Source organism: Vulpes lagopus, chromosome 6 (assembly GCF_018345385.1).
Source record: "Vulpes lagopus strain Blue_001 chromosome 6, ASM1834538v1, whole genome shotgun sequence".
Lineage (NCBI taxonomy): Eukaryota > Metazoa > Chordata > Mammalia > Carnivora > Canidae > Vulpes > Vulpes lagopus.
In genome coordinates, this window is record NC_054829.1 from 115,485,189 (window position 1) to 115,535,713 (window position 50,525).

The 50,525-nt window shown below is 37.0% G+C and overlaps 1 long non-coding RNA gene across 2 annotated transcripts; it reads left to right on the forward strand.

Annotated features, from left to right (window-relative positions):
* Nucleotides 1–12,430: 12,430 nt before the first annotated feature.
* On the forward strand, nucleotides 12,431–49,840 carry LOC121493500. Of its 2 annotated transcripts, XR_005988496.1 has the most exons (5): nucleotides 12,454–12,485; nucleotides 27,224–27,319; nucleotides 39,264–39,390; nucleotides 44,324–44,475; nucleotides 49,764–49,840. It is a non-coding gene; the product is annotated as an uncharacterized LOC121493500 (long non-coding RNA). The 2 variants fall into 2 exon arrangements; XR_005988495.1 differs by lacking the exon at nucleotides 27,224–27,319 and having other exon boundaries at nucleotides 12,431–12,485.
* The last annotated feature ends 685 nt before the right edge of the window (nucleotides 49,841–50,525 follow it).

The following is a 50,525-nucleotide window of genomic DNA, read 5'->3' on the forward strand; positions in this document are numbered from 1 at the left end:
CCCCCCAAAGCATGATTGCCTAGCCTGGCCAGTTACTGATGACAAATATATATGTGAGTCCCACTGAGACCAAAACTGCCTCTGTGAGTGCAGCCCCAACTGACAATCCATGGAATTGCAAGGTAAATAATTGCTTGTTTTATAACATCACTAAGTTTTAGAGTGATTTGCTACATAGCAGAAACTGATAGACTGCCCTATCAGATACTTAAAAATGTACAATAACTATTAAACATTACATTATAATTCTGATTTTATTTTTGTCTTCAAAAAAAAAAAAAACATTAGAGGGTATCTAATGCATAGCCCAGAGCCTCACTTCTGAGAAAAATAAACAAAGCAACACCATCAATCCCCTATCATCTGCTCTGTAATCCCTCAAGCCAGTCTAGAGCACTTCTTGCCTCATTCTGAAATCATTCCTTTAAATTCTGACAAACACCCTGCCCACTCAGGCTCCTCACTTCTGTTCTCTCAGAAAGCCATGTTGCACTGCCCCCCTGAGAGAATGGTTCCAGCGGTCTGTCCCTAGCCCCTCAGGGAGCCAGAGCATCCAGCAGCTCCCTGTTCCCTTGTGCTTACTCACTGGATACCTGTGGCCTGTGCTCTTCAGAAATCTGGGCTCTTTCCTCACTCACGTTGCTTTTCTTACAAGGAAACCTCTGAAAAAGTCTTCCAAAGAAAAGCACCTCTACCTTGTTACCTAAGCAAATCCTTCTGGGGGATGATATGTGGAAATAAAAGAGCTTCAGAGTGTGAAACTCATTCATATTTTCATATGGGGTGCTGTCTACACTCTCTTCTGGACATATTGCCAATGTCATCCCTGAGGAATGAATCCAGACTAAAAGTTTAAATGGAGAAAAACAGAGTGAGGTGAAGCTTTCTGCAAACAAAGTTTAGAATTAGAAGATAACTTTTTAAAAAATATGGTAATTTCCTCAAGGTGGCAAGCTGTCCCCAAACAAGTGGAAATCAGAAAGCAAGTGTTCCTGTAGTTGTTGGAAACTTAATAAGAAATGTCTCAGCATAGGTTCAGCTTCGGCTACTTCTCAAGAGCTACGTGGGTAAACTGTGGGTATCAGGATGTTTTCTGTGGGATAACAGATAGTCTGACTTGCCAACTGGTATGGAAAACTCAGCCAAAACAGTGAATCAGGAGATTAGGTTACTGGAGAAATTCAGGAATGAGAACCAAGGAGAAACAGGCCAACGTATTCACACAGTTTGTTGGATCAGAGTCAGTTATCACATCTTAGAATCAGCCATGAGGGCCAGGAGTAAGTAAAACTACTGCATCCAGAACCCTTTGGGAGGAGAAACTAAAGTGCTTTTACTTAATTCTTTCCTTCCTAAAAGTGATCTGTGTCTATATGAGTGGAAAGTTGTACAAATCCGCACAGTATGTACCAACTAACTGTTAGGAGAACCCCAGGAGGGGAGTAGGGTGAGGCTTAGGCATGTTGGCTGTGAGCAACAGAAGGTGGAAAAGGTCAAAGACTCTGTATTATTATCTAATTTCCAGGACCTTTCTTTGGCCTTGGAATAGACATGTTGGAGATCAAAGGTCTCGTCTCAGACTAAAAATTCTCTCTGACTCCTTGCTGTGATGGTTATAAGTAGACAACAAGACCAAACTGGCCAAAAAGAAGATGAGTTAAGGTAAACATGACTGTGGTAGTTACAGTAGACTTGAAAATACTTAGAAGGGATTGACGAAATAATTGTGTTCTTATTGGAGATTATTGTTTTTTTAAAGAATGGTATACAGAATGGATTAAGAATCACAATCTCTGACCTGAGAAAATTCCCTCAGTGAATATGATTTTTCAGTTTGCCATTTGTTAATAAGCTTGATCAATGAAAGGATGACTCAAGATCATGTATGAAGTGCAGTTGAACAAAAGCGTTAACTTGGATTGGGTCAGAATCTGGAAAGTTCAGTAAAATTGAACTTCCTGAAGGAGATTGTTTAGGTAGAGCGGATTCTAGTGTTATCATAGGGACACTGTTCTTTAGACAGGATGGCTGCTTGGTTGGTGATGGTTCTGCAAGACTGAAAGTGTTGTGTCAAAAAGGTGATCCCTGGCTATTAGTCTGAACAATTAGGATTATGAAGTCAAGTTTAGTTATGCCTAGAGGGCAGAGCTTAGATATGTGGTTTAGGTATATTTGTACATCTTTAAGAATCACATTTATACCCCCCGTGGGGAAGAAGTGTGCTATCTTGGCTTGTATTCATCACCTTAAAGATAATATCATGTTGTTAGGATAGAGATTTCTGCAATAGAATCTCATAAAGGCATTCCATTTTCTCAGCTTAGACTTTAACTTGAGTATATACTTCATAAATTCTGCAGAAATTGCTGTTGAGCTTGCAGAATCTTGAAGGTAGAAGTGTTACAACTTGAAGAAGCAATTGCATCAAATAATCTGATATAGCAGATCAAATGAAGTAACATGCCATTAAAATTGCTGTTTTTAGAGTAGTTGTAAAATCTGCATGACAGTACAAACAATTATACCATCTGTCATGAATTTAATTACATCAAGGAAGTGCAACTGCAAATTGCCATCCATATTTTTAAGGAGTAGAACTTGTATTCTTGTATGTCTCACTGATAAGAAATTTCCTTGCCCTTATTGCCTGACTCCTAACTGCTCACTGGTATAGACTTAGTGCTTTTTCTTCATCTCTGGCCTCTTTTCTTTCTAGTGGTGAACATACTCTTATGGAACTTACCATATTATTAGCCTTGGCCTCTGGGTCCCCAGGTTTTGACTTTTGGCTCTATAGTGTCCACATCATTCTCAAGATCTCTATAAAATAGCACTGTAATTTTTAATTTTACATATGTGCATGTGTACATATATGTTGACCCTTGAGCAATGTGAGGATTAGGGGCACCAAGCCCCCATGCAGTTGAAAATCCACATGTAACTTTTGACACCCCAAAACTCAATTCCTAATAATGTACTGTTGCCTTACCAATAACATAAACAATCAATTAATATATTTTGTATGTTATGTGTATTTTATACTATATTCTTATAATAATATAATCTAGAGAAAAGAAAACATTAAGAAAATCATAAGAGAAAATACATTGACAGTGCTGTACTGTATTTATTGAAAAAGATCCACATAGTTCAAACCCATGCTGTTCGAGGGTCATATATATCTTCACCTTCATAATCCAAGCCACAAAGCCATCAGATGAATCATGGCTTAACCAATGCTTACCTGTAAGATTGGACTTTCCTTGGAATAGGAAGGAAGCTTTTTAAAGGACGATAGAAATAGTATCAGGTTTCTTTCTCTTCCTACCCACTGCACATGATACTGGGGATGCAGAATTAGGATCTGTTGGGATTCCTGCCTCAAGGTGAGGGAGCTGTGGCACTTGTGCAGCTGGAGGAATGACTTTTCATCTGGATTTAGAGTGCATCAACTCTAACACTGTCAAAACTTGGAGGTCTGCAATAGGAGGTGCCATTCAGAGTCAGCTGTTCCTCTCGCCTTCAGAATATGGTTGCTGCTTTCCCTCACCTGACTCCTTCTGCATGGCAAGGTACCCTCCCATCTCCCCCATTCAAGAAGCTATCTGAATTTCATTAAATCGTGTCTTTGAAGTTAAGGCTCTGACCACTACCAGAGTGTCAGTTGCCTCTAGATTCCTGAAGTGAGAGAGTCAGACACTTTTGGTTTTCAAATCCTGGCTTTGTGATCTTAAGCAAGATAATTTTTAGCCTCTTAAGACCTTATTTTCCTCATCTGTAAAAAAAAAGGATTATTTTGGTGGTGATGGTTATTATCATTATTATAGGGTTGTTGTGAGGATTAAAGAGGCTGCCTATAAAGTCTCTAGATCATCTCAAACATTTTCTTAATAGGCTTGGGTAGAAGAGAACATTTCCCTTTAATGAACCCTGAGGAGTGGATATCTGAACTTCCTATGAGTCATAAGTTATACTGCCCCTTATTACTGGTTACACAGGGTTATAAAAGGCCATCTTTGGGTCTCCAATCACAGTTGTAAGGTACTTTCTGAGTTTTATATTTGTTATCTTCAACTCATCAGGAAATTCTTAATAAAAAAAAATTACATCCCAGTCCTAGTTGTGGTATGGGAATTAGATGGGGTAGCCATACTCCTCAAGGCCACTTAAAGAGCACCATCAGAGTTACCCTGGAGGACTGGTGTTCTCAGAAGATCACAAACTTATGAGGGTCATCTCTGCCACAGCAGTTGAGTGACTGCAGACAAGGCTGCTGGAATTTGAAAACTTGAAGCCTTTGTCCTGGAGAATATGTTATATGATTCCCATGGGTTCTCAGAAATATCACAGTCATCATTGGAAGGGGAGCTAATTTCTGGGAATAAGGTCACAAAAGCTTGTACTAAAATTGTGGATAAAGAGGAGGTACCTCCTCAGGTTGTGGTGACAGGTTGTCAAGTCTGGAGGAGTAAGCACTGCACTCAGTTTCATTGCCCTGTATTAATGAGAAGTTAAAGGGCTTCTAATGTGACAAGGACACATGGCTTCATCATCATTTCAAGCTCTTTATGGCAACCATGGACGTGCCAGATCTTTGGGTTAGTATTGTCCACTGGACACCTTTTCAGGTGGTGGTAGGATTATATAATTGACAAACAGGCTGTGAAAATGAACTGCTGTGACTTCTGTTTTATTATTCGTTTCACATGTCTCTCTCTCTATGAGTGAATGTGTGTGTTTACACACATACAAGTATAGAGAGAGACACAGATACACATATATATTTACACAAAACTTAGAATATGGACATTTGAGATTGTGTGGTCTTTGGTAAAATAAAACTAATCAACTTTTTTTTTTTTTTATGAAGACTTCAGCTTTAAGAGAAAAATAAATTCAGAACATCACTTTCTGTTTGGTAAGTGCCTCTGCAGGGCAGTGTATTCTCGGCTAAGATAATTTTGAGAGCCCCAGCCTCAGGCTGAGCAATGCAAAGATGGAAATTACTTGTTGGGTGACAACTAGGAACAGTATGACCAAAGGCTTTGGAGAATTTCTAATGAAATGCTGAATTAGATATATTGAAGGATATATATATTTATATATATAGTGACACAGCATCTTTATTTTTAAATGGAGCAAATCAAGATATTTACAGAAGCACATGGCTTGAATGATTAGATGTGTGTGTGAAGAAAGTCTTAATAATTTACTGTATTTGTTGATGCAAGTTGATACAAACTCAAGTGTTGTTTTAATAAGAACCATAAGCTGTTTTTTGAACATATGTGTTGGATTTGACAGTGAGAGAAAGAGAACGGGGCCAACTAGGCAACTGAAAAGTGGCTGGTTACTGCTCAATGAGATGAGTAGGAGCCCCACGTCGGACTGTGAAGCGTCCCTGACAACCTACAGCTTCCCACGCAGATCGTAACCTCCTCCCTCACTGCCCCCACCTCTGCCTTGTGTAGGAGTTTATCTTTTCTAGCTATCACTATGGGTAGGGTAAAAACTACTTTTATAAAAATTACCTTCATGGTTACTGAAAGCTGAGGAGGAATACTTCACTAATCATGGGTCATGACTCATAGCTTAAAGACTTAACTAGTAAGCATTTATACAGTGTCTTTGGGGATAGATTTTTCTCATTGCCTAAAGATTCCTTTCATTGCATTTCATTTCGTTTTATCCACATCATAGCATCGCTTTCTGGATGAAATACTTTACTCTCTGAATTCAACCCTTTGCAGACACAGAGAATTTTGATGGCTATTTTATTTAAAAAAGAAAGGGTCTTTCAAAATTGGCCACTGTATGGAATGTATGGAACACTCAGAGGAATTTACAAGGATTTTCAAAGTAACAGAAGACATTTTGATGACAGAAATGAACATACACAAACCTCTTCAGCTATATATAAACTAGTTGATGTATAAGGATAGTTCTAGAAATTTGGAGACTCGGATAAAACTGCCAAGCTCCTATTCTGATGCATGAAAACATTGAGACTATATCATGATTTTGTGGGAAATGTTTTATTATGACTGCTTTTCTTATCCTTTAATTTGGACAATTAAAATGCAGGTAACTTTTTTAAAAACTGACTTGAGAAATGAGCCTGATGGTTAGACGTGAGAATATGTCTACACTCCCTTTGAAGGGTGAGGATATCATTCAATAATAGTTTTCATCATACAGTGCCAATGACATCGGAAATGGTGTTTTTAAATGGTGTTCTTTATGCTGAGCTTAAATCCACCTTTTAATGTTGCTTCAGAAAAACAAACACTCTCAAAAAAAAAAAAAAAAAAAAAAAAAGAAAAACAAACACTCTCTGTGTGAACATCCCTCCTATGATTCTCCCTTTCACAAAGTATATGTTAAAAAGCTCCTTACAAGTAGATTAAGTAAAACATCGATTTCTACAATTTCCAAAAATAGGAAAACATTCAAAGGAAATGAAGAAAAAAAATCCCATTAACTAAATCAATAACATAAAGGAAACTTAAACCTTCAGGCAAAATTTTCAACAAATAATACTCTTAAACAGATTATAGTGTATCACTTATTTTTAAGTCCTAGCATATTAGTAGCATTTCTTCAATGATCTGGAATTAATAAATTGTACATAATTTAAAATCCTGCATCTATCTATCATTTATGTATTTTTCAATTGGAAAATATGTGGGGTTGTTTTCCAGCTTTATTAAGGTACAGTTGGCAAGTAAAATTGTAATATGTTGATGTGTTGATTTTATATTTCATTTTTTAGTTTCTGCCAATGTGTTATCAGGGTCTACAAATTAGTTTATTGGTACTGATGTTTATAGAAGCATGTATATAGGTATAGCATACAATGTATATACATAAGCATAATGTAGGCTGTGTGTGTGTGTGTGTGTGTGTGTGTGTGTGTGTGTGTGAAGGGTTGCATATACATAAAACGCTTGTGTCTCTTTAACACAGTGCTTCTGGAAGGATATGATTCCAGTGAGATAGGAAAGAAAGGTGATGGGAGAGTAGAGAGAGGTTGAGACAAAGGAAGTTAACAAGAGAAGCAGGCCACTGCCTCACATATTGCCAGGGTATTTTGAATTATTGGAAACCTCTGAGGTGGGTAGACAGACATAGCTTGCAATGGATTTGGCAGTAAAAAGGAAGCAGGATCTTTGTGGACTTTACCCTCTGGTTTATATGACATCTTCCCCTCATTATTGTCAGACCTAAACCTGTAGTCAATTATTTCAATCTCTGGAATTCTCAGTATCAATTTTCAAAGTGTTGAAAACTAGTCATTTGTGGATGATCTTAAATACTCCTGTGAAAGAAAAAAATCTCTTGAATATATTTTACAAAATCGTATTTCAAAATCTTAGATTGATTTAATCCAATTATAAATTGTTGACAAGACACATTCCCTAAACTAATTTTCATATGACAAAGTAAAGTTTCATGTGTCCATTGATTAAAATGATACTTTAATGAGGGGCACATGGGCGGCACAGTTGGTTAAGCATCTGACTCTTGGTTTCAGCTCAGGTCATGATCCCAAAGTTGTGAGATTGAGCCCTGTGGCTCTGTGCTTAGCATGGAGTCTGCTTGAGATTCTCTCTCCCTCTCCCTCCGCCCCACCCCCTGTGCTCTCTCTCTCTAAAATAAATAAATTGTTAAAAAATAATACTTTAATGAAATTTCTTATTTAATACTGAACTTTCCTTTTGCTCAATGATGGTTCTGTATCATTAGTATTTTATCAAAAAATGGTATCTTAGACATCTCATCACACTTCATTAAAGTCCGTCAGAGGCTACTGAATGTCACTGTGATTGTCTTAGAACTTTTCCAGTTGGCATTATATGGATGAGGTAAAGCACCTCTTGGCTAAAGGAAAGCTGCTCTTGGCCCTGAATTATTATATTATCTGTAATCTAAAGATTTCATAGCAAATTAATAACAGTAAGGCAAATTTATCATGTAGCTTCAATTTTTAAAAGTGTTTAAATCTATGTTTAAAATTGTTTGACTGGGATCCCTGGGTGGCGCAGCGGTTTAGCGCCTGCCTTTGGCCCAGGGCACGATCCTGGAGACCCGGGATCGAGTCCCACGTCGGGCTCCCGGTGCATGGAGCCTGCTTCTCCCTCTGCCTGTGTCTCTGCCTCTCTCTCTGTGTGACTATCATAAATAAATAAAAATTAAAAAATAAATAAATAAAAAAATAAAATAAAATAAAATTGTTTGACTAATGTACTCCTCAAATGTGATTTTCTCCAAGATCTTTTATAATCATTAAATATCTAAAATTTTTTAATTCAATTTTTTAAAAATCTTAACTCTCATGAGTTTTTTTTTAAGATTTATTTATCTATTTTTTTTTGGGGGGGGGTAGTGGGTAGAGGGAGACCATGATAGATTTGGATGAAGCCTCCAAATTTCTTTTGTCAACTAGATGCATAACTCCAACAGGCAATTCACAAATTTTTCATAATGTGACCTCATATTTTAATATTTTTTAAAAACAATCTCACCTATCTAGTTAAAGCAAGATTTTGCTATCATAAGCAAAAGATATTGTTTATAGCCAAGACGAGATGATTTCTTAGCAGTGGTAACTTCTGTTAAAACCAGATAGGAATTTAAATCAATATATTAAAGGATTTGAATTATCTACCTCATTTTGACTATAGTTGTAAGAAATGGAGGAGACAGATTTAAAAACCTACAACTTAACTGTCTAGGGCACCAAGGAGCCCCTCACTGTGTTTTTTTCAACAACTTTGTTTACTTTTAATACTTAAATGTCTTGAAACATGTAAAAGAAAACCATGATGCATACAAATGAGCCAGGGGAAAAATGTGTCTTTGAAACTGCCTACAGAGAATAGCACTATTAACTAAATTTCTCTTTGAGGAGAGAGACAAGGTTATATAATAAAAATATTGACTTATTTTTCTCATTCATTCAATAATTCACTTAGTCAATATCTTTTGAGAACCTAATTTTTTTTTGTTTTTACATATATGTGTTTTCTATTGAAATTCAATTTGCCAATATACAGTATAACACCCAGTGCTCATCCCATCAAGTGCCCTCCTCAGTGCCCGTCACCCAGTCACCCTATCCCCCCGCCCGCCTCCCCTTCCACTTCTCCTTGTTCATTTCCCAGAATTAGGATTCTCTCATGTTTTGTCACCCTCTCTAATTTTTCCCACTCATTTTCCCTCCTTTCCCCTATAATCTCTTTCACTATTTCTTATATTCCCCATATGAGTGAAACCATGTAATGATTGTCCTTCTCTGATTGACTTATGCCCTGGTGGACCAGAAGATTAACTGGAGAGGGATGAAACATTAACAGGCAAGTAAAACATAAACTATGTTGGATGGTGATAAATGATATGCAGAAACACAAACCTAGAAGTGATGGAGATGTGGGATTTGGCAAAGTAGTTCCCTCTTTTTCTTTTTAAGATTTTATTTATTTATTCATGACACACACACACACACACACACACACACACACACACAGAGGCAGAGACACAGGCAGAGGGAGAAGCAGGTTCCATGCAGGGAGCCCGATGTGGGACTCAATCTTAGGATCCATCCCAGGATCACGCCCTAGGCTGAAGGCAGAGGCTCAACTGCTGAGTCACGCAGGCATCCCAAGTGATTCCCTCTTATCCATGGTTTCACTTCCCAGGGTTTCATTTACCCCCTCCAACACCCAATCAACCACAGTCTAGAAGCAGATGATCAGAAAGTCAATAAAAGTCTAACATTGTCACAAGGCCTACGTCATTCACCTCACTTTGTCTCCTCATGCAGGCATTTTTTCATCTCACGTCATTACAAGAAGAAGAGTAAGTACATATAAAAAGCTATTTTGAGACAGAGATCACATTCACATGACTTTTATTATAGTTATATTGTTATAATTGTTGTATTTTATTATTAGTTATTATTAATCTCTTACTGTGCCTAATTTATAAATTAAACTTTATCATAAGGTCATATGTATAAGAAAAAACATATACAAGGTTTGGTACTATCTGCAGCTTCAGACATCCTCTGGGGGTCTTGATACATATCTTCTGTGAATATGAGGGACCACTGGAGTCCGAGATAGCTCCACTGACAAGGTGATATTCAAATCAAAATACAAAGAAGGACTTCCTGATGGGCCAGATGGAAGAGTAGAAACCAGCATGGAGGCTCATCTTGAACTACTGGTGAATCATAATGAGAACTCTTCCACTAATTTTGGGAGATAAAGCACAAAAAGGTTTTTTTTTTTTTTAACGTTGAAAAAGTGAAAATCAACATTATTAATATTTTTCATTTTTTTCCCACTGTCCTCCGAGCTATGTCTTCTTTCTGTTCGTATAGTTTTCCCTGTACTTGACCCTTCAGTTATTGCTATCCGTAAGCCTTCCGATGTCACTCTCACAGTTTAGTGAATGGGATCAAAAGCCCCAAACAGCCAAAGTTGGTGACCTAATAAAACTCAAAGGATAAAACACTCTATAAAAAGAGAGCAGGTGGATGGGATCCCTGGGTGGCGCAGCGGTTTGGCGCCTGCCTTTGGCCCAGGGAGCAATCCTGGAGACCCAGGATCGAATCCCACATCGGGCTCCCGGTCCATGGAGCCTGCTTCTCCCTCTGCCTATGTCTCTGCCTCTCTCTCTCTCTCTCTCTGTGACTATCATAAATAAATAAAAATTAAAAAAAAAAAAAGAGAGCAGGTGGCAAGAGTCTAGATGAACAATCACAAACACAGGTAAGAGAGGGAGGCATGATTAGCCCAGTGGGGGATAGATTCAGGCCATCTCAAGGAAGGTATGAAGGAAGAATGATTGAGCTAAAAGAATCAAGGATGGAAGAGGTGGCTTTAGCCAGGGTCATAAATAGGTATGTGGGAAAAATTTGCTGAAGCATGGCCAAGGAAGAGAGGTCAGTGCTAGTTCAGGAGTAAGGGTGGGATCTTTAGACCATGAGTGACCTTTATAGTTTATTGTGCACCCTCCTACAGAATACTTGCTTCTTTCTTCCTCAACCATGTTGACTCAGCTATGAAGAATTTTCTCTTCTACTCATCTTCCACATCCAAGTATAATAAGTACTATTAACTATAGTTATTACACTATTATATCCCTAGGATTTACTTATCTCATAACTAGAAGTTTGTACCTTTTGACCACCTTCATCCAATTCTCCCCCCACCATCAAGATTTTTTTGTGGGGACAAAACTTGTAGGGGAAGTTAAGCAGTTTATAAAAAAAAAAGTCTCTCAATTTTTTTTATGTATTTATATCAGACTTTGAACTTTATTACATTAATGAGATTCATACCAGAGGAGTGGAAAGTGATGCCATTTAGCACTCCAGATATTAGCAAGCTCCAAAAATGATTACAAGAATAAGCCTTGCTTGTGTTCGTATGTGTCAGAATGGGAACAGCACTGTGGTCATGGCCCAGAGCACCCAAAGGACATAATGCCTTAACCACTGCTGTCTCTCATTGACAACATAGAAAACTTGGCAAGGACACTTGGATTTATGATTAATATTGTAGGAAATTAACTTGCTTACTGAGAAATGTGCCTATAATCAGGAAAAATGTTTATTTTCTAAAATTCACTTTTTTCATCTTTGGGAAAAAAATATGGTAAGTTGTAGGTTTTTTGGTCTGTCTCCTCTATTCCTTGCAATTATATTCAAATGAAGTAGATGGTTCAAATTCTTTAACATATTAATTTAAACTCCTATCTGGAAAAAAATAAATTCCTATCTGGTTTTATTTATTTATTTATTTATTTATTTATTTTTTTTTAAATTAGCAGACCTAAAGGAAGAAATAGACAGCAGTACAATAATAGTAAGAACTTTTTTTTTTTTTTTTTTTTATGATAGGCACACAGTTAGAGAGAGAGGCAGAGACACAGGCAGAGGGAGAAGCAGGCTCCATGCACCAGGAGCCTGACGTGGGATTCGATCCCGGGTCTCCAGGATCGTGCCCTGGGCCAAAGGCAGGCGCCAAACCGCTGCGCCACCCAGGGATCCCCCTATCTGGTTTTAACAGAAGTTACCACTACTAAGAAAGCATCTGGGCTATAAACAATATCTTTTGCTTATGATAGCAAAATCTTGCTATAACTAGATAGGTGAGATTTTTTTTGAATATTGAAATATGAGATCATATTATGCAAAATTTGTGAATTGCCTGTTGGAGTTATGCATCTGGTTGACAAGAGAGATCTAAAGGCTTCATCCAAATCCATCTAGGCCTCAACTGCAACTGAACATCACCTTGGGCAGCCTCCACAACAATTTAACCAGGAGAGACCTAATGATTCCAAGAATCTTCTGGTTATTTGGCCCTGTGTCACCTGCTGTAACTGAGGAAGGTTGGGCTAGGAGGATACTGAGGATACAGGGAGCCACTCTTTATCACTTGCTTTGCCAGCCAATGTTGCCTATTGTTACCAAGGTAAGAATTTTGACCTGTTCTTTGAGAAAATAATAGAAACCCATTGCCAAATGATTTATATAGGAATTCTCATTATCATGGCACCATATTGTTAATGGGTTTGACTTTATTTTGAAATATATGAAAATAAAAGAGATAAAGGAGAAATTCTAGGGCATGGTTCCAGATGACTCTTTCAGGTATTCCCAGTTTTAATATGATGTTAAGATAGGGTAGATAGCACAATGACAAGAAATGTGCTTTGTCCTTGGACAGCATTTCTCATAGAAGTGGAATGCTTCTCCACTTTTATTTTAGTGTGAAATAATTAGGTTATAGCTCATTGCCTGAAGAGACTAAACATAGTACTGCTTGAAGTAGTGTTTGAATTGAGCCTTCTCTTAAACATTTTCTGCAGTTCCTGACAGAAGATATTTTCTCTATTACAGTTATGGTTTTTCAAAGCACTGTTACACCTTTAATGCATAAAATTATAGAGAAATTAAAAATCACCCACAATTTCACCACCTAAAAAAGTCAAGTTATTTTTAAAGGAATACATAAATGTATTTCAAAAATTCAAATAATGCTGAGAATAATAAAATTATAATTAATAAACCTTTCTTTCCTCACCTCTGCCACTATTAAGTTTTTTTAAAATATTCTTTCAGTCATCTACATATACTAGAAGAGTTCTACATTTTTCTTTTTGCACTTAATAATGTTTTAGAAATCTTTCTGTATGCACATACTGATCTGTTCATTAAAAAAATTTATATAGAGGGCAGCCCCGGTGGCTATGCGGTTTAGCGCTGCCTTCAGTCCAGGGCATAATCCTGGAGACCCAGGATCAAGCCCCACGTCGGGCTCCCTGCATGGAGCCTGCTTCTCCCTCTGCCAATCTCTCTCTCTCTCTGTATGTGTGTGTCTCTAATAAATAAATATAATCTTAAAAAATTTATGTAGAGAAAATCATTCATTGTCTTAGCATAACTTCTGCCCAAAAGCAGAGCCTGAAATAAAGGCTCCATTACAAGTAGTTTATTGGAAGTAATTCCAGGGATCATAAATGAAGGGTAGAAGAATGATGGTCAATCTCCATGATAGCCCATTGTTCTTACGTCTTGGTAGTCATACTCTTGTGTAGTCTCCTCCCACATTGCACCAGTTAGTCTATGGCACTGAGACGATGCGGCAGACAGAAGTGGTAATATGGCCCTTCCAAAACTGGGTTGTAGGAGACATGTAGCTTCCTGCTTGCACTCTCCCTTGGCCTTTCTCTTGGATGGCTCACTCCGGGGAAACCAGCTGCCATGAGGTAAGCAGCAGTCTACATGATAAGCAACTGAGTGCTCCTGCTCACGACCACAGGAATACATTCAGAAGTGGGTCCTCTAGTGCCACTCAAGCTTTCTGATGAATGTGCCCTTACGTGTCATTTTAGCTACATGCTCATGAGAGACTCTGAGCTAGAACCACCGCACTGAAGCTGCTTCTGATTTGTTGATCATGGCAACTGTGAAAATAAATATTTGTTGTTTTAAGTCACTAGGATTTGAGGCAATTTGTTACACAGAAATAGATAACTAATACAGGAAATCAATCAGGGAAGGAGAAAGTTAATATAAAGATGGGTTGGTGTTTTTATGGTGAACTGATGCTCTACTCAGTAGGACCTTCTGAGGAGTCTTATGAACTGTGTGTCAAGGGAAAAGCATTCCTATCAGCCCCATTCTTCACTAATCAAACATGGTCCATAGGTGCTAACTTTCCAGCCTTCCAGAATATGTATGCGAAATGCCAAGCAGATTCCCATGGACCTCCCATGCCACACTGTGAGACACATGATATGGCTCAAAACAACCCTGGCGGGTTGGGCCTTCGCGAACATGATTGAAACATGCTCCAAACCACAATCTTCACAGCTGGAGGAGTAGACAAAGAGTTTTCATTATAAACATTCATATCACAAGGTATTTCTTATGCTCTTCCTTTCCATAAATCTATGCCACATGTCCCATTTTTAACATAGCAATTCTTTTTTGGTGTTTTATAAAATATTGAAACTGAATGCTTTCACCACAACTAACTTTTTACTTCATGTGACAAGTCAAAGTTTTATTGTTAATGTATCTATCTATTGCTTAATCCCATATGAATTTATAAATTAATTTTTTAGTTAAAAAGTTATGTTTGCTTTCAATTTATAATCCATTAAATTATTAAAAGGTCAGATAAGACAAAATAAAAAAAAATTTGAGTCTCCACACTGTTAAACCACATCGCTCAGGTCCCTTTGGAGTCTCTGATTAAGTAAAGCAAAAGAAATTTAGCACTTTGGGGACCCATTATGAACTGAGATGAATCATCACTTCCTTCTGCACATCAGAAATTGCAGTCGAATTCAACTGTGAGAGATGTTGAAATGCTGGCATTTTTCTTTTAGTTTGAATATTGTACCAACTTTTTTATTACATAATGTCTCAAAATTACCTTTCTACTTTTTTGAGGTCAACTTTAGATGTCTAATGGCATTATACCTGCACCAAAGAAACAAGATACTGCTTAAAGTATCGAATGGCAATCATGCTTTGTGAATCTTTTCTGAAATTGGATGGAGAAATCTGTTGGCAGAAACAGGCTTTAAAATAAAGGCAGTGACTCAACTTCTGAAGTACAGCCAGGTTCTCAGGCTGCAGGGCTCTGGGGTGGGCAGAAAGAGAACTCATTTCAGGAGAGTACAGGAAGTTACTTAATGCTGCTTATGAGTCAGAAGAGAGTAGAATCAGTTATGATTGAACCCTCTTATCTAGTTATACCTATCCTCAGATACTTTAATGTGTATAAAATATGTATATGTGTATTTTTATTCATCTGTATTCTATGTTTTGCTTCGATAGGAACCCCCCACCCCCATCCTTCCTTCATTTTTGAGTGCTGTAGTAATGAGTCACTGCTGCCTATTGCTTTGAAAGTAAGGACTTTCTAGGTCAGAGATTTAAAGAATATATAAAACACTACACACTCCCCTTTATTCGCTACCCTTAGTGGGATCTTGTATAAGTGTATGTAGTTAGGAGAATGTTGGATTGGAGAGAGAAAAAGAAAACGTATGTTCACGGTATCTGCTATGTGCTCTTTAGACACTATTTTATTTAATCCACAAACAGGTATTATGCTTAACTCTGAAAAATGTGAAAATGGCTTATGCTTAATTCTAAAAAATGTGAAAATGGCTAACAGAGGCTTAGTAATGTTAAGAGACTTCTCCAATATAATCTTGGAGGTGGCAAACTGGAGTTGAAGCCAAGGTTTTCCCAATCACATGACACATGGTCTTCCCATCACATCATACTTCGGAGGCTTTGCAATCTTTGTCTATGCCAGAGTCCAATGCTGGGACATTGGCCAGGTCACTAACTCTCTCTTTTATTTTTAATTCTGAAATTAAAGAACTCCGAAAGCCAGTTTAACTCCAACATCATTTAATTTGATTTTATTTTATAACAAGGGCTCTCAGAGTCTGGCCACTGACAATAAAAATGCTAAATAATATTCATAAACCATGTTTGGGACTACTAGATCTGCCCCTATTCAGACATTGGTTACTGCCACAATTTTCAGAGACTCTTCCATTCATTTGGATGTTTAGAAATATTTTCCTCAAGCAGAAAGGCCTCAGAAAATCTGTGCTCATTTGGGATCAGTTTAGGTTCTCTTTATCTGACTGTGGGCCGTCCTTTGTCATCAGGTCATAATGTCTTGGGAAGATTTTAGGGAATTCTCATAGATAAAACTATTCCTGTCATGAAGAGAGAGAAAGATTTGAGGCCTTTGGCTCCCTTTTCCACATTGGGGAGAACAGAGGAATTGGCATATAGCTGGAAAAGGCAGGAAACCATCCTAACAATCATATAATCACTCCTGCACCTACAAATTTTGTCACCTTAATTCTAAAAGGTGCTCCTATGTGCAGAAGTTAGGTGTTATTTCTGGCAGTTTCAAGATAAGTTATTTTGTTGGAGGTGGTCTTTGACATACCATTAACAGATGATATTTCTGGGGGAGGCTGGGTGGCTCAGTGGATGAGCATCTGCTTTTGGCTCAGGTCATGATCCTCGGGTCCTGGAATCGAGTCCTGCATCAGGCTCCCCCCAGGGAGCCTGCTTCTCCCTCTGCTATGTCTCTGCCACTCTGTGTCTCTCATGAATAAACAAATAAAATTAAAAATAAAATAATCCAGATAATACTAACACTTTAATAGGACTTTAAAAATTCTGCTTTCTTTCCTGGAAGAGAAGAACCCAACTTATAAGAGGCACCAGGGTGACAGAAATTTTCTTGCAACTGTTAGTATGAATAGCTATCTTAAAAAAAAATCTGATCATCTCTATACCTCTCAGTGTATTAGTTAATTTGCATTTTTAAAAAAGATCCAGTTTGAACATCAAAGACATAGAAAATGTGATCACTGCCAATTTCTGCTTGGATAAGCCAGGGGATAAAGCTAAAAGGGCAAATAGTAATGAAGCATAGATTAATACAGGACAACTGACTGTAAAGGTTATTTCTTAAGGCTTGATATTCCTAGCCTTGTTTGGATTGAAAACAAAGATGAAGTAAGTATCGGGCTTTGCATAAATTTTTGGTTTGAGTTACATTTCTGGCTTTGAAATTAGAAGCCAAAATTCAGTTTTTGGGTTGCAAGGGCAAGTTGGTTCAAAACATACTATATCAAAGATGACTTTTTGCTAAATAGAATTAGTTAGATGCTAATAGTAAAAATCTATTCTTTCTAAGTGAAATGATAGTAATTAACTCTCTAATCTGGTCATTGGATTTTTAAGAACTTTACTTGGTGGATATAGGAGGAATTGATAGGCTTTCTTTATTTAAATTAGACACCAAATAATTCTGCGACACAGAGCAAAGGAATAACCAGAGAACCACAAAATAAAAAGTAAGCACCATTACTACTATAAATATGACTAGTAACTACTACTATTAATAGTATTAATTACAATTTATTATACCCAAACATGTGTCAGATACTGTACATAATGTATTGTTTCTTGGCAAGTGACAAGTGTCCAATTTCTTTCTACTTTTTGTGTTGAAACCTGTGCTTCTGCAGATATTTGCAAATTAGCCTGATGTTCTCAATAGTGGCATATAACTGGTGAGTAACATTCTGCAATACTAATTCAATGCTAATATTTTATATTGCCCAGTAGTTGAACATTGAATTCTAGAAATTTTTTTAATATACACAATTTTATTTTATATATATATTTTTAAATATTTTATTTATTTATTCATGAGAGACACAGAGACACAGAGAGGCAGAGGCACAGGCAGAGGGAAAAGCAGGCTCCCTGAAGGGAGCCTGACATGGGACTCGATCCTGGGTCTCCAGGATCACTCCCTGGGCCAAAGGCAGTGCTAAACTGCTGAGCCACCCAGGCTGCCCAGATTTTATTATATTTTTAAACCAAATAAAAAGCTAATCCTGATTTAAATAATTTTGATAGGAGTACTTACTTGATAGTCATTAATTTTACTTCATATTTTAATTTTTGTGGTTATGAATATTTAAAAGAAAATGAAATCATTTATGAAAGATAATTTTAATGTTTAAATTTTTACATTTACTATAATTCATATTTGTATAAAATATATTAAAATGTATACTTTGAATATAATTACACTTATTTTTTAATCACTTAGAACAGTAGAACACGAATTATGGGGAAATTTTGATAACAATAACAGTGGTTTACTAAAATTTTGGAACTAATATAAAATTATTTATAATTTATATATATATGTATTTTATTACTCATCATTACCCTTTTTCTATTGTCAAAGTAATACTCATATAGGAGCAATCATGACTGAATTCAAATATCTTTGATATTTTGCCAAAAAAATACCTCTTTGCATATTTTTCATTGTGTTCTGATGAAAACATATTTGTTAGGATAGAAACATACACTTTGTTTTATTTGGCTGTTACTATTATTTGTAACTTCTAAATATTTAGTGTTATAGTAAATTGACCTCCATTTGTACTCCTCGTCCTGGAACCTGCAAGTATTAGGGGTAGGCCCGGAGAGAGGTACTCTGTAACATTCTCCAAAATCCAGACTCTAGTGCTAGACTGATTCAGAGATCCTCTAGTCTGACTGCTTTATTTTACAGATGGAGGAACCAACCATGATGATTGGCTGCAATCCTATGGCAAACCATAGCACTGTTTGCCAAGGATCAGGAAATGGACCCTCCTCCCTCCACAAGCAGGCAGAGTGGCATGCTCCTTGTGCACAGCTGGAGGACTCCATTCCTCTGAAACTTAAAATGTGGGTCCCAGTAGCCAATTGTATGAGGTTAGTTTATTCATGAGGCTGACAGGCAGCTCATCTTGGCAGCAGGCTTCTGAACAAGAGCCTTCCCTAGATGTCAACTTTCTCTCTAATCTGTTTATATTTTAACAAAGCATTGCATTTGTATGTGTATCAATAAAGGCTAATTTTAAAAAGGTTAATTATAAGGAGGCTTGAAACCACCCCAGGGATAGTGCAATATCCTGAGGCTAGAAGGAGCCAAATTGGTCCCATCGAGAGGTGGTGACCAGAACCCGGAGAGAAGTTAATGTGGAGATGGCTGCCTGAGAGGAGCAATGGCCTTTGGTGATTGGTCACAGCCAAATGGCCTCACAAGGAGGGATCTGGGAGTGTAATTCCCTAACCACATTTGTCTACTTTCTTCTCATCTCTGAGAAGGGCTCCCCATCCATCAAACCTAGCTGCAAGTCAGAGGGTACAGAAATCCTGATTATATATTCCTTTCCAGCCAGCCTCTGGGGCAGAAGGGCAGGTGAAAACTGATGGGAATAGATTTGTAGAGTAAATGGATGACAGTTTGTACAGAAAGTGAGAGTTTTTATCACATATTTTGGATTTTTTTATTGTCTTGCTGGCTAAAAAGCAGTAAATGAAGGGAGCAGTACACTCAGATATCTGGGCAAGAAAGGCCTCTGTGCTCAGGTCATGCACTTCAGGAGGCCCTGAGCTTCAGAATGTCTTCCTCCTTCCTCAATTTCTAAGACCTCAATTTATCATGCCTGAGACCCCCTGAAGCCCGCAGAGCCACCTGGACAGGGTGCTCTGAATGTATATTGGGATTTGTGTGACCCTGGTTTTTGTTTCTTTCCACCAGAGCACTCTCTGACGCTCTATCCCACACACAAGGTGGTGTCATGTCCTCAGGAGCTCTGGGACTCCTGCCATGGTACTGTCCCTAGTCTTCCTGACCAGGCCCTACTTCCAGGAGGGTGGACAAACATTTTGGTCAGCTGCCTAGTATATTTCTTTTATGGGATCATATGAAATTGGCCATCGGCATGGTGGTGACACAGTGTTTGATGTGACTCTCAGGCCAGACACATGATAAGTTCAAGACTCTGTTTTACGACTGACCTCTGGTCTTAAACTGCAGGTCTGGCCTGTGGCATGGCTCTCATCTGTCCATCTTTCAATCAGGGTATCACCTCCCTTCTATAAAACTCAAAAGTGATGAACATGACAGAAGATATTGTTTAGCCTGTGTACCCCCTCTGGTACCTAGGCCCACCCCCTCTGCAGGCTCTTTGCCGTATATTGGTCAAGTGTCCCAGACCAGGGCACACTTACCTGGCTGAAAGTGTTCAAGACCAATGCACCATTATATCAGTAGGCTCTTCTTCATGTTCTCTCTCATCTCTGATTGATTTTGTGATATTGTACTCTCAGGTCTGTCTTAGATCATGCCAGATAAGGGTAGACAGACCTGCACAGTGGGGCCACCCTTCTCATTTCATTCACTGACCTCTTGCCTATCCTTCCACAGGCAACAGGTGTGGAAGGCAAGGGTACTGGTGACATTGAAAGAGAGAACATTCTAAGAATATAGTGATTATGGACTAATGAGTTCAATTTAAGATATACTTGGAAGATGTGTTGTTCTATACTTAAGGCACAAAGTTCTAGATGGTAAATTTAATGTCACCATAAAATGAATTATTATTCTCATTTTCCTACATAGATGGAGGAAGACTTGCATTTGTAGCTCCTTCAGCGAAGCACAGACAAACATTCCGAGAGTCATTGGAAGCCAGCATTTTGTGTACAGCATGATAGATCACACAGTGTCAAAAGTAATGATGTAACCAGCTTTAAATAAACTGTCGGACAGTTGCAGAGGCAAGAAGAGCTATATATTTTTTTCCATATAAGCAGATTCTAAAGACTCATAGCATTGTGAGTTATAACAGCATTACTATCATTTGCTTGTGGTGAGAGATATGAAATCACCCAGAAACTGCATGTTTGTCAATAAACAAGATGAGATGATTCCTGCATCTAAATGATTCTAAATGATGCTTGAACACCACCTCACCTCTTGAACACAAGAACCTTTTTAAAAAAAAAAAAATTAAATGCAATTTAGTTAACATACAGTGTATTATTAGTTTTGAGGTAGAATTTAGTGATTCATCAGGTGCATGTAACACCCAAGAGCTCATTCCATAAGGCCCCCCTTAATGCCCTTCACCCTGTTACCTCATCCCCCACTCACCTCCCCTCCAGCAACCTTCTGTTTGTTTTCTAGAATTAAGAGAATTAAGGTGTCTTATGTTTTGCCTTAGTCTCTGTTTTCATCTTATTTTTCCTTCCCTTCCCCTATGTTCTTCTGTTTTGTTTCTTAAATTCCACATATAAGTGAAATCATACGGTATTTGTCTTTGAGTGACTTATTTCGCTTAGCATAATACCCTCTAGTTCCATCCACATCATTACAAATGGTAAGATTTCATTCTTTTTAATTTTTTTTTTGAAATGTTACTATAAACAAGGGATCCACAAAAATTATTTGCTTAGCACCCAAATACCTAGAAGGAGCTCTAAAAGATCTTGTCAGTAGCTGCCTCCTTCTGTGTCCAGGAACAGGGCAAGGCTCAGGTTGACTGCAAAGGGAGTAAGATGGTGATATTACTGAGAAGATCACTGGTGCAAAAGTGAACCTGAGTTGAAGTGCAGACTTCACTTCTTACAAGCTGTGTGGGTTTCTGTAATCGAACTCGATATCACAAATCCTGTTTCATCATATATAAACTGTATCTACGTATATGAATCCTACTTATCAAATAGGTTTATTGTACTGATGAAGAAATTCATGCTTTTCATATGAACAAACTGTAAACTGTGATTTTGATAATAGGTATTTTGCGATAGCAAGTTTTGCATAAAAACTGTAAAAGTTTTTCTTTCCCCTCCAAAGCAGTTCAATAACAATCACATTTGTTTTATTTTATTCTTATTAGACAGTGAAAATAGTCTTTTCAAGGTCACCTTTTCTTTTCAGTGGTTCAAAGCAGTGTTAATTAGGCCTCTGTATGTAATGGAACCAATCAAATTGCATTAAAATTATTAAAAAGCCATTTTCCTTCAAAGGCTATTTGATTTGGCTTTCCAAATCACTGACAATTTCACTGCTCTGTGTTTTCAGCAAAACTATACACTTAAGGCTGAGATATGCACTGAAATTCTCCCCCAGGATATCAAGAACACCATGAGTTTCCTTTGGTGTCATTTATGTTATGATTTTAATTGTTTCTTGACATTTCAGAAGTGAAAGCTTTGGCCTTCACTCTCTATGACTTCAAAAGATGGAACTTCTTAGATCAGTAAGTCAGCTAAGGGACTGAGGGAGTAATTTATACCGCCTCTGGTATACAATTCCCTTTTAGCCTGGAGTCTCTACCGGGGAGAAGATGAAGACACAGTACTGTGGTCTAAATAGAAAGCTGAGTGGGGGAAAGACTGGGATCTATTTACAGCTCTTCCATTGCAAAGTATTTCAAAAGATTAAAGACCACAGTCCATTTGTTATTGTAGAGCTAGAGTGCCTTTGGCCTTTGCCTGCTTGGAACAAGTTTATGTGGTTTAGATCTCATGTCAAAAATTATGGACATACAACCATGAACCCTGGAAGGGAAGACATGGTGGTATAGATTTTGAAGATCCTAACCAACTTACCCCTACATTCTTATGTATTGTGAAATTGGTATTGATGCAAGAGGGGCCATGCACCACCACAGTATTACAGATGTAAACAAACACACTGCTGTGGTTAACCAGTAGCAATGAAGTTGTTTCTGACCTTAGCCAGAACATTATTAGAAGGTTATGCAATAGACTCATTTGGAGATACTGTAATTGAAAATATGAAACCCAAGTATTCAGAAGTCAGAAGTTAACTATAGGGTTAAAAAGACCCTTTGATGAAGGCCTGCAGGTCTACTTTGGGTTAATGGAGAAGTGTGAGGAGTTTAATGATGACTTTCAAATAATAGAAGGTTTTAAACAGGAGGCAACGAATTTCTTTCATATCTTCTTGATAGACCTTCATTACTTTGCTTGAATTTTTTCTTTCCATCTTCTCCCCAGCTTTCTATTCTTTGCAACCTCAAAACCAGCTCCTTCTTAAAGCTGTAGATGTCGATTTCAAATTTATAACAGATTTAACTCACCACCCTCAAGCCCTTAGGGCCTTCTATACCACTAAAGTCTGTAATCTCTTTATCCACTCAACCCACCGGTCAGTCTGTGCTGGCTCCAGTTCACTATCCTGTCCTTCCTTCTCAGCTACTTAACATTACTCCCTCCCCAGGGTCAATTATCTTCCCACCTGACTTTCAGGTCCAGCTGGCCTTCTAGTCTCTGTGTCTCTCTTGTCCCCATAGCCGATATTTAATCCCTACCAGCAGACAGTCCTAGCTGAGCTCCCGATCGTCTACACCGGTTTATACGGTTAGCAAGAACTGCCAAAGATTTCTTCCAAATAACTCTTGTTCTTTCCATCCTATCATTAACTGTAGTTCAGGTCACATTAAATCTTTTTCTGCAGCAGGTATCAGTATACAAGGGTGGTTAAAATCTCTGTGTTCTGAATTTAGACAGTTTGGGTCTGCGTCTGAGTTTGCTCCTTGCTACCTTTGTATCCTGGAATATATTACTTAATCTCCTTAAATCTCTCTGAACTATAAAGGAAGGATATTTTAGTAGCATCAACCTACAGAGGCTGATTTAACACAAAGCTAATAAAGCTTTAGCACTCCTCACTTGAACGGGCTCCCTTCAAAGCTCTGGGAGGAGGGGCTTTAGAAATGTGTTTACTGAGTCATATCTTCTTGAAAATTTTGCAAATGTAAGGTGTTTTTCCTGTCTGTCTTCATCTGTTGTGATTTCCCCTCACCGCATGGTATTTGGAGTGGGCATAGACATTTTTGGGATCCAGCCACAGGGAAGTTTAGTGGGTTATATGTTTAATTTGCGTATAGAAAGATTTATGTATGTGTTTCCTAATCATTTTTCATACCTGATTAAATTTTGCTTGCTGTCCTCACCTAGAAATGGCTGCAGGAATATTCCTACTGCCCGATGTGGCAACTCACTAGGTATTAAAAATGCAGAGCAGGGCCAGAAGTCATGGCAAAATATGAATACGTCCCGCAGAGACTGACATCAGTAGTATATGGATACAGGAGGAAAATCAAGATCTGAAATATACAAAGCTAGAAGATAGTTTGCATAAAACTCTTCCAAATCAGATGGATAAAATTTTATTTTATTTTATTTTTAATTTAGTTATTCATGACAGTCACACACACACACAGAGAGAGAGAGAGAGAGAGAGGCAGAGACACAGGCAGAGGGAGAAGCAGGCTCCATGCACCGGGAGCCCGATGTGGGATTCGATCTCGGGTCTCCAGGATCACGCCCTGCGCCAAAGGCAGGCGCCAAATCGCTGCGCCACCCAGGGATCCCCAGATGGATAAAATTTTAATTTAAGGATTCAGATCCCATAGAATGGAAGATATCCCCTGTCAAGAATATATTAAGTAATTCAGTAAATACAAATGTCATTTTGCTATATGCTTTTTGCCTGATTTTGATAAAAAAAAAACATACAAAGTAGATCTTTCCAGCACTCCTGTTTGTAAGACACAAATCAATACTAGCAGTATTAATACAAACAGCAATTATATCTGTGACAAATACTAAAACAATTTGATAGAGCTTTCCTCAAATTTGACAATGATCCTTAAAGGTTATATTACCAAGACCAATTGTCAGTTTCACAAATAATAACATTACCAATAATGAGTGAGAAAATTGAAAAAGATTTTCCTAGGGCAGCCCGGGTGGCTCAGCGGTTGAGCGCCTCCCTTCAGCCCAGGGTGTGATCCTGGAGTCCCAGGATCCAGTCCCACATCAGGCTCCCTGCATGGAGCCTGCTTCTCCCTCTGCCTATGTCTCTGCCTCTCTTTCTGTGTCTCTCATGAATAAAATATTTTAAAAATATTCCTAAATAAGTAATAATTTTAAAAGAATAAATTTTGATCAGCCACTCTAGAGGAAGTTTTCTATTTTTTCTGTATCAATTATCTGTTACCTTGATAATGCTGTGTACCAACTGCCAAATCTCAGTGGCATTGCACAATAAGCATAATTGTTCATGAGACTGGAAGAAGATGGGGGTTGATTGGATGGCTCTCTTGATTGTCGCTTTGTTTGTTGCCTCGTGTGTTTGAGGGCCAGCTGGCTGCATACTGGTCTAGACTGGCTTCAGCTGTGTCAACTACAGTGACCAGGCTTCCTTCCACACGTCTTTCATCTAAGTATGTTAGGCCAGTCTAAGTATGTTCTCATCACAAAGGCAGAGGTGCAAGACAGAGGAAGCCCAATTGTGCAAGTGCTTTTCAAGTCTTTATTTGCTTCCAATTTGCTAATATCCCATTGGTTGAATTAAGTTACATGGTTAAGCCCAAAGTCAAAATAGTAGGGCCCTACAAAATTATGTGACAAATGTGAGGATACAGGTAGGGGTAAAATTGGATGCCATTTCTGAAATTTAATGAGTTATTTAAATAACAGATTATAAATTTGCTTCAAAGGTATGGTATAATCACTTCTGATATGCCTAGATTTATTTGGTAAAATATAATTACATAGAGTCACAGAGGAAAATGATTATATGTATGTTATTTTAAACTTAGAGTTTAGAAATAACATACATTAACTTTTAATTACACAAATTACATTTATTTATACATTTTATTGTATAGATGTATCTTATTGTAAAATGTATTATTATACATGTATACATTACACAAATTATCTCCTACTTGACCCTTATTTACCATCAAAGTATCTATTCTTTTATTTATTATATTATTTACAGTCTTACCTTTAAACTGAAGAGACAGCATATGTGTAGAGAAGGTTGAGGGATGTTCAGATGTCACCACAGTAGTATTACCTGAACTTTTTTTCATAATTAGTTGTTGGCACCACTGTGGTAATTATTTTTCATTCCCTTATCATAATAATACCATAATAGCAGAAAGGTGAATTAAATAAAAGGCAGAAGGGGGAAATGAATAATTGAGTTGATATGTCAGGGCTCCATGTTCAGAAAAGAGCTGGGTTCGACAAGGACCCAAAGAGTGGCATGATATCACTGGACACAGGCAAAGGAGCAGTGGGAGAGCACTGAACAGAAAAGCCACTGTCATCCTTACTCCAGGATCCGAGGAGAAGCTGCACCAAGGGAATTACCAGAAGTGATTCTCGTCCTCATCAGCATGTTAACAGTAACTCCAATAACTCTGTCCATTTGAATCCAGCCCTTTCTAACTTGGTCTCCATGGTACCACCAAAGCGTTTTTTTTTTTTTAAAGCACAAATATGATTACATTACTCCCTGATTTAGCTTCCTACACTGGCCTCCAAATTGAAACTCCGGTGTGTTCCAGATCAAACAGTGGCTTTCATATCTAGTCTCATGTTTTAGGTCTTCTCATTCTATTGTTAAAAAAAAAAAAAAAAGGTGACCAACCAAACAAGGAATAAAAGGAGCTTTTCATTTCCTGATAGTACTGCAATGTCTTGCTTTTGATCATATAGACACCATATACCCCCTGCATATGAAAGCTCGCTCCCAACCTGTCCCTATCCTGCCCTGCACCCAATGTAATGCATACATACCCATCTTTCTCTCCTTCCCCTCCTATTCTTTCTTCAGGGCTGGATTCAGAACCCATTTTCTCCAGAAAGTCCTTTTGGAAAGCAGCCCTCTTCCCACTGGCTTAGTGCCTGTCCTCTGGGAGCTCATAGACTTCTGTATTCAACTTCATTATAGCCTTTATCACTCTGTACTGAAATTGTCTATATGTGTGTCTTTCTTCTCTAGATGCAAGATTCCTGTGGCCAGGGATTGTGCCCCTTTAGGATGGTAGCCTAAGTGCTTAGCACTTAGCCTGACACAGAAAGATCAATTCTTATATTTAAATTGAGGACCATTAAATAAATAAATAAATAAATAAATAAATAAATAAATAAATAAATAAATTGAGGACCATCAGAGAAAAATAGGGGCAATTAATAGTTACATTATTGTTGCCAGAGATTTTCTGAATATATTCAGAAGAATCAGCACTACCTTCAACTCTTCTTGCTTAGTCACCTGTTCTTTCAGTGTTGCAATGTGAAGACAAAATGCCTCCAATGTTCTAAAGACAAGGGAACAGACATTGTGCCTTTCTCATGCCTGAGGACATAGAATGAGTCATAACAGGATGCTAATGTTTGCTGGAAACATCATCTCTCTCTTCTGTTAAGTCCACCGTCATTCACAATCAGCTGTGTCATCTCCAGATGTGTTCTTTTGCTGTAAGTCATCAATGTATAGCTTGATCTGGGAAGCACATTCATACTGTTGGACCACCTGTTACCGGAACATGACATGTTCAGGTAATTTCTCTGTTGCTGATCTCAGTATTTGTTTAGATCCAGACTTTTTAAGTAATTAACATATTAGAATCTGTGTGTGTGTGTGTGTGTGTGTGTATGTGTGTTACAGAGAGAAAGAACATGCAGAAAGGGGAAAATAACGAAAATATATGCCTTCTATTATAACAATAAGAAAATATATGTTGGCTAGAATTTAGAGTTAGATAATATCTTCCTTTTCTTTTTTCTGTGTAGTGAACAACCCCAAAACACATTGGCCTAAAATAAGAGCAACATATATTTGTTCACTTGTATTTTGACAAGGCTCAGTAGGCACAACTTGTACCTGATCTACTCTCTACTGCATGTTGGACCTGGGGTGACTTCAAGGTGGGGGCTCAAGTCATCTGAAGACTCGCCCACATATCTGACATTTGTGGGGTGGGTGGGTACAGCTACACATGGCCTCTGTATGTGGCAGCTTGGCTTTCTCACAGAATGACAGGTGTGTTCTGAGGGCAAGCAACCAGACAGAGAGGGACAGAGAGCCACAGAGAGGCTGAAGCTATAACCCTTTTCTAAAAAGGGTTACCTTGGAAATCTCAGTGTCACTCAAAAATAATTTTTTGAATATGCAATATGCAAATGTAAATATAATGAATTTGCTAATAACTGCTTCTTTATATTAAATTTTATGTGTCTATGTAGCTTGATATGTTTCAATACACGATAAAATGTCCTATTATTAATATTTTAGGTCAAAAGGAAATATATCTCAGTTTGCTCTTTTTCAAATATGTATATGTATAAAAGGTCATCACCAATGAAACGCTGGGACACCTGCACCCCGATGTTTATAGCAGCGATGTCCACAATAGCCAAACTGTGGAAGGAGCCTCGGTGTCCATCGAAAGATGAATGGATAAAGAGGATGTGGCTTATGTATACAATGGAATATTACTCAGTCATTAGAAACTACAAATACCCACCATTTGCTTAACGTGGATGGAACTGGAGGGTATTATGCTGAGTGAAGTAAGTCAATCGGAGAAGGACAAACAATGTAGGTTCTCATTCATTTGGGGAATATAAATAATAGTGAAAGGGAATAGAAGGGAAGGGAGAAGAAATGTGTGGGAAATATCAGAAAGGGAGACAGAACATGAAGACTCCTAACTCTGGGAACCGAACTAGGGGTGGTGGAAGGGGAGGAGGGCGGGGGGTGGGGGTGAATGGGTGACAGGCACTGAGGGGGGCACTTGACGGGATGAGCACTGGGTGTTATTCTGTATGTTGGCAAATTGAACACCAATAAAAAATAAACTTATTAAAAAAAAAGGGCATCAAGTGCATTGCTGAGATAATTACTTATGACCTTACTTGAAGTTTATTTTTCTAGGGACATGAAGCAACATTTATTCTGTCATCATTTAACAAGAGTTGGCACATCTACCAAAATTTTGGATGCCTCCACCTTTAGGCCAAAGCATATTTTAACTCATTTCAGACACCAAGGAACAAAGACAAACCTAAAGGGTTTTACCAATCTTTTATTTCCTGTAACATATCATTCCAAGTAATATTTAGGTAATTCCAATAATTGCTATGTTCCTCTTCGGAGAAGTAAAACTGTCCCAGTAGATCTGGCCCCGGAGGTGCCTGGGTAGCTCAGTGGTTGGGTGTCTGCCTTTGGTTCAGGTTGTGATCCTAGGGTCCTGGGATGGAGTCCCACATCAGGCTCCCTGCATGGAGCCTGATTCTCCTTCTGTCTATGTCTCTGTCTCTCTCTCCCTCTGTATCTCTCATGAATAAATAAATAAAATCTTAAAGAAAAAAAATCTGACCCCCAGAGCTATTGAGTCTCCTCCAGGATTGGAGTAGATCAAAAAGGTATGCATTTTTTTCTCCTCCTACAGGACTCACCAGATCCATTTCAAAAGAGTTGATATAAGGAGGAAAGGGAGTGTCCTATCCCATTTTACTTCTTTTCTCACCTCAAACATTGAAGGAAAGGGTTTTTCCTAAAATTAAAAAAAAATTAAAAATAAAGTATGATTTCTAGAAAAAGAGGTACTCTTCATAGAGAAGTTTAAGATCTTACAAATCTATCATGAGGCAGATATGCAATGGCTCTCTGCCTCATGGGTCTTGTACTTTTGTGTAAAAACAATGAATGTAAAGCCTTTTTATCACATCTGCCTCCAATGAGGAGACCAGTGTAAAATACAAATTTTATATATGTTTATGCATGTATGTATAAATATGTACATATTTATATATATTAAATATATATAAATATATATTATATATATATAAATATATAAATATAATATCCTATTGGTTCTATTTCTTTGGAGAACCCTGACTAATAGAGATAGAAACAACTTTTTTGTATCCAACACTTAGGACTATCTCTCCACTCCTCTTCCAATAACAAAAACATGTTTATAAAAATAGCCTTAGCTGCCAGCTTAGTAAGAAGTTAGGAGGTTAAGTTACTGAATAGATGGTTTAAGAAATACATAAAAATGGGCTGTTCCTGGACTGGATTCAAGTTAACCTCAACTCAAGATGTTCTCTGACTGCATGGAGCATCACTTTTAGTTAGAAGCTTCTGGCAACTGTCCTGAGATTCTCTGTTCAGAGACTCTGTCTACGTGAGGTGTGCAGAGATTGAGAAGCTAGAGAAAGACAATCACCCTGAGACTCTTTGAGTTTGAAAGAACAGCATCCAAGAGAACCATAAGAAAATATTACCTTCAATGTTAGAGAGTTAGGAGCAGTTGAGAAAGAACTTGGAATAAGATACCTTAGAGGATTCAGAGCAAGAAAATGATAAGGTATTAGATTTGGGTCTACGTGATATCTTTTGGAGACCATAACTTATCATCAAAACCAGAAAACTTTCACAAAAAGAGAAGGAAGATACTACTAACAATTGTTTTGGTTAAATATACGTAAAACTGGGATTTGGGGGGCAAACTGAAATGTATACACACCCTACATGTAAATCAAAGGACACTTCTCTTCGACTTTGCCCACACCAAATTCTCTCCAAAGGAAGATTGCTGAATGCCAAAGAAGACATACAGGAAAGAAAGACTGACACAGTGCGCTGGAGGGAAATACCATATATTTTTAAATGAAGTTTATCTTTAAATCAATTATAAATAAATAGCTACTATAAATAGCTATTATAAAAGATGGGGGAAACAGAAAGACAGAAATAGAATCAACAAAGATTACAGTGTATGACTATCTGGGCTTTTAAAAAACTCATATGTGTACCTCTAATCCTATTACATTTAAACTTATATATCTAATTTTTAAAATTTAAGATGTAACAAAAGTATTTCCATGTTGGCTCAAATAGTTTGTAATGTGATTCAAGGAGCTGCATAAAACCTTACTTAGTGGCAATATTCTCATTTCCTAAGCCACTGTCTTTTTTTCCCAATATTTGGATTATTTTAAAATTTTCACTACTCTTATTAATGTACAAGTCAATGTCAATGAGCATCTTGGTACCTAGTACCCTTTTCCCCTTGCAATATATTTCCTTCCTTAAATCTTTAAAAGTTAAATTACCAGGTCAAACGTTTTGAAGACTTGATACTTTTAATTTACCTCACCCTCCAAAAAAGTGTTGAACGTTCTGGCCAGTGATCTCTGAATACATTTATTTTACCTTGAATAATTTATCCACCTTAAGCATTAGCATTTAAACTTTTGCTCAGTCTAGAGGAAAAATTATTGTTGTCTCAGCTTGCATTTCTTTTATTGCAATGAAATCAAACACTTTTCCATTGTTATTCTAACCAGTTATATTTCCTATAGTATAGAAATGGTCAATTTTTTAGTTTCAGGATGCTTTTACCTCTTAAAAAAATTGGGGACCTATAGTTTTTGTTTATGTGGGTCATATCCTTTGATATTTTGCCATATTGGAAGCTAAAACTAAGAATTTTTAAAACATGTACTTATTAATTCGTTGAAAAAATAAATCTATTATGTGTTATAACACATATTTTAATGAAAAATAATAATTTCTAAAATAAGAAATTTTTGAGAAGAGTGGAATTATTTTAAATTTTTACAAATATTTTAAATATTTGATTAGAAGACAACTGAATTCTCATACTTGCTTTGGCATATAATCAGTCACAATATGTTTCTTTTGTTGAATTATATGCAGAAAATTCAGTGTCTCACCAATATGTACAGTTGACCCTTGGACATTACGAGCTTGAACTGTGTGGGTCTACTTATATACAGATTTTTTTACAGTACAGTATTCTACATGTATTTTCTTTTTCTTGTGACTTTCTTATTTTCTTTTCCTTAGCTTCTTTTATTGTAAGAACACGGTATATAATGAATATAACATACAAAATATGTGTTACTCGACTATTTATGTTACCAGTAAAGCTTTTGTCAATAGTAGGCTATTAGTTACATATGCAGGGCATCAAAAGTTAAACTTAGATTTATGACTTCACTGGGAGTCAGAGTCCTAACCCTTGCCTGTTCAAGGATAAACCCTAGTTGGTAAAGAAAGGATATTTTAATAGCCTTTTCTGAAAAAAAAAATGTGTCTTTTCTTTTTTAATGATAACACCAGAACTCAACAAGTGGCTGTTTCTTAAGGATTACTTTCAAAAAATAATCTGAAATCATATCAATGAAACATTAATGTCCTTTTCATTAAAATCCATTAGTGTTTCTATCCTTTGAGTACATTTTTTTACTCAAGCATACTTTTAAAAAAATTTCCTACCTTAGCCATTTAAAAATATTAGTTCACTGAGTAATGCAAATTTTCTAAATGTTATATTTCATGGAAGGGGTGGCAGGCAGGGAATGGGGTGACTGGGTGATGGGCACTGAGGGGGGCACATGATGGGAGGAGCACTGGGTGTTATATATTGGTAAAATAGAACTTCAATAAAAAATATATTTAAAAATGTCAAAACTCAAACTTGTTAATATAGCCACCAATATCATCAGAAAAATGTTGAAGAACTGGAAAGATATCAAGTTCACAATGATAGTTTTTTATTTTCCAATATTCTAATTTTTACTTGAAAGCTCAGATTTTATCATTGGCAAGTGACAGGCTCACGTCCTTCAATTTAAAAAAAAATGTCTGCCAAATTTTGAATAGCCATAATTTTCTTGTCATTTCTTTCAAGTAAAAATGTTTCATGAAAAAAAATGGCTAGTTCAGCTTGCAATTTAAATGATGACAAAGTGTTTTCCCAAGGTGCTATTTTACTTTGGTACTCACAGGAAATGCTTTACTCACACTTCCCATTTTGTCACATAGAAAATTAACAATATATACCCTCAGAGATTAAGATTTAATAAAACTCACCAATTTTGCTGTTTCTTCTTCTTCTTCTTCTTCTTCTTCTTCTTCTTCTTCTTCTTCTTCTTCTTCTCCTTTTTGTAAATATTTAATTTATTTATTCATGAGAAACAGAGAGAAGGGGGGGGGGGTGGGGCAGAGACACAGGCAAAGGGAGAAGCAGGCTCCATGCAGGAGCAGTACTCGATCCTAGGACTCCAGAATCACGCCCTGGGCTGATGGCAGCCACTAAACCGCTGAGCCACCCAGGGATCTCCCACTTTTACTATTTCATCAAGGACATTCTTCAATAAAATTGGCCTTTTCGTTTTGCTTCATTTTGTTTTGTTCTGTTTACTACAATTGCATAGCAGTGAAAAATGCAATGATGATGACTTTGGTGCCATTGTCTTGCTTCATACTCAGGCACCAACAGCTTATCCACCATTACTTTTGTACAATGTTCAACATAGGGAGCCTAGGGGACCTTCAGGGTCCAAAGGCAACACAGTGAGATCACTACTACTAAAGTGAATTTTTTTTATGCACATCCTTTCCTCATTTGCCCATCAGAGGTGTCCTGGGTATAGATTCAACATATTAGTTTTTTGCTATAATATTTGCTATCAAAATTATTGTTTGTTTTCACATTACAATTCTGGCTATGTTCTTGTTTTTTATGCACAGATTTTTAAGCATTTATATACTCCTATCCATTGGATCTCTTTTGTGTGTCAATGCTATTTCTTGCTTTCTTTTTTATTTAAAATTTTATTGATATATTTGTCAATTCACATACAGATATAAGAATTAATACAAAGAGATCCCAGGAACCTTTTACCAAAGTTTCTCCCCAATGGTAGCACTGAGCAAAACAAAACATTTTTGCCAAAAAAAAAAAAAGGTATAATATTGCAACCATGATATTGATATTCATACAATGCATTGGTTTTATTCAGATTTTCAAGTTTTATTGTACTCATTTGTGTGTTTGAAGTGTGTGTATTTACTTCTACATAATCTTCTCACATGTGTAGGCTCCCGTGTCCAGTCAAAATACAGAATAGTTCCATCACTTCAAAAACCCCTTGTATTTCTCTTTTATAACCACATCCACTGCCTTCTGCATCCCCTTTTTCCCTATCCCTAACCTCTGAAAACCACAAATCTGTTTTCCATTTCTAAAATTTTCTTTAAAAAAATGTTATATGAGTGGGGGCGCCTGGGTGACTGAGTCAGTTAAGCATCTGCAGCTCAGCTCATGATCCCAACATCCTGGGATTGAGCCTCACTTCCCTGTTCAGTGGGAAGCCTGCTTCTCTCTTTCCCTCTGCCCCTCCTTTCTACCCATGCTCTCTCTGTCTCTCTTTCTTTCAAATAAATAAATAAAATCTTTTTTTTAAAGGCTATATAAGTGGAACCATAGAGCCTAACATTTTGGAAGCGGCTTTCTTTCAACATATTTCCCTAAATATCCATCCAAGTGGTTCTGTGTTTCACAATTCCTCTTTATTGCTGAATGGTAGTCCATGGTAAGTATGTGCCACAGTTTAGCCAGTCTCCCATTTAGGGGTATCTGGACTGGTTAGGTTTTAGCTATTATAAATAAAGTAGCTATGAACATGTGTACACAGCATTTTGTTTACATACAAGTTCTTATTTCTTTAAGATAAATATCTACGAGTGTGGTTTGTGGATCATGTTGTAGTTGCATGTTAAATTTAGTTTATATATGTGTGTGTGTGTGTGTGTGTGTGTGTGTGTGGTAAAAGATACATAACATGAAATTTGCATTTTAGATCATTTTTAAGAGTATAATTCAGTGGCATTTAGTATGTTCACATTGTTGTGCCACCTTGACTACCTCCAGAGCATTTTCCTCATCTAAAACTAAAACTCTTCACCCATTAAATAATAGCTCCCCATTACCCCTTCTCCCCAACCCACTATATAATTACTATTCTACTTTTTGTCAATAAGTGGGCCATTCTAGACACTTCCTATAAGTGTAAACAAAATATTTGTTCTATTGTGTCTGGCTTATTTAATTTAGCATGTTTTCAAGGTTTATCCATGTTGCAACATGTGTCAGAATTCCATTCCTTTTAAGGCTGAATAATAATATATCATTGTATGTACATATTGTTGTGTTTATCCATTCATCCACACATGGATGCTTGCATTGCCTCCACATTTTGGCTATTGTGAATACTGTTGCTTTGAATGTGGGTGTACCAATATCTCTTTAAGTTCTTGATTTCAATTCTTTCAGGTGTATACCCAAAAATGAAATCTCTGGACCATGTGATAATTTGATGTTTAATTTTTTGTGGAACCGCCATGCTGTTTGCCAGTTTGCCACCATTTTACATTCCCTCAAGAGTTCCAATTTCTCCACAGCCCCACCAGCACTTGTTTTCTGCTTTTTTTTTTCCTTTTAATAGTAGCCATCCTAAGGGCACTGCATATTTAGTTCATTTGAAACTGCCAAACTGTTTTCCAGAGTGACTGTGTCATTTTTCATTCTTCCTAGGAATATATGAGTGATTCAGGTTCTCTGGTTTGTCTTGAGCATTTGGTGTTGTCACTATTTTTTTTTTAATTTCAGGAATTGTGACAGACAGGTAATATTATATCATTGTGGTTTTAATTTGCGTTTCTCCAATGGCTAATTATGTTGAACATCTTTTCATTTGCCATCTGTATATTCTCTTTGATGGAATTTCTCTTCATGTCTTATTTTCTAATTGAATCTTTAATGTTGGACTTTGAGAGTTCTTTATATTTCTAAATACTCATCCTTTATCAGATATATGGTTTGCAAATATTTTCTCCCAGTCTGTAGCTCTATTTTTGCATCTTCTTCGTTTGGTATTTTCCAAAGAAGAAAAATCTTAATTTTGATGAAGTTCAAATTACCAATTTTCCTCTTATATATTCTGCTTTGGTGTCAGTCTTATGAACTCTTTACCTAGCCTTACATCTTGAAAAAGATTGTCATTATTTTTTTTATAAAAAATTTTAAGACATTGTAAAACAATGCATATTGTGAACATTTTATGGTTTTATGTTTACATTTAAGTTGGCAAGTTATTTTGAGTTAGTTTTGTATAAGATGTGAGGTTTAGGTTCATGTTCAAATTTTTGCTTATGAATTTTCAATTGCTCTACCACCATTTATTGAAAAGTTATTCTTCTTCCACTGGATTGTTGTTATTGTTTTAAATTGATAAACCATTTTATTATTTGTCAAATTTTCTTATATCCCCATATTCTCAATTTTATATCATGTTTTGGTAGCCTACAAAAGCATTTAATTTAACCTAAAAATTTACCTTTTCAAACAATAATGCAATATACAATGATATTGGCATTTACACTTGAACATACATCTCAGTTCGCTGTTCAAATCCAGTGTCATTTAATTCATGTACCACTGAAAAGTTCAAAGAATTGAGTCACTTACCAGCTATTTCCCCTTTGATAATTGCTATTTTTTGGCTATTCTACTTTGCTGAGGAAGGTGGTCTGATTATGCCAACAATTAAAATGTTCTAAAATAGGTCCTTTTCAATATACTATAGAATAAGGGAAAGTTGGAACATTAAAGTAAACACAATTCTCAAAATTTATGATTCTAGATGTTTATATTCATGTTATTTTTCTTTGTACTTTTTTTCAGAATAAAATGTGAATTTTGAAAGAAACAAGTTTTAAGAGCTATGCTTCTCAGTGCTCATGTTAACAGGAAGAGTACTGATAATGGCTATAAGCTATTTTAACTACTGTCAAATTCTATGCCATTAATCCCACTGGATTGTTTTTGTACCTCTGTCAAAAATCAGTTGTGCATTTTTGTGTGGGTCTATTTTAGGTTCCTACTCTGTTCCACTGATCTAAATATCTATTTCTCTGCTAATACCATACTGCCTTGATTACTATAGCCACATACTAATAGTGAGTCTTGTCCCACTTTATTTTTCTTTGTCAAGATTGTCTTACCTATTCTAAGGTCTGCGCCTATTCATATAAATTTTAGAATAAGCTTGTCTATGATTAAAAAAAAAAAAAGCTTGCTGGGATTTTGATAGTAATTGCATTGAACCTATAGATCAATTTGGAAGAATTGATATCTTTGCTATGTTAAATCTGCCAGTCCATGAATAGGTCAATCTTTTCTAGGTATGCTTTAACTTTTTTATCTCATTTGTAATTTTCATCATGTGGATCCTAAAATGTCCTTTTTTAAAATACATTTTTTTAAAGATTTTATTTATTTACTTGAGAGAGCGAAGAGTGAAAGAGAGAGAGAGAGAGAACACAGAGGGAGAGAGATAAGCAGATTCTCCATTGAGCAGAGAGCCTGACGTGGGGCTTGATCCCAGGACCCTGAGATCATGACCTGAACTGAAGGCAGACTTAACTGATTGAGCCACCCAGGTACCCCCTAAAGTGTTCTTTGAAGAATATACCTAAGAATTTCATTTTTTGGAGTAATTTTAAATGGCATTCCCTTTCTAACTGTGGTTTCAACATGTTTAATTGTTAGTATACGGGAGAATGCTTGATTTTTATGTGTTGATCTTATAACCTGGGATCTTGCTGAATTCACTTATTAGCTCTAGGATTTTTTTTTTTTTTTGGTGGATTTTTCTGGGATTGTGTTTGTAGACAGTAATGAAATAATATCATCTGTAAATAGGGAAAGTTTTATTTTTTCCCTTTCCATATTATATGCCTTTTTATTTCTTTTTCTGACCTAATTATAGTTGCTAGAACATTGAGGGCTATGTTGAATAAGAGTGGTGAAAGTATACATATTTCTACTGCTTTTAAACTCAGACAACTTTCTCCGTTCAGAGATTTGATAATGGCTTCTATGTTCACCTAATTTTGTTTCTCCTTTATTTTTTTTCACTACTTATGTATTTATTTATTTATTTATGTAATTACTTATTTATTACTTATGTAATTACTTATGTAATCTTTAGAATTATTTAAAGCCCTTCAACTTCTACATTTTCTTCTATAAAATTGGGCTATTAATATTTGTCACTAAAGTTAGTAGAAAGGAATGAGTAAAACAAGTAACTCAAAGATAATTTGTTTCAGCCAACAGTTGTTGGACTTTGAGAGGTGAAATATGATAGCACTTTACCCAGCCCAAGTTCAGTAGCAAATAGAAGAAAGTTGTAGAAGTCAGGCAAATGAAATAAAAATAAAACCTTTACTACTGATAAAGCTTTGTTGGTAGATACGGCTTGGGGTGGAAGTCAAATGACACTTTTGTTCTCTCTGCAAGACTCACCTTGGAATATTTACTTCCCACCACCCCTGAAAGAAATAGGAGCCTCCAAAATAGAAGCACTTATCCAGCCTTGCATTGGTCTGCAGGAAAGAGGAAGAAAGGAACAAAGCACAGGAATTTTGATAGATTACCACTGCCTATCAGAGGGACATAGACTGCTGGCTGTCAACAATCAATCAGATAACTCTCTCAGAGGTTTGAGGACTGTTTCCTGAATAGTAGTGGTGATTGCCTCTGTTATTCTTAGTAGTACTAATAAGCTAAATAAAGTTAAAATTTATATTGTTACATTGCATTAAGTAGAGGATAGAATAGCTTTTTTTTTTTTTTTTCCAAATAGCTGGTCAGCTATACCAATTCACAAGTTATTTTTCTTTTCCAGACAGATATCTTTTAACTCCCTTCAATAAAAAATAATACAGTCTGTTTTAGGGCTTAGGTATTAATTTTGTAACTTTATTTCCAATTGTGTTGCTAATGCTATAGTTTTTACCTTTATGTATTTTAGTAGCTTATAGAGCTAGCTTCTGTCGCACTGTCACTACTAATTATATCAATTATTAAGAAATTTCTTTACTACCCTTTCCTGATTATTCTTTCAGAAAATCTGTTTCTATAAAGAATATAACTTTTTATCAGTTAGAAAAGTAATCTTCTCTTTTCTAATAATAGCTTTGATTCATTGACCCATCAAATGTACTTGACACTTGAGAGGACACTGGTTTTGTTAGGAGGAAGCTGAAGGTCAGTTCCACTTGTCTCACTATTATAGGCTGCTTTCAAAACCTTTATTGCATATGTATGGGTTTTTCCATTTACAATGTAAATTCATCCATCACTCTCTTGTGCTTTAAAGAACCCCCAATTTTCTTTCCTGCTGTCAGTGTTTGAGGTCACTCTGATGCAGAGAAATCAAACCTGCTGTGATAATATAGGTACAACTACCATTTGCAGGTAATATGTAGTTGTTACTGTAATAAAAACTAGAGGTACAAATGCTTGCAACAATGTGTTAGGTTAAGAATGTCACTGAAGCAGAAATTGGTACCCCAAAAGAAAACTTACTTATAACTCAAGGATTTCTGGCTACTGTTCCAGTGAAGTGATAATAAGATAGACCATTCATAGTGTACTTCAATTAAGGTAGAATTCTTGCTATCAGTTTATCTTGCCAAAAGGTCATTGTGATAGGATAATATTATCCTGAATAAATCTTGTCCTTGTAGAGTTCCCTTCCCTTTGAGTATGGATGGATCCTGTGAATGTGATGAGATGTCACTATTGTGATTAATTGTGGGTTTTTCCTCCAGAATGCCACCAAGTCTTCACTGTGAAGAGTCAGCAAAGACCTCCTTATGAGTCTGACAGAGGAAAAAGAAGGGTAACCACTTTGAAATACACCGAGAGCCTTCTCCATAAGAAAGAGCTACTATCCAGGTGAAATGCTTTACCAAAGCCTCATCCCACCAGGGAAGAGAGCATTAATCAACTTCAATCCTCTCCAGCCATCCTGTCTCACCTAAAAAGGAAAAAAAAAAAAATCTAAGGAACACTCATAAAGGTCATCACCTGGGGCACTGGCCCACTAACAGACTGAAATTTAATTATAAACTTTTAGAATGCTTTCCCTTTCAATACCTTACCAAGCTAACAATAAGACTCCAGAGTAATAACAGTGGATTACAACTAAAAGAGCTTCAAGCTTCACACTCTATTTAAGAAAGAATTTCTAGGATTCCCAGAGACAACAGGGGCAAAAACAAGAACACTAAAAGAGTTTAAAGTTTCTGGTATCTATAGCTACAAAAAAACCCCAATAAATGTAGGTCAGTTTCTAGCCATGCTAACATGAAACCACACAATAAATGCCTTCAGATTAGTTGTTACCCTATACATCATGTCTGGCTTTGAACAAAAAATAGCAAGGTATGATAAATGGCAATAGTTTCAAGAGGCAAAGCAATCTTTATAACTAGACACAGATAGGACAGAGGAAATTTAAAATAATTAGTTATTCAAATGTTAAGAGCTCTAATGGGAAAACATAGACAACATGCAAGAACATAATGGCTAATGTAATCAGAGAGATGGAAACTCTAAGAAAGAATCAAGGAAGTGCTAGGAAAAAAAAAAAAAACAATCTGTAATAGAAATAAATAATGTATTTGATGGGCTTTTCAGCAGACTGGCACATGGCCAAAGGAAGAATCAGTGAGGTTTAAGATATGTCGGTTGAAACTTCCAAACTGAAATACAGAGAAAAAAGAATGAAAACAAAAAACAAAAACCAGGACATTCAAGAACCATAGAACAATTTCAAAAAGTGTAACATATGTATAAATGGAATATAAAAGAAGGTAGAAAAAAACAGAAGAGACCTTTAAAGCAATAATGGTTGAGAATTTTCCAAAATTAATGACAGACACCAAGCCACAGATCCAAGAAGTTCTGAGAACATCAAGAAGGATAAATACCAAACAAACAAAGAGACAAAAAAACTACACCTAGGCATATCATATTCAAATTACAGAAAACTAAAGATAAAGAGAAAGCCAAACAAATATATCACAAAACTACAGGCCAGTATCTCTGTATAGATGCAGAATTCTTGACAAATATTAGAAAACCAAATTGAACAATACATTTAAAAGATCATTCTCCATGATCAAGTGGGATTTATTTCAGAGATGCAGGGATAATTCAACACCCACAATATGGAGAAAAAGGAACCTTTGTGCACTATTGGTGGTAATGTAAATTGGTGCAGCCATTAAGGAAAACAGTATAGATGTTCCTCCAAAAATTAAAAATAGAATTACTATATGATCCAGCAATTCCACTTCTGGGTATTTATCTGAAGAAAATGAAAATACTAACTTGAAAAGATATATGGCCTTTCATGTTCATTGAAGCATTGTTTTCAACAGCCAGGATATGGAAACAACCTGTGTCTATCAATTGATGGGTAGATAAAGATAATTTATATAATAATAATATAAAGTATAATATAGTAAATATTACATGCATACAATAGAATATTATTCAGCCATTAAAAATGAAATACTGCCATTTATGACAACGTGGATGAAACTTGAAGGCATTATGCCAAGTGAAGTAAGTCAGACAGGGTAAGACAAATACTGTATGATCTCACTTGTACTGGGGATCTAAAAGACAAACAAGCAAATAAAATCAAGTTTATAGATACAGAGAACAGATTGGTAGTTGCCAGAGGCAGGGATTATATGGAGGTAAAATGCATGAGGCGAGTCAAAAGGGGAATACTTCCAGTTATAATTTAAATAAGTTATGTTATTATGATGTAAAGTATGGAGACTGTAGTTAATAATACTGCATTACATATTTGAAAGTTCCTGAGATCTTAAAAGTTCTCATCCTAAGAAAAATAAAATCTCTAAGTATATATGGTGAAGGGAGTTTAATTAATTGTGGTGGTCATTTTGCAATATATATAAATATCAAATCATTATGTTGGACACTTGAAACTAATAATGTTGTGTATAAATTACACTTCAGTTTTTTTAAAAAAATGGAAAAGTGCCAATGTTTTTAAGTTTAACTGGTGATAATCTGTACAGGCTAGATTTCATGTCCTCCAATGATGCAGATAATCCAATACTGGCATTTTCTAGGCATATATGCAGGCTCCATGGGAACCTCTGAACTGCAGTTTCTTGACATGGGGAATACCTCCCTGACTGACCCAGATGAACCTCTCCCCAGCTCCCATCTCTAGTGGTTTATCCCTGAAGTAATCTTACCCTTGCAGGAAATCACTACTGAGTGGAGCAATTTCAAGAAGATTGAGTTTACACAGTGCCTAGGTGGCTCAACAGTTGAGCATCTGCCTTTGGCTCAGGTCATGATCCTGGGATCTTGGGATCGAGTCCTACATCAGGTTCCCCACTTCTCCCTCTGCCTGTGTCTCTGCCTTTCTCTCTGTGTTTCTCATGAATAAATCATTAAAATCTTAAAAAAAAAAAAAGATTAAGTTTAGCTTCCTTTGGTGGTACCTACTTGGCCAATAGGAAACTCCTCCATATTCTTACCAATAAATTTTTTCTAAGTGGGGCTGCTCTCACTACTGCCCTGTCTCCTTGTCTTGCCATTATAAGCTTTTGCCATCAGCCTCCTGACTTCAGAGTTCTTCAGTTAGAAGAAAAGACCAGTTCTATGTTCATATCTCCTAACCCTAGAGAACACGCATCACTTACACTTAAGAGTTCTTCCACTGAATTCATTCATGGCTGGGGTAGGGATGATTCTCAAATTTTGAGAATTTAGATAATTCTCTTTGGGAAATCCTCACAGGCTTGAGACAGGGATGGGGAGAAAAAAATCTAAATATTCTCCACGCCTGTGTAATCTCTTCCCTGAATTCTCCCAAAGAACTAGATGTCAGGGTGAACAAAGGACTGTGTTAGCCACCTCTGAGCAGGTCCATAGAAATATGTCTTGCAGCTTTATTTAGACAGCAAGGGTACCTATAACCCATTCTCCATAGCTTTAGAGCCCTACAAATATTCCAGGACAACAGAATAAATGTCCTTTCCTCTGGGCTTTCTCTCCCTGAGTAATGCCTGCAGCTGATGAATAAGTAGCTGTATATAATATGTATTGCTAAGCAGCATTCTGTGAGCTTTACATGTACGAATGCCTGATGCCTTCTTTTTCTAGACTATAAGGATTTAGACCATCTTATAAAGATATATACAAACCAACAAAAGGTAACATAAATTAGAATTGATGTAAAGAGATAAGAAGGTAATAACATATATTAGAGCCAGAAGTAAAGCTAATCTGCAAATGTACTCCATGAAGTTCTAAATATTTGCAAAACAGAAAACTCAATTTTGGCTTTAGTTTTTGTTCTGGGAAAAAAAAAAACAAACAAACAGGAAAAAAAGCATGATGAGTTCCATCAGTTATCTAAAAGATCGATGCTCAGGTGCACGTCCAATACCAACAAAAGACCAAGGAGTTTGTCCTCAGGGTTCTCATTAGGAAGAGACTCTAAAATGCAACTCATGATTTCTCTACAAGTAAACACAGGTCTATGACTGACAATAGGTGATTAATTTATGTTATTCCTTTTCTTCCTGTTTTATTCTATGATACTCCCCGGGGTTGGGTACAGAAAGGACAAAATTAATATTGATGCCTTAAGAAAAGTCAAGGAGAATGCCATTTGGGCACAGATGAAAATCAACACAGACCTTATACTTGGGAGTTTTCAAGTCTAAATGAGCTTTCTTAGGAATTAGTTCTTCAGATAATGACAATTTTAATTGTCAATAATCTAACAATAACTCATACAATTTTAATATGGAAGCACAACTTTTGCTTCCTTTTTAAAAAAATATTTATTTATTTATTATTTATTTATTTATTTATTTATTTATTTATTTGAGACATAGAGAGGGAGAACAAGCAAGGGGAGCTGCAGAGGGAAAGGGAGAAGCAGGCAACCCACTAACCAGGGAGGCCGATGTGGGACTCGATCTCAGATCCCCAGACACCTAACCAACTGAGCCACCCGGTGCCCCACAACTTCTGCTTCTTAAACTTAGTACAATTTATAAGACTTAAAATTTCCCCAAACACACATTTCGCCAAACACTATAAGTTGCATAAGAACAAAAAACTTGCTACTTATTAAGTATGCAAATATGTAGCATTCTCTAAGCAGCAGAAAATGAGATTCTTTTACTCTTGTTATGAGTATTTTTAAAACCCACCTCTATAGTTGAAATGTCAAATTACTAATCCAAATTATTCACAACCATAATAAAATAATGCCAGAAACCGATTTCCCAAGGGAAGAAAATGTTTGAAGTTCTTAAAGGATACAGAATGAAGCTATTAGAATGAGCTGCCCTGGAGTTAGTTGGTTGTTGTGATCTAGAGAAAGAATTTCACGGGGTCTTAACTTTCAAATCCTTATCCTGCTGCCTATGAATACACCAGCTTCTTGAAAAGTACATGAATAGAGCATACACTAAACAAACAGCCTTGCGTGATTATCAGCCAGTGTGGATTCCAGACCACCATTTGCACACCAATCCTAATGATGTAGCTTCCACAACATGTAAGCATGGAGACAGCACCTGGTTATTCATTCCATGGCTCCATTTCCCTGATCCCATCTCAGTCCCCTCTTGGTCTGCCAAGGACCAACCAACAATATAGTATAGCTATCTAGAAGAGCAGACGTTTTGGGGTATTCTCTTCCTTTAGAAGAGTATTTGCCTCAGTCTAGTTTTTATTCAAAACCCCCACATTGTATCTCCTTATCAGTCATCCAACTGAGAGCTTCTAAAAGTTCAATTTTTCTTTGACTTGATTTTAGAGAACTTCCCCTGCATGGTGTGGAAAAGAGGCTGGAAGGAGAAGACTGGCATGTCCCAGCCCTTGACAGCTAGATTGTGTCTCACACAATGTTGCCAGAGCTTGCTTACAGCATCTGCCAGCTGTCTTGTTTAGAGCATGACCCTAATAGGGGTAAGTGATAATAATGTTTAGATCCCTTATCAACTGGGGAATTGAATGGGTTTATCTCAAAGGAAGAACAGTCAGGAATTGACTGCATTTTTCTCTCATCACAGCCTTTAGACATACATCTTCATTGTCAGACGCTGCTGTTGAAATCATCTTAGGCCCTATAGTTTTCAGTTATGCCTCTTTCTAGTAATTACAACTGTTTTCAGGCTTTAAAACTTCCTAGTCCAATCCAATGTAGAAGTTCAAATTTATACTCGTATAGTCAATACAATAATATTGCAGTTCAGTTTTGTCCTGTGGCTTGGAAACTTCAATGTGGAATAGGGATGACTTGTTCTTCCTAATGCCTTTCCAACTCTGCTACTTTCATGTCTTGCTTCCTTAAGAGTATGTTGTGGCCAGAAGATACTGGTAAGGGAAAGGCACAAAGCTCCAGAGATCCCTATAATGGATGTGATAGTAGTGCCCTATAAGTCAGGCAGAACCAGATGCCCTTTGAGCATATTTGTGATTTTCTTTGGGAGGCTTCCTATGTAGTTTTCCAAAGCAGTGAACAACTCTTGGTTCCAAACAAGGCAACGGGCAATCTTCCCTTTATTTGCTCAGTAGTTCCGTTCCTGCAAGATCAGGCTTTGTTTAAAAGGTGCCAGAAGTTCCGGGTGTTTACATGTGCAGTGTAGTTCTGGGTTCAGAGAATTATGAAGAGGTTTTTCACCAATGAGTTATTTGAAGGCTGTGGGGGAAGTGGGAGGATTCTCTGTTGTGTGGGACTGTCTTATGCACTGCAGGGTGTCAAGCATTCCCACCTCCTCCCACTAAATGTCAGAGGCAGCACTCCCACGCCCCTTTACAGCCAAAATTACCCCCTCAAATTTCCAGAAATTCCCCTTTGAGGAGTTGTACTGCCTTCGCTGAGACCTCCAGCAGTTAATTTTTGAATATGGAGACAATTATCACCAACTGTCTTCAATCTGAGCTTTTAGCTGAACATCGAAGACAAAAGTCCTGACTAAGAAAACCACCTCGAGGGGTTTCAGATTAACCTACACTTGAGTGCTATCTGCTAAGAATATGCATTCTTACAAAATTACATGAGGTTAAACTTCTACAAGGGACCCAACTCAGAATAGTTAGATAATTTATCTGAGGTGATTCAACTACTAAACGGCAGCATTGGAATTTGAATCATACCCTTCTGATTCTAAAACATGAAAATAACTAAACTATGCTTACGTAAGAAAACCAGAGCAAGTGAAAACAAAGACCATGTTATAAAATGGAGCCAGGGATAAAGTGTATATTCATAAAATGTCTGCCATAAAGGTCAACATACTACCAGATGGACCTCAAATTTTGCTCTGAAATAAAAAAAAAGGGGAAACGTTGTTACCCACATGATTCACAAAATCTAAAAGATAAACTAAAGAGTCACTATCCCTAACTTTCTGACTTCTGTGGCTCTAATTGCCAATTGGCTTCATTTAGCATTCAGTGTATATTGGTTCATACAGTTATTTACCTTGACACGTGTTTTCTCTCCTGGCCTTCACTGTAGGCTACTTGGAGCAAAGACTCTTTCTTTTTGTTTTGTATTTTCTAGCATATACATAATAGAAAGTCTTTAATCCAGTAAGTCTTTGTTGTTGTTGTTGTTGTTGTTGTTGTTGTTGTTGTTATTGTAAGAAACTCTAATGTGTAACATAGACAAATAATGTAGCTGTCCTAAGTGAAGCAGTGGTAGTGGTCCAACCCCCTTCTTTCGCCTATTTGTGTACACACACACACACACACACACACACACACACACACACGGGCCCCTTCCCTCTCCACCCCTGTTGCAGGCACATCAAGCACCATAGTGAAGAGGGAGCACCCGCAGTGCAGATTCAGCAGGATGGCCAGCAGCTGCCCTCCTCCCCAGCAGCCCTCTTCCCAAAGGCAGGGCTTGTCTCCGCAAGGCAGAAAAAGTATTTGCACTACCGCTTGTCCCTTGATGCTTAATCAGACCTTGTCGGCTTTCACTCTGCTCTCTCCTCTCTAAATTGTTCCTTCACTGAAGTCTTTCCAGTTCTACCCCATGAATGTGTTATTTGCTCCCTGAGGGGCTCCAACTGAGGAATAGCAACTCACCCCAAATCAGTGAAAACCTGCTGCCAAAAGCTAATTTGCTGAATTACTAAGGATTGTTTTCCGGGATTTTCTCTTTATTGTGGCTTCTCCTACTCTCTCTGCCCTCCAACTTTGCTGCTCCTCCTCCCCCACTCCAACCCCTGTGCCTGCCCCCGCATCTGGCCTTGACATTTCCTCTTCTGTATCTTGGCTCCATCCTATACTCACTTTATGCTACTGTTTAGGAAGAAACGATGTGTTAGGGAGAAATGAATTATGTAGTCAATTGGCTTTAAATGAATGTGCCTTTGGCTAATTGATTTTCAATGAACTGATTATTAGAGCACTGGTTTTTTTTTTTTTTTTAATATTGGCTAGATTGGTAGCAAATCTACCAATATCTAATATTGGTAGATTTGATTTTTTTTTAGAACTTCCCCTGATCTCACTTTGAAAAGTATTATAGATATAGAAGGTTGATTTTGTGAAAAAATGATGATACTGTTGATGATGGTCTCAATTCCATAATCTCTCTAGAGCCTGCATTCTTCTCTCTGTCCTCAGTATTGCTCTTTGGTATTCTGAATCTCCTTGGCGCTGGCCTGGCTCCACACACTGTCCCCACATTGTTAATTTTAGAAATTCTTTCTAAAATGCATATCTAACTACATCTCTTTTTTGCTCAAACTATGCCAGTGGTTTCTTTTTTTTTTTATTTTTTTTTTAATTTTTATTTATTTATGATAGTCACAGAGAGATAGAGAGAGGCAGAAACACAGGCAGAGGGAGAAGCAGGCTCCATGCACCGGGAGCCCGACGTGGGATTCGATCCCGGGTCTCCAGGATCGCGCCCTGGGCCAAAGGCAGGCGCCAAACCGCTGTGCCACCCAGGGATCCCCGCCAGTGGTTTCTTAATACCTATAGGCTACAGGCTAATCCCTTATACATGCTAACAAACTCTTCTATGACACTCTGTTCCTGCTTATCTCAGTCTGATTCTATGTTCTACTCCTCCCTATATTAGCATCTATTGAACAATTTGCAGTCATAATAAGACTTTCATGGACCTGGAGGAACTTGCCCATGCTGTTCCTCCTGCTTGGAATACCCTTTATACCTCATTCTCCTGAAATGTGTGTCTTCCTTGCCTTGATAAAGGATCATGATTTTACTGAAGTTTTGGTTGCTGTATGTTTGGTAATAAATAATCCCCAAATGTTGGTGGATTACAACCATAATCATTTATCTCATGCTGTTGAGTTTTCAGATGAGCTGCAGAAATTCTGTTTCAGACTGAGAGTCAGGTTTATAGCCTCTCCTCATGTCTCTCATTATGGGATCTATGGATACTCAGGGCATATTCTTCTCCTGGTGAGTGGCAGGTCCAGAAAAGCAGTCAATCACTAAAATAAATTTAAAGATTTTTAATACTTCATTGCTCGATGCAAGGTACATGGCGAAGCACAAAATTGCTGGAGTGGAGTAATACACTCTCCCTATTCAACACCCAGAGTACCAGTACAGTTGACCCTTGAGCAAGACGAGTTTGAACTCCGTGGGTCCATTTATACATGGATTTCTTACAGTAGAGTAGTATAAATGTATTTACTCCTCCTTATGATTTTCTTAATAACATTCTTTTCTCTAGCTTACTTTATTGTAAGAATATAATACATAATACATATAAAATATGTGTTAGTTGACTATGTTATTGGTTAGGCTTCTGGTCAACAGTAGGTTAATAGCAGTTAAATTTTGGGGGCATCAAAAGTTACACATGGATTTTTGACTACACAGCGGGGGTGTGTGTGACCCCAACACCATGTTGTTCAAATGTCAACTGTAATGTCTCATGAAAAACGGTATGGATGCATAATTTTGTTCTAAGGAGGCAGTAAAGACCTAGAAACCAGCATTCGATTGGTCCTAATCATCTTTATGAAGCTTATCCCACTCGTCCCAGACCCTCAACAGAAAGACTGCTTCTTTCTTGTGGATCCACTTCACCACAGACATAATTTTATGATAGCATCTTTTTTTTTTTTATGATAGCATCTTTAACATATTTAGTAAATTTCCTTCCTTAAACATCTTCCTTCCTCTATTAGATGATAAAATCATGCTTTATTCGTCTTTGTGTTCTTACGGTTTATCACAGACCCTGGCAGACTTTTAATGTTATTGAATTAATTGTTTAATTTTGTCACTACATACATTGAACAAAAAAAGCATAAATGAATATAAATAATCTAAATGGATTGTATAAACCCTTGACCACAAAAAGAAAAGCAAGCTGTAGATCTTTAAATCAAGCTCACAAGGAAAGGAAGGTCTTCTATTATACATCTATCTTTGAAAGTATAAAATAAAGAAATCCAAGGGCAAAGGCTATTGGCTGGATTTACTATGAGAGAGAAGGATGCTTTCTTACAGGGAAATGTGGTAAGAGTCTGTTAGGAGGAGGAATTCGTTTTTTAAAAAAGATTTCATTTGTTTATTTGAGAGAACGAGATGGAGATAGCAAGAAAGAGCATAAGCAGAAAGGGAGAAGCAGGCTCCCTGCTAAGCAGGTAGCCAGACATGGGGTTTGATCCCAGGACACTGGGATCATGACTTGAGCTGAAGGCAGATGGTTTACAGACCGAGCCACCCAGGCTCCTCAGGAGCGGGCAATTCTTAAATGAAAAATAGTCCTCAGACTAGACTTATGAGAATATTTTATGTAGCCCTTTAAATGATTTAAATGAGGAAGTAGCCTGCTGATTTTAAAGGAATCAGTCTGCTGATTTCTGCTGGAAAAAAAGAAAAAAGAGACATTAATTATATGTTTTTGTAGATAATGTGACAAAAATATCTCTAAAAGGTTACATAGTGTTTATTTGTAAAATGGGATTAACTAAAACTGTAAAACTTCATTTTAATTAAAATTATTTTTAATATTAACATCCTATAACATACCTGTGCACGAATGCAATAGCCAATGTTTATTCAAACTCTCTTTGGTCAATATTAATTATGATTTGTACTTTTTACCAAGTCATCACTTATTATATTTCATTAAGTTAAAGTGGCTTGTGTGAGATGAGGGAAAGATGAATCAACAAGAAACTAAAGATTAAAATATCAAATTCCTCTGAATTCTTTTGTTCTTCACAAGACTTATTTTCACTGTATTCCAGGTCCAAGGAGGAAGAGATAATAGCGGAGACAATTAACTTACTGCAATACTCTCAATCAAGGTTTTAGTATTTTTTTTCCCCACCATCTATAAATCTGAAACGTTGTCACTGTAGAATTAGGTCCCCTAGAAGCCAAGAGTTCAGATTGCTTAACAAAGTCCCATTTTTCCTTTGGGGTTGAGTCTTTCATCTTTCCTATTAGAAAAAAAAAAAAAAACCTATCTTAGTCTCCCTTAAATTCTCAAACTTCTAGCAGGAGTTTGCTTGGGATGCCTGGGTGGCTCAGTGGTTGAGCATCTGCCTTAGGCTCAGGGCATGACCCCAGCGTCATGGAATCGAGTCTCGCATTGGGGTTCCCCATGAGGAGCTTGCTTCTCCCTCTGCCTGTGTCTCTGCCTCCCTCTGTATGTCTCTCACGAATAAATAAAATCCTTAAAAAAAAAAAAAGAGTTTGCTTGCTTTTAGTGTCTACTTCCTCACCAATCATTCATATCTCAACCCACCTGGATCTGATTTCTACCACCTTCACTTCACTGAATCCGCTTTCATCAGAATCGCCAAAAACTCCTTGAGTGTTCTCGGGGATCAGCACTCAAAAGTCAGTTTTCATTATTCATCTGGCTCAGCATCTTTCCTCCTCAGCAGAATATTTTCTCCATGACTTATCTCATCCCTCTCTCCTCTCCCCTCCCCCTACCCCATGGCTTTAATTCCTATCTCTTTGCTAACAATATCCAAATTCATCGTGGTTAGTGAGACGCT